The 72,089-nt window shown below is 42.4% G+C and overlaps 1 protein-coding gene and 1 long non-coding RNA gene across 5 annotated transcripts; one reads left to right on the top strand and one right to left on the bottom strand.

The window, feature by feature from the left end:
• Positions 1 to 10,352: 10,352 nt before the first annotated feature.
• On the bottom strand, positions 10,353 to 14,885 carry LOC105946590. Its single transcript, XR_001170045.3, has 3 exons — positions 14,660 to 14,885; positions 13,572 to 13,662; positions 10,353 to 10,384 (listed from the first exon to the last, which is right to left on the bottom strand). It is a non-coding gene; the product is annotated as an uncharacterized LOC105946590 (long non-coding RNA).
• Positions 14,886 to 34,095: 19,210 nt separating this feature from the next.
• wasf3 (WAS protein family member 3) lies at positions 34,096 to 68,618 on the top strand. Of its 4 annotated transcripts, XM_031896104.1 has the most exons (10): positions 34,096 to 34,302; positions 46,043 to 46,179; positions 51,324 to 51,466; positions 53,735 to 53,869; positions 56,388 to 56,541; positions 57,539 to 57,656; positions 60,763 to 60,938; positions 63,724 to 63,987; positions 64,818 to 65,188; positions 66,337 to 68,618. In XM_031896104.1, the coding sequence occupies exons 3-10, from the start codon at positions 51,334 to 51,336 to the stop codon at positions 66,492 to 66,494; spliced, it is 1,509 nt and encodes a 502-aa protein (XP_031751964.1). In that variant the 5' UTR covers positions 34,096 to 34,302; positions 46,043 to 46,179; positions 51,324 to 51,333; the 3' UTR covers positions 66,495 to 68,618.
• The last annotated feature ends 3,471 nt before the right edge of the window (positions 68,619 to 72,089 follow it).

Here is a 72,089-nt window from a genome sequence, read left to right as displayed (position 1 = left end):
CACAAACTAGTTTTTTAATTTAAAAAACACTCATATTCTCTGTTATTTATCATAAAGAAATAACGGACCATTGTTTTGCTTTCAGGCCTACTACCACTTCTGTAATTAGCTGAGTTAGTTTAAATAAAGATAATAACCTCTGCATAAACAATCCCCTCTTTTCAGATAAGCAAAAGTACATTAAGAGAACAATAACACCAAAAAAAAAGTGTATCAAAGTAATAAAATACAGTATACTGTTTCCCTGTACTGCACGCTATTTTATATAAATTAACAGCTGTGTAGCCATTGGGGCAGCTATTCAAATTGAACTTGGGCTAAATTGCACAGGTTACATTGCAGATAACGGAAAAGCTCTGAAAAACATTGTATCCTGCAGAGTTTATCTGCTACGTAACCTGTTTCATTAAAATGCTGCCCTGCAACATGTATTTATTAGACATATCCCTGAATTTTCAAGTGATCTGGTTACCCTAAGTTCATTTTTGGTAAAAAAAAACCCACAAATTTGACACAAATACAGATTTGTATAAATAGGCCCCGTAATGGGAAGGAAAGTACAGTGCTGGGTGGGTTAAGATTTCTTGAACTAAACAGGCCAAACAGCCAAACTCACATTTTGATAAATCTGCCCCTATGTGTCATGTATGTATAACTTTATTATGTATGTATGTATAACTTTGTTGTGTATGTATGTATAACTTTATTGTGGATGTGTGTATGTATGTATGTATGTATAACTTTATTATGTATGTATGTATAACTTTGTTGTGTATGTATGTATAACTTTATTGTGTGTGTATGTATGTATGTATGTATGTATGTATGTATAACTTTATTGTGTATGTATGTATGTATGTATGTATAACTTTGTTGTGTATGTATGTATAACTTTATTGTGTATGTATGTATGTATGTATGTATAACTTTATTGTGTATGTATGTATGTATGTATGTATGTATAACTTTATTGTGTATGTATGTATGTATGTATGTATGTATGTATGTATGTATGTATAACTTTATTGTGTGTGTATGTATGTATGTATGTATGTATAACTTTGTGTATGTATGTATGTATGTATGTATGTATAACTTTATTGTGTATGTATGTATGTATGTATGTATAACTTTGTGTATGTATGTATGTATGTATGTATGTATAACTTTATTGTGTGTGTATGTATGTATGTATGTATGTATAACTTTGTGTATGTATGTATGTATGTATGTATGTATAACTTTATTGTGTGTGTATGTATGTATGTATGTATGTATAACTTTGTGTATGTATGTATGTATGTATGTATGTATAACTTTATTGTGTATGTATGTATGTATGTATGTATAACTTTATTGTGTATGTATGTATAACTTTATTGTGTATGTATGTATGTATGGATGTATGTATTTATAACTTTATTGTGTATGTATGTATGTATGTATGTATGTATAACTTTATTGTGTGTGTGTGTATGTATGTATGTATGTATAACTTTATTGTGTATGTATGTATGTATGTATGTATGTATAACTTTATTATGTATGTATGTATGTATAACTTTATTGTGTATGTATGTATGTATGTATGTATAACTTTATTGTGTATGTATTTATGTACGTACGTACGTACGTACGTACGGTATGTATAACTTTATTGTGTATGTATGTATGTATGTATGTATGTATAACTTTATTGTGTATGTATGTATGTATGTATGTATGTATAACTTTATTGTGTGTGTATGTATGTATGTATGTATGTATAACTTTATTGTGTATGTATGTATGTATGTATGGATAACTTTATTGTGTATGTATGTATGTATGTATTTATGCCTCATATGCTGATTGGATTAAGCTAAATGGGCCAGTAAAGCCCATCTACATGTGAATTGTCTTTATACTGAGGGGGGGATACTGTTCCCTATCACAAGAGCAGAAGAGGGCAGCTATAATACATACTGAGGTATTGGGCTATTGCAATGTAATAAAGCACCAAGCAGTATATAGCACAGTTGATGTGTTTGTGCTACATGAATAGAAGTGACATCTTTTGAACAGAAAAGAAAAAGCCAATCCCGCAGTTTGTAAAGCCCTGGGAATTGAGGCATCTTCTATTATTGTCATTAAGTTCCACTGCAATCGGATTCCTTCCTTATTGGATTTTGCCGCATTATGTGAGTTGGGCGGGGAGGGTGCCGCCATTTCTCACACTATTTATTAATGCTTCAAGGAAAACTATCTTCAAAGTTAAGTCTTTCTGGTTAATGGGAAATATAGGTCACGGATCCCCCAGAGCAGAGAGGCGCTGATCCACAGTCGCTGCGGCGAAATCTCTCTGAGCCGTGTCCCACACATACAAGTAAGCGCTGCCTGCAGGCCAAGGTCCTTGTGGCGCTCACTCCCAGCACTCAGCTCTAACACAAGTCCATATATAGAACAGATTTACAGAGAAAATATACTACTGACTGATAGTGGTGGCAAATATTATCTTTAAGTCTTTTTCTCTACTAACCCTAACATACTGTCCTGCAAGGGACCAGTCGGGCAGACCAGCGCCCAACCCAGACCCACAACCTGACCAGCCCCCAGCAACCTCCTATGCCCCTTACCCAGACCCACAACCTGACCAGCCCCCAGCAACCACCTATGCCCCTTACCCAGACCCACAACCTGACCAGCCCCCAGCAACCTCCTATGCCCCTTACCCAGACCCACAACCTGACCAGCCCCCAGCAACCTCCTATGCCCCTTACCCAGACCCACAACCTGACCAGCCCCCAGCAACCTCCTATGCCCCTTACCCAGACCCACAACCTGACCAGCCCCCAGCAACCTCCTATGCCCCATACCCAGACCCACAACCTGACCAGCCCCCACCAACCTCCTATGCCCCTTACCCAGACCCACAACCTGACCAGCCCCCACCAACCTCCTATGCCCCTTACCCAGACCCACAACCTGACCAGCCCACACCAACTTCCTATGCCCCTTACCCAGACCCACAACCTGACCAGCCCCCACCAACCTCCTATGCCCCTTACCCAGACCCACAACCTGACCAGCCCCCACCAACCTCCTATGCCCCTTACCCAGACCCACAACCTGACCAGCCCCCACCAACTTCCTATGCCCCTTACCCAGACCCACAACCTGACCAGCCCCCAGCAACCTCCTATGCCCCTTACCCAGACCCACAACCTGACCAGCCCCCAGCAACCTCCTATGCCCCTTACCCAGACCCACAACCTGACCAGCCCCCAGCAACCTCCTATGCCCCTTACCCAGACCCACAACCTGACCCCCCCACCAACCTCCTATGCCCCATACCCAGACCCACCACCTGACCCCCCCCCACACCCTCCTATGCCCCTTACCCAGACCCACAACCTGACCCCCACACCATCCTCCTATGCCCCTTAACCAGACCCACAACCTGACCCCCCCACCACCCTCATATGCCCCTTACCCAGACCCACAACCTGACCCCCCCCACCACCCTCCTATGCCCCTTACCCAGACCCACAACCTGACCAGCTGGAGGAAACTGGGAGGCAGCTAGAGGAAGGTAAGGGGCAGCTGGGGGACGCTGGGGAGGACGTTTTGGGGGAGCTGAAGGATGGTGGGGAGGATGCTGGGAGGAGCTGGAGAAAGGAAACGGGCAGCTGAAGGATTTTGGGGAGGACGCTGGGGGGAGCTGGAGGATGTTGGGTGGATGCTGTGGGGAGCAGGAGGATGCTGGGGGGAGCTGGAGGATGTTGGGTGGATGCTGGGGGGAGCTGAAGGATGTTGGGGAGGACGCTGGGGGAGCTGGAGGATGTTGGGGAGGACACTGGGGGGAGCTGGAGGATGTTGGGTGGATACTGTGGGGAGCAGGAGGATGCTGGGGGGGAGCTGGAGGATGTTGGGTGGATGCTGGGGGGAGCTGGAGGATGTTGGGTGGATGCTGGGGGGAGCTGAAGGATGTTGGGGAGGACACTGGGGGGAGCTGGAGGATGTTGGGGAGGACACTGGGGGGAGCTGGAGGATGTTGGGTGGATGTTGGGGGGAGCTGTAGGATGTTGGGTGGATGCTGGGGGAAGCTGAAGGATGTTGGGGAGGATGCTGGGGGGAGCTAGAGGATGTTGGGTGGATGCTGGGGGAAGCTGAAGGATGTTGGAGAGGATGCTGAGGGGAGCTGGAGGATGTTGGGTGGATGCTGGAGGTAGCTGGAGGATGTTGGGTGGATGCTGGGGGGAGCTGGAGGATGTTGGGTGGATGCTGGGGGGTCTAGAGGATGTTGGGAGGATGCTGGGGGGAACTGTAGGATGTTGGGAGGATGCTGCAGTGGGGAGTGGCCCATAGTATGGGGATACTGGGGGAGGACCAGCAATGTTTTAGGGGGTCCCTGCTCTGGCACCAATGCAAAACATAACACCTGGCTAGCAATGTTTTAGGGGGGCCCTGACGACCAATGTTTTAGGGGGCCCTGGCTACCTATGTCTGTCATGAGTCATGATATACAGGTGCCACAGAGCATAATGAAATCCTTAGGTCCACAATATATCATAAAATGATTGGGGCTACTGTGTCTGTCTTCTGGTGCGCTTTTCAGGTGTGGTTTTGTAAAATGGGCCTGTTTGGGGCGTGGCCATAATGTGGGCGTGGCCTAAAAATTATACCCTAACATACTGTCCTGCAAGGGACCAGTCGGGCAGACCAGCGCCCAACCCAGACCCACGACCTGACCAGCCCCCAGCAACCTCCTATGCCCCTTACCCAGACCCACAACCTGACCAGCCCCCAGCAACCTCCTATGCCCCTTACCCAGACCCACAACCTGACCCCCCCACCAACCTCCTATGCCCCTTACCCAGACCCACAACCTGACCAGCCCCCAGCAACCTCCTATGCCCCTTACCCAGACCCACAACCTGACCCCCCCCACACCCTCCTATGCCCCTTACCCAGACCCACAACCTGACCCCCACACCATCCTCCTATGCCCCTTAACCAGACCCACAACCTGACCCCCCCCCACCACCCTCATATGCCCCAGACCCACAACCTGACCAGCCCCCACCACCCTCCTATGCCCCTTACCCAGACCCACAACCTGACCAGCTGGAGGAAACTGGGAGGCAGCTAGAGGAAGGTAAGGGGCAGCTGGAGGACGCTGGGAGGCAGCTGGAGGAAGGTAAGGGGCAGCTGGGGGACGCTGGGGAGGACGTTTTGGGGGAGCTGAAGGATGGTGGGGAGGATGCTGGGAGGAGCTGGAGAAAGGTAAGGGGCAGCTGAAGGATTTTGGGGAGGACACTGGGGGGAGCTGGAGGATGTTGTGTGGATGCTGTGGGGAGCAGGAGGATGCTGGGGGGAGCTGGAGGATGTTGGGTGGATGCTGGGGGGAGCTGAAGGATGTTGGGGAGGACGCTGGGGGAGCTGGAGGATGTTGGGGAGGACACTGGGGGGAGCTGGAGGATGTTGGGTAGATGCTGGGGGGAGCTGGAGGATGTTGGGTGGATACTGTGGGGAGCAGGAGGATGCTGGGGGGGAGCTGGAGGATGTTGGGTGGATGCTGGGGGGAGCTGGAGGATGTTGGGTGGATGCTGGGGGGAGCTGGAGGATGTTGGGTGGATGCTGGGGGGAGCTGAAGGATGTTGAGGAGGACACTGGGGGGAGCTGGAGGATGTTGGGGAGGACACTGGGGGGAGCTGGAGGATGTTGGGGGGAGCTGGAGGATGTTGGGTGGATGCTGGGGGAAGCTGAAGGATGTTGGGGAGGATGCTGGGGGGAGCTAGAGGATGTTGGGGAGGATGCTGAGGGGAGCTGGAGGATGTTGGGTGGATGCTGGGGGAAGCTGAAGGATGTTGGGGAGGATGCTGGGGGGAGCTGGAGGATGTTGGGTGGATGCTGGAGGTAGCTGGAGGATGTTGGGTGGATGCTGGGGGGAGCTGGAGGATGTTGGGTGGATGCTGGGGGGTCTAGAGGATGTTGGGAGGATGCTGGGGGGAGCTGTAGGATGTTGGGAGGATGCTGGGGGGAACTGGAGGATGTTGGGGAGGATGCTGCAGTGGGGAGTGGCAAATAGTATCGGGATACTGGGGGAGGACTAGCAATGTTTTAGGGGGTCCCTGCTCTGGCACCAATGCAAAACATAACACCTGGCTAGCAATGTTTTAGGGGGGCCCTGACGACCAATGTTTTAGGGGGCCCTGGCTACCTATGTCTGTCATGAGTCATGATATACAGGTGCCACAGAGCATAATGAAATCCTTAGGTCCACAATATATCATAAAATGATTGGGGCTACTGTGTCTGTCTTCTGGTGCGCTTTTCAGGTGTGGTTTTGTAAAATGGGCCTGTTTGGGGCGTGGCCATAATGTGGGCGTAGCCTAAAATTATGCCGCGCTACACACGCCAGATATTTTTGTCCCTCTTTCTGCTTTTCAAATGTTGGGAGGTATGATAACTTAGCGCCAGTGTTTATATCTGGACTGGAGGAACAGTTTCCTTTCTGCACAGGGCTGGACTGGTGGTTAGGCCCAGCGGACCCCTCCGGCTCTGCCCACTCCCCAGCTGTGGCCCCCGCCAGCCCACTCCCCCCCCACCTGTGAGCTTGCACTACCCCCCTCTGCCCGTCTGGAACTGCGAGGGGGGCACAGCATGCAGAGCGCAGGCTGGGATGGGGGCCTACAGGTGGCAGCCCTGGTGGGCCCCTGACATCCCAGTCCAACACTGTTTCTAAATTTATACTATATCAAAAAGAGGGATCCTTTATAGCCAGTCAAAATGAGCCAAAGCAAATGGGACACAGCCCCCAGATTTAAAGGGCAAGCCAAACAGCAAAGTCCAAAAGTATCCCAAACATCACTCAAAAGTTCAAAAATCACATTTTATTCAAAAATCCTTACCGTAAGGCGGCATTTTTGAGGGTTTTTTTATGTTTTTAATAAGGATTTTTGAATAAAATGTGATTTTTATTTTTTAGGACTTTAGTGTGATGTTTGGGATACTTTAGGACAACGCTGTTTCTGTACATGCTGTATAGGCCGGTGTGCCAGTTTGCAGGGTAACAAATATCACAACTTAATTAAAAGTTGTATCAGTTCCAGTGTATCAGATGCCATCCATGCGTCTGCCTTTGACTTCAATGGCAACCACAGCTGTTCAAGCTGAAATCCAGCTGTACAGGGTGATGCCATAGCCGGCTGCATGGCGGTTTCACCAGGGGACATACACCTGGGTTACACCTGCGTTGGGTGCAGTTCTTGTACACTTGCCAGAATGAGAGGGAAAAGGGCAGAGCTCTCTATGGGGGGAGGGGGTTCTATGCAGTTTGCCCATGCCACTTTACATACAGTATATGCCCCAAACAAAACAGTTGTTGGCAGTGAGTAGGAAAAGTGTTGTGCCAGAAATACAGTATATGGGTTTTTTTAACAGGCGCAACCATAGAAGATGGACTCCTTAGGGCAAATAAACAACGCCCCATTATGGAAATGCCAGAGCAGTTGGCTCCTCAGGCAACCCTGAGGATTCAAGTTGCTTATATATAAATAACCCCTTCCTCTCTGATTTTTAAACTGTAATTGTGTTTCCAGAGATTTAACTAAAAACTTCACCTGTTTCAGCTTTTCATCACTGGAGTTTTTTTTAACTTAACAAATGACTTATTTTTATCTGCCACTAGATGGCGCAATATCACTTTAATAGTATGTTAGCATCCAGGGCTCACATAAATGATTAGGGTAAAATGCAGTGGAAACTGATCTTTTCATTATGGATTTTAACTCTTTCACAGCTTAGCTCAATAGAACATGATGTATACCTTACCCCGTACATGAATAGATTAGGTTTGGTTACCATCTTGGAGTGGGTCAGATTTGACTGTTCTTTTAGACTGTAAGCTCTAATGAGCAGCACACACTTTATCTCACTGTATAAGTCAGTATTTGTATGTTTTATGTATATACCTTTCTATTTTACAGCACTGTGGAATACGTTGGCACTGTAGAAATGCATGTTATTTATACTGTGCTCCAGTGATTGTTAAAGGAACAGTAGCTCTGATTAAGGATACAGCCAATGAAACAGAGCAGCAGCATTGCAGTCATACAGGCCACAAATACATTACAGGTATGGGACTCGGATAAGGGGTCTTTCCGTAATTTGGATCTCTTACCTTAAGTCTACTAAAAAATTATCTAAACAGTAATTAAACCCAGTATTATTGTTTTGGCTCCAATAAGGATTAATTATATCTTAGTTGGGATAAAGTACAAGGTACTGTTTTATTATTACAGAGAAAAGGGAATCATTTAACCATTAAATAAACCCAATAGGATTGTTCTGCCCCCAATAAGGGGTAATTATATCTTAGTTGGGATCAAGTACAGGTACTGTTTTATTATTACAGAGAAAAGGGAATCATTTAACCATGAAATAAACCCAATAGGATTGTTCTGCCCCCAATAAGGGGTAATTATATCTTAGTTGGGATGAAATACAGGTACTGTTTTATTATTACAGAGAAAAGGGAATCATTTAACCATGAAATAAACCCAATAGGGCTGTTCTGCCCCCAATAAGGGGTAATTATATCTTAGTTGGGATCAAGTACAGGTACTGTTTTATTATAAAAGGAAACCATTTCAAAAAATGAAAATTATTTGATTAAAACGGAGTCTATGGGAGATGGCCTTTCTGTAATTCGGAACTTTCTGGATAATGGGTTTCCGGATAAGGGGTCCAATACCTGTATATAGATATGAATATATCATCAGTGCTTATGTGCAAGAAACTGTCTGCTCTTCCATGGAAGTCTCTGCTACCAGGGCCCAATCTCTGAAGATGGAACCTGTAAGACTTGGTGGAAGCAAATAGGTGATGCTTATTACAACATTTACCCAAGGCTTAATGTGGCTTTGGTGCTTACTTGTACAAGGGCCCTCCCAACAGCCTGACCAATATTTGGCCGAACAGTGGCCAGATATTAGGTATGGAAATTCAGTTGGGCAAAGACTGCAGTAGATACAGTTCTTCAATAACAGGTTTCCATAGGCTGGCAGTATGATCTGACCATTGGCCCCCCTGGCCAGCGATCAAGTCAACTAAATTCAGCCCAAATTGGGCAGAGATCTGCTTCCTTTGCAACCTGGTCAAATAAGTGTATGTTGAGGTGTATGGTCATATTAAGTGAACTCACCCCAATGTAAGTTATTTTAAGCTATTGGCATGTCAGCCATAGGCCCCCATGTGCTGCCTGTCTCCCACCCTTCCCCTGAGCAACGCAGGGAGTGCTACATACAGAGACAGACTGTAAAGTTATTTGGGACTTGAAAATGAATCACTGCTGGATTGCTAGCTCCCGCGCCTTAATTCTGTCTGCGCTTGTGACTTGTAGGCACTCCACCCTTTACATCCTGTTGCCTAGCAACTTCCAAATTCAGCCCTTGGTAGGAATATAATGTCACATGGATCAAATAGAGGGCACATTTATATACACACTGACTGAGCAGGGAGCACCCTGCAATTCTATTTGTAATTTTATTGTATGTGTCAGTATATGGGGAACTGATATAAGGTAATATTCTTGTGAGGCCTTAAGGAAAGGGGTCAGGGTTACAACCAATCCAGCAGTTAGTGACGTACAACTCCCAGCATTCCCATGGCTTTGGCATCCCTGTCTCTATAGCAGAGGTACAGTGTTATATCTGTATGGGTAATAACAAAGGTCTAGTGCCGGAGACATACTGGTTTCTTAAGGTATCACCTTGTAAAAACAAGCAAGTAGTCCAACATTTTTATGAAAATGGCCACTGGGTGGCACTGTTTATAGTATCAAATATAACAAATATCAATCCAATATCACCTACCTCAAGGTGGGTATATTAGGGAAAGATCCACTCGTTTTGCAACCTTTGGTAAGAAAGCAGGTCACCATAAAATAATCCTGTTATTCTCAGTATGTGGGTTCTTCTAACAGAGCAGAGGCACCATCACACCATCCAAACTTTACAAATCAGTAACAAAGTGTCACTCTGGAGATCCACATCAATCAATCATTCGTAGTTTTTGATTTTATACCTCACATCATGTTTCGGATCCAGTGATCCTTCATCAGGGTCTCATATAACAGTTTACATAACCCAAGTGACCTTTTAAACTCCCACAAATCCACCAAGTGTCGCAGCTCCATCATGTGGCCAGCCACATTCAAATACATACATCTGATTCCACTTACAGGGTACTGCCATCTACTGGCCTATTCTGATAATGCACCAATATTCTTTTGTCGCACAATTGTTACAATACGACAGTATAATGTGTACATGGTGTATATATAGTGACCGTCTCCTACCCGCTTTGTCATACAGTCCGTGTCATGTTTCATAAATTCATTCTGAAAGAGTAAGGACAAGATTAATGGTTTACAAAAAACACTTATAACTCAATACATAATTTAATCCAAACTGTTCTAGTTTGTTGAGTTTGTCCATACATTTAGCGTCACATTGTAGCAGCAGCTTCTTTCTATCTCCTCCACGGGTTGGTGTTTTCACTTGTTCTAATACCAGCCTGAGACTTGCACTATTATGCCTGGGTTCAAAATAATGTTTACCCACTGGCATAATTAACTTTTCAGGGCAATAATTAGTTATTGATCTTTTATGTTCCCCAATTCTATTCTATTCAGGTCTCTTATGTTCCCTGAGTCTAAACTATGTTAATTAATCTTTTAAACTTAATCTTTCAGAATGATATTATTAAACATGACATAGACTTTATGACAAAGCAGCTAGGAGACTTTATATACACTATGTACACATTATACTGTATTGTAACAATTGTGCAATCAAGGAATTTTTATGCATTATCGGAGTAGGCCAGTAGATGGCAGTACCCTGTAAGTGGAATCGGGTGTATGTATTTTAATGTGTCTGACCACATGATGAAACTGACAGACTTGTTGGTTTTGTGGGGGTTTAAAAGGTCACTTGGGTTATGCACACTGTTATATGAGACCCTGATGAAGGATCACTGGATCTGAAACATGTTGTGCGTTATATATTTAAAGAAAACTACGAATTACTGATTGACGTGGATCTCCACAGTGATACTTTGTTACTGATTGGTGAGAAGGAACTGTCCTGAAAACAGCTCTGGCTCAGGGAATGACTAGCCAGGGTGATATACAAGATAGAGCTTCTATTTCAGATGCCCTCCTTGCAGAGAAACGGCCAATAAGAAACACATTTTACATGCAAGGAATTTAATTCCTATGGAGGCTAAAGTTTCAAAGGGTTGCTTTTGTAGGGCAGAAAGAATGAGGTTATGGTCCCATGGGGGGTATCAGATCCCTATAGTGGGGTCCCTATAGTAAGGCAAACTGAAAATGTAAAGTACCAGCAGTGTCAATAGTAAGAAACAGGGCACTACTGGCTATCTCTATGTTGGCAGTGGATTTGACTACTAGTCTGCCCATATCCATTGATGGGTCTGCATAGAAGTAAAGGGACTGACTGAGCCTCTCTATTTCAGCCATAATGTTTTGTTGTGATGTTGGTGGTTGGAAGAGTTTGGAACCAGAAGTAGCATCACCCAATAGGCAACTCCTGTTCTCCTGCATTACTATTTGAATGTGGGCTTGTCAGGTAGTCATGCATTACTGTTGGGAAAGCAGACACAATTTGGAAGTGTGCTCTGTTATCGCAGATGGGAGGTGTTTCTCTCGTCTGTCAGTAACCGATTTAGCCCAATAAGTTTATTTTAAGTTAATTTGAATTATTTAAAATGTGAACCACTTGCCTAGTCTAAAGGTGGCCATACACGGGCCGATTCTAGCTGCTAATATCGGTCCTTTAGATTGAATTAGCTCGATATCGCCCACTCGCAGGTGGGGATATCAGGAAAAGATCTGCTCACTTGGCGACCTCACCAACAAGTGGATCTTACTGTGTATGGCCACCTAAAGGCATAGATGAATCTGTCCCACCAGCCCAAGAAGGTTAACTTGCTGCCTAGTTGAGGATGGTTGTCCAGTCCTAGGAAGCAGCTCATTATACTTTTCACGAATAAAAACTATAACTATTCTAGCACTATAGTATCTGTGCTCTACCTCTTAGCCAGGACAGAAGGAAAAACTGAGCTCAGTAGGAAGGAGTGTCCTTTTATACTTCTGTCCTGCCTGCAGAGCTCAAGGAATACAACCCCCTAGCATCTGCACTAATGTTGCAATAATGTTGTATGTTACAGTGTTTGCCCCTTGCCCATCAGCCCCCTGGCTATATGTGTCTATCATGCGTCTTGCTCTTATTTCTTTAGTGTTGCTCAACTGGTGGTTTCCTGATAAACTTTGATTTTCTTGACTTCCTTATTCCAATGTAATGAATATGTTTCCTTCCCCTACATCTGTATCTTTAGATCCTGCAGTGAACAGCAATTATTTTGCAGCATGCCAAGTGGTTTACCCAGAATGCTCTATGCAGTGGGTCCCTGGTTCAATCAGAGAGGGGTGTAGCAGTTTATTGGGCAGGGTGTCTGTCCATCTAGCTTTGCAGTTTTGTTTAAACCCTCTGTACCAGAGTAAGTGCTACAGGCTGACCAGCTCGGGCTGATTAGTATCAGGTGGCTAATTAGTAGTCATTAAAAACCTATATAGACACTGAGAGAGGTCTGGGTCATGGGTCTATGTGCCTGATCACACACCTACCTGGTCCAAGGTCTGTAAAACTGCGGTTACGTTATTTTTTATGTGTTTTTGCTGCTGAAAGCTATTTTTATTGTTCTTGGAAGAAAACTTCTTTAGGAGAATTTTTGCTGTCCTGGCATTTAAGGTGGTCACACACGTGGCGATCTGACGTGGCGATCTGACATCGTCAGATCCGCCACACACCGTCAGGGCTGAAACAGCAGGTAGAAACAACAGGATTTCTACCTCCTTCTGCCGATTCAGCCCTGACGGCAGATTTTGGTCAGGCGCCTTCTATGGCGCCCGATAAAAATCTTTTAACCGGTCCGATCGGCGAGTCAACCGATATCAGCAGCTTCCTGCGATATCGGTCAACTCGCCGACATGCCATACACGCACCGAATATCGTACGAAACGAGGTTTCGTACGATAGTATCAGTGCGTGTATGGCCAGCTTTAGTCTGCTTAACCCTGCCTCTTGGGAGTTTTTCTTTTGTTACACTTATCAGAGCTTTCTGTTGTCATTATCTTGGGATTTAAACCGCTTTTTCTACAACCCTCTTCCCTTCTGCAAATGTGAATTTAAGACAGCTGCATAAAGACTTATCTATAACAGTCTGGTCCAGCATTACTCCAACTCCTTACTTAACCCTCTGCAATCTGGCTTCTGCCCAAAATACTCAAGTGAAACGGCCAATGGCTTTCTCCTTGCAAGATCCAAAGGTCACATTTCCATTTCAGATCTCTCTGCAGCTTTTAATACAGTCTGCTCCTGCTCAATATTTTGTACTCCATATTCTTCTCAATGTAAAACTTCTCTAGGAGAAGTCTTACAGATTCCAATACCATATTCATGCATAAGATGCCTAGATCTACAGGCCCACTCCAAACATCTCACCTGTAGTATCCTGAATCACGGCTTGCTTTGCCATCAATGGCCCAGCAGTTCCCTTTGTGAATGTAACCACCTTGTTTTCTTTCTCTCTTGCCTAATAAAAGCCATGAGAATTAAATATCAGATAAGCTCACAAAATTTAAACTTCTGGTGTGACTGGTCATATCTGGATGCTTGTCAGGTGTTTGATGGATCTGACTCTCTGTTATTTAGTTGTTTATCACTAAACAGTCAGAGAGGAACACTCTTGCAAATTGTGGAGCATCTGGTGGTATGGGCACACATGAAATAGAGTCAATGCTAAAAAGCAGTCAGCATTAGAAAGCAGCACAAAAAAGGAAGAATTAGATGAGCAACCTCCGGTCTCCAGGAAGGAGTGGGTATCTGGCAGCACAATATCTGTAAACATACAATAACAATAGAATCCACACCCAGAAACTGCCCATCACAGGTCATATAATCACAAAAAATTATCCTTCAGGTAGCAGTCCTTATCTACCAGCTCCCTCAAAAGTGAAGAGACGCCATCAAGATAGTGTGTTCAACAAAATAAAACCTGGGAATGCACCTCAATAAAGGTAGATGCACCCAGCTGCGCAGAAGTTAGGGCTCTCCTGTGAGTTTTAACTGTCCATCCAATAACAGTGGGACTAAAAGTGGCCATACACAGGCCCATAACTGCAGACAGAGTTAGCATCTTATGTATGAGGGCCTCAATATCTAGATGTCAACAGGGCAGATATCATGCAGGTTAGAAGATCACATTGGGAAAGGATTGGTGGATGAGGTCTCCTCCTGCCAGGTCTGCATCAGATCAGGATCTGGTCATTGGGGGGGTTCCAATTGTAAGATTTGAACTATATATAATAATAATATTATAATAATAATAATAATATTAATCACCCCTCTTACTAGGGTTTCGGTTCTTTTGAGAAGCAGACAAATAACCCACACCAATAAGTGTATATTAAAATGAATATATTGAGTAGCAAATCAATGGATGGTTACAATTAAATGATTAGTTAACAAAACAAAATATTTATACATTATTTACATTTACAGATTAATGACAAAATCTACATTATAGCTACCGATAAACAAAGAACATAGTGGTCTCGTTCCTTTTCTCTAGCCATGGCCTCTTCTCTCTCGTCTGTCTCACATCCTGCCCGGTCACTTCTGATCCAGTCCTCAGGTGCTCCTCCCAGGTTCTTTTCCCAGGTTGTTCCCCCCAGGTTGCTCCCTTGACCACTGTCCAGCCCACATTTATGCCCCTTTCAGCCACTGCCCCCCACATACCAACTGATCAGATGGGGGTTGATAAAACCACACCCTGCCAATTGTTCAGTAACTGTTGAGTTTTTTATGGCTTCTCGGAGACGTACTGTCCCACCATCCACAGAAAAACCCTTAGATATGGAGATTTGGCTTCGGGTGCAACTTGAAAACCTGGTTTATAGTAATCAGTTTAATAATCAGTAGAGCTCCCCCCATACTCAGTGTATAACACAATAGAGCCACAAACACACATATATATATATTTATATATATCACAAATAATGGCACCCAAATACACGATTTCTTACAAATCCCCACCTAGAGGGCGAAGGACTTCACAAGGAAAGAGCCCTCTAAATACAAAAAGGTGTAACATTCAGGGGCACACATTAATGTATAATATGTATTTGTGCTGAAAGTGAAAGGATTACTGAGACCCAAATTATATAACACTCACACATGCTTACGTTTCAGGGTACTTTGAGGTAATATTTAACCCAATTATAAAAACACTCACAGTTTATACTCATAATTTGAACCCTTCTGCCAGTTAGAAAATCTCACACACTTTTAGAGGCTTTGTTTCCAGCTTACTTTGCTGCATTGTCTGTGCGCTGTACTCACCACTTACCCACGTGACACTGCTCCACCCATGTCTGGGCTGGATCCCATTTTAGGCCTCTGCAGTAACCCATGGCCATTAAACTTTGGTGTTTGCAACACCCAACACATTTTGCTTACCACGGTTACCATATGAATGAGACCACACAGGGAAAATCCTTTATTATTGTGGGGTAGGGTGAGAAACTCTGTGGCACATTTTATTAATCAGCATAGCTGGGATTAGCACCTCAATTCAGGGATAGGTGTGAACATAACCAATACTGACTTCAGAAATTAAAAAGATACACTACACTAAAGTGTGCAGCACTATCTTAGCCAAATCACTAGTGAGTTGTTTGTCATCTTTGTCTCAGTATTTCCCCCTCAGTTTCCTGCCTGATCATCTAAATAGAGCAACATAGAGGTAAGGAGCATCATTGTTAGGCCTAGCTGGTTTGTTGTTTTTGACAGACAGACCATAAACATAAACAAAGTATTAGAAATGTATAGGACAAACCAGACTGGTAACTATAATGCAAACTAGTGAAGTGAAGTGGTTTTAAACACCCCACCTTGAAGACTTTACACACACATCAAATTCAAGATCAAAACAACAAAAGACAAACTTTGGAGAAAAACTATAGACTGAATCCTGCTTTGATACAGAAACACATAACACATATCGAGGTTATCAAGCAGCATGCAATCTATGTAAAAATGTCACAAACGTGTTGCTGCTAATACAAAGAGTAAAAAAAACAAAATCTGACTCAGGCAAATCATATCAAAAATGAAATTCAAATTGTGCCTCAGTGCTTTTTACTCTCCTACTAAACTAAAGCAGCAACCATTTTACTCCCTCACAGTGCAGGTCATTTTAACTATTAAAAACCAAAAATGTTTTAGAATTTGTATAACCTGACTGTACCAACCCAATTTAGAGGCTTCTCCTTCTGTGTAAAAAAAGAAAAAAAACAAATAAATAAGGTCCTCTATAATTTTTTCCACAGGACAAGGAAAGGCACGGAATTCTCCTTCACATAATCCTAAATCCTTGTTTATCCTGTAAAATATAAACTTGGTGAAGGGAAAACGTTAGGGCATATTCACATTGTGTTTCCCTCTATTCTCATTAGCCCTTCTTCCTTTAATTTGAGAAAGCTCTAATTTGATACTTTCCAACTCTTTTTTAAATGTTCCCCATGCATTTTGGAGATTGGAGATTCTCTGCACTCAGCCTTTCTTTCTGAGTTGTAAGAACCTGATATGGGACCCATGTATTCCCATACCTACTTTTCTTTTGAAATCCTCACCTAGAGGAATTCCAATTCTCTCTTTCATTGTACCAATTATTATTATCCCAATAATAGTTTTTCATGGTACAATACCTGGCTATGTGCCCAACTTTGGAACACACATAGCACCTAAACACTTTCTTTTCTGTATGTTTTTTAACTGAATTGTTACAATTCTGTTTAGCAGGGAGAGAAGCCTGTATTACAGACACCTTTTCATTGTTATGCTGTTTTCTAGATTGCAAGGGGTTAGAAACCTGTTTTCCTGGACTGTTGTCTTTCAGTTTATCAGTCCTGTACTCGGCACAATTAGAAATCAATTTAGAAGGCCTGGCATGACTAGTACATTCTAAACTAGCCACATTACCTTCACTTGCAGTGTTACATTTCCTACTGCTTTCATTAACAGACAGATCTCTACCCTTTTTAGTATTATTCTGCCCATTAACTGCTGATACAGGACTTCTTGCTCCTAACTGAGTTTTTAACCCTTGAATCTCCAAAATACATTTTGAATTATCAGCCCCTACTTTGCTGGTTGAGGTTCCAACCAAACTTTAAATGGTGCCCTCTGCATCTCTCAGCCTCTGTTTGAGCTGCGCAATCTCTTTCTTATTTTCTGCCATTGTTTGCTAATGGAAATAGCAGCAGCATTTTCAACAGAAAATTTTAGAGAATCAATCGTATCATTCAAATAAAAAATCTTTTCCTCCAGATTCTCTTTCTGCACCGCTAGAGTTTTATACTGTTCTGCTATCCAGCAGGCAGCAAAAACCAATGCACTTTTCCCTTTTGCTTTAGACATGCATTTTTCCTGTATTGCCCTGGTCACATAAACCTGAGCCTTAGCCCATGGATCTGGAGATCCCTGCATACACTTAACAATCTCCCCTGAGCATGTGACCTTGGCAATCTTTTTAGCTAAGACATCCATTTTTTTTTAAACTTAAAACAAAGACTAAAACAACACAAAACAAAACAATCGATTGGTTTGCAACACAATACTATACACTTATAAATATGAATTAAATGCCATGCATTGCTCTCCTGCCTGGCTCGCCATCTGTAAGATTTGAACTATATATAATAATAATATTATAATAATAATAATATTAATCACCCCTCTTACTAGGGTTTCGGTTCTTTTGAGAAGCAGACAAATAACCCACACCAATAAGTGTATATTAAAATGAATATATTGAGTAGCAAATCAATGGATGGTTACAATTAAATGATTAGTTAACAAAACAAAATATTTATACATTATTTACATTTACAGATTAATGACAAAATCTACATTATAGCTACCGATAAACAAAGAACATAGTGGTCTCGTTCCTTTTCTCTAGCCATGGCCTCTTCTCTCTCGTCTGTCTCACATCCTGCCCGGTCACTTCTGATCCAGTCCTCAGGTGCTCCTCCCAGGTTCTTTTCCCAGGTTGTTCCCCCCAGGTTGCTCCCTTGACCACTGTCCAGCCCACATTTATGCCCCTTTCAGCCACTGCCCCCCACATACCAACTGATCAGATGGGGGTTGATAAAACCACACCCTGCCAATTGTTCAGTAACTGTTGAGTTTTTTATGGCTTCTCGGAGACGTACTGTCCCACCATCCACAGAAAAACCCTTAGATATGGAGATTTGGCTTCGGGTGCAACTTGAAAACCTGGTTTATAGTAATCAGTTTAATAATCAGTAGAGCTCCCCCCATACTCAGTGTATAACACAATAGAACCACAAACACACATATATATATATTTATATATATCACAAATAATGGCACCCAAATACACGATTTCTTACACAATGATTGGATCAGCCCGATTGGGCCCACCATCTACTAGTGTATGTCCATTATTTGCAATGAATAGGGGTTGTTTTTTGCATGTTATTGTGCATAGAGATATGAATATGATTCAGCTAATTCAGCTAAAATTAATTCCTAGTAATTCTCCTATATTAGGGTATCATGAGTTGTGCATTACTTTTGCCCAACGCCCTTCCTGATCACTGCATGAATTTGCTTCACTTCTCTTTTTTGTGTCATTATTCTGCATGTTACTGTTCTGTTTAGGGATGCACCAAATCCACTGTTTTGGGTTCCGGCTGAACCCCAAATCCTTAGTGAATGATTTGGCTGAATACTGAACCGAATCCTAAGTTGCAAATGAAAATTAGGATAAGGACGGACTAAAGAGAACCGTGCACAGTGCGTGGGGAAAATTTTTCAAACTTCCATGTTTATGTGACAAAGTCACATGATTTTAAGGATTCGGTTCCGCCAGGAGCGTTAATTCGGCCAAATCTTGGCCAAATCCCAAACCGATCCTGATCTAATTCTATTTGTTTATCATATACATCTACACCAATGCAATGCATTAAAAACCTGGCTAGAGGAGGAGCATGCAGCGTTGGCAGTTGGCATTGTACATAACACAACAACATAAATTATACTCTATATTGTGGGGAAAAAACATGGCAAATTGCACCCAGCCATTGCACTTTGCACACTGCCACTTTAAGTTTTCAATTATATAATAGTTTTTCTATTTTTTACCTTCTGTTTCAGACCTTTACCTATTCATCTTCCATTCTGACTTTGATTAGTTCGTTTGGTAATTTAGCTAGCTACTAGCAACCAGATAGCAGTTTAAATTCCAAGCCTAAGGGTTTGGAAACACTAAAACAATATAAAATGGAGACTAATTGCAAAAAGAAAGGGAAGCCTGCCTGGTTTGGAGGTGGCGGTAGCTCCAGAGTTCCAATAGCACCCTGTGTCTATTGGGTTGTGATTTTGATTATATAATACAGAAAAATCTGAGAAGTTTCTAATGTATCAGATGTTAGCTGACCTATTTTATTAAATATGAAATATATTGGCCCTTGTTTATCCAATCAGAGCCTCCCTAGCATCAATTGGGAAGTTAGAATTCTGGAGATTAAGGGTAAGGCCCCACAAGGCAGATTGACAATCCGCCCATACCTGCTACTTGTATGTCCTTATACACAGGCTGATAATACGCCTTGTGGGGCCATACTCTAAAGTGTTTTTTTTCTTGAGTTTACATTTGCCAAAACTTAAGGTCATTTAAGGTGGCCATACACTGAAAGATCATCTTGTTTGGTGAGGTTAGTTGGCACATAATTGCCGCTATGCAGGCCGTTGGATTGAGAAGCGCATCAACATGCAAATCCAGGAGAATCAAACCTGCTTGATCGACATATCGAAAAAGTAGGACCAACAGGACCATACTATGTTGATCAAGCAGGTTTGATTCTCCTGGATCTGCATGTTGATGCGCTTCTCGATCCAACGGCCTGCATAGCAGCAATAATGCTCCAACCAACCTGTGTTAGAAAGCCCCATACTCCATACACAAACTTAGTCTTTGGCAGCTTTTATCGGCCTGTGTATGGCCACCTTAACATTCCAACTGTTTATACTTAGCAGCAGTGTTGAGGTTGAGACACCATTAGTACAAAGTGTCCCCTTAGAAAGGGTTCCAATACGGCCCCAATATTTAGTTTGAAAGTATCTGTACCAATATTGTATAAAAAATATGCTTCTATTCAGTGATGAATATTTAAGATTCTTTGTAGGTTAAGCACTCCATTATTCATGTTTACTGATAAACATGCTGCTTTCCGGGATCTTGAAGTTTAGAAATTCTTTATTTATCAGGTGAAATAAAGTGCTCATTCTTGGCCAGCGCAGAGGGGGGTCATGTCAGAGAAGTTCTGTAGTTGATGGCCTTTGTAAATGGATATAAAATGGTCACAATAAATGGGGTAAGCTCCTCAACTGCATATATTGTATGTGTGCGGCTCTGTTACAGTTTGTCTGAACTTATCTTGTGTCACTTTGATCATCACTTCTTTGTTGACTGCTTTATGACAGTCAGAAGCAATTGCCCTGGCCCAATGCACTATAGGCTGTACGTATGCTACATTCCTCTGCTGGAACTGCAGAGCCAATGTAGAAACTTCTGGCAAATGGGGTTGAAGCTCTGCTGTTGTTCTGGAGTTTGGGTTACCTCCTAACTTCTCAAGTTTTGTCTGTGTTCCTTTTTTCTAATTGCCTCAATGTATTTACGCTAAATAAACTTACATAGACATTCTCATCTATGAATAGCCTTCACCACCTAAGTGGGGCGATATTGAGCTAAACAATCAGATTAAAATGGCGGGCATGAGTGCCGTCGGGCCACGAACTGCATCAACAAGCCGATGCAGCCCCCAATCAGACGGAAAATCAAACCTGCTGGGGTAGGCCCACCGGTGGTGCCCATACACAGGGAGATAAGCTGCTGAATTGGTCTGAAGGACCCGAATCGGCAACTGAAATCTACCTGTGTATGGCCACCTTTATTTTCCAGCCAGAATGTACATTGGCTTAGTTCACTGATGTTTGCTTTAATATGTTCACTGCATTAATGATTGAAGCTGGATGTTTGTGAGAAATCTTTGTGTTTGCAGTTCATATACTACTAACATAAACATTAGAATAAACTACACTTACATATTTACCTGTAGAATCCTTTAAAAGTGAGGGACAACAGGCTACGGTGCCATCTTGGGAAGGCTCTGTGCTTTTCCCAACATGCAGTATGGTCCTGTTGGTCCTTCTTTTTCGCTAAGTAAATATTCTCCTGTGAATTAGAGAAAATGAGCAGGCCTTAGCTGAAGCTCTCAGTATGTGTGCAAAAGGTTAAAACTCTCATGTTCTCTCTCTCGTAGGAGAAGGCACGTAAAACTAAACACTATAGAGCTTTATATCGCCATACACCCCACCCTTGCACACTGGAAAGTGGATAAATTGATTATATACAGTAGGTGTGTATGGCTGGAAAGTAATAAATACATTATTCCAAACCAATACTGAAACATGCCATTAGTGATGCTTCTCCTAAGCTCAGCATTATGGCTTCTAAACCCTCAAAGTGACTGCAAATGTAACTTTTCATCCTTAATGGTCCCTCTTGGACATATCACATAATTTATTTAGCAGTAACGACTTCTACTCAGTCAGTCTGAAGAGAGAAGATTGACTGCTGTGTTAGGGAAACTGTTAGAACATCAAATCACTACAGGAAATGGCCCACACAATGTGCCGTGAGTTCATCAAACTTTAATCACACAATCGGGCTCGGAGAAACAGCTGTACAAAGTTTAATGCCGCCGGCAGCAACACAAGCCCCTCAGATTAGGCCTCTGCTTCCAAAAATCCCAACAAGGAAGAAATGATTGGATTTCTTCCTCTCCAATCAACTTCACATTGTCTGGCATCTCACAAGCCTCTCCTTGCAGTCTCGTAGCACTTCCAAAATAGGATAAAAACTCCAAATATCTTCCCTTTATAGTCACATCATGAATGGTTTCTTGGCATAAGGTCTAGATGCAGATTTTATATTTTATTGTCTGTTTTGCCAGAAGTAAACTTCCCATACCTTAATATTTGAAGCATTCAGTTCTTATATGGAACAAATGTCCCCTTTTCTCTTCACTTAAACCCAATGAGAGGCATTAGATAATTGTGTGAAAGATATTTCCATTGGGTTACATCACAGATGTCTACTGGGGAACCTTAGGAATATTCATGGGCCTCAGGTGTCCCTGGAGATCTTTTTGCCATAGGCAGACAAATCTATATATTATCTATGCACAATCTATACATTAGCTCTGGTTTTTTTCACAGGTTTTGGGGAAAACAATAAACAGAAATTTCCAAATTTTGCAAACATAAAAAACACAGAAAATAAAGAAGAAATAAACATCCCACTGGATAACATTGAGAAGCACGAAACAAGGAAAGACGTGATTAACCTTTTCTAGGGCAAGCTTCTTCTTGAAAGCTTCTTCCACTAATTTATGTCTCTCCACAACTTTAGGAGTTGATCATGGCCTGCAGTGCCCCCCATGAATACAGGGCTGCCTTCATTTAGCAGCATTCATAAGGGGGGTCTGGAGGGAGGAGACTTTATGAAGGCTATATAGGATATCTGCTCCGGGTTATTGTGGTTTTTGAATAGGGAAGTGAGTGCAGAGAGGTCTGGAGTCACTCATGCCTGGAGCTTTACCAGCAATACTTTTTTTTTCAGAAAGTTTTTTTTCTCCCAATTGTCTCTCTGAGAATCTTGTCCAATGGGGTGGCCTTAATTTATGAATAAAATGTAGCTATGTTTAATGTGTAGTGTAACACCAACAAAATTAATGTTTTAAAGTAATTAAAATATAATTTGAAAATATATACAATATGATTTGCCCTAAACTGGTAAATATGTGACTGTTTCAGAAAGACTACAATAGTTTATATAAACATGCTGCTCTGTAGCCAAGAGGGCAGCCGTTTGGACTGAAAAAGAGAAAAGACACTGGTTATGTCTGTAGAATACTATAGTATATTAAAAACAGAGGAGTCGGAGGCACCATAAACTGAGGAGTCAGGATAAAACCAGTATCCCCAGGCTGTGGTGGCTTTGAACACTTCCAGTTACAAGAGGTTGCAATTAGGGACGCAGTGAATCCAGTATTCAGTCCAGCTGAGTTATTATAACCTTATTGTTTTCATTTTTTGTCTTTTGAACTTTAGGTTTAAGGAATGTTTGTAGTTTCTTTAGTAATAAAATAAAATGCCTCAATGACATAGGCTTAGTTATAGATTTAGCCCCAAGCTTTTATCCTTATTTTTGTTGCAGTGCCAGGCTTGGATGGCCAATAGGGTAGTGCATCAGCTTCCTAGCCAGTAGGTTTGTTCCCAAAAGCAGGCACCATCTTCATATAACTTTAACATTGCTAGGCTTTGGCACTGATGAAATGCCTTGTATGCTGTGTTCTTTCAATCAACATGGAAAATACATTAGTGTATTAAAAACAGAGGAGTCGGAGGTACCATAAACTGAGGAGTCGGAGACAAAGGATAAAACCAGTATCCCCAGGCTGTGGAGGCTTTGAACACTTCCAGTTACAAGATGTTGCAATTAGGGATGCAGTGATTTGGCCAAGGTTCAGCCTTTTTCGGCACAATTTGGATCTGCCCAATAGTGATGTGTGGGCTGGGCCAATACCTGTGGGTCAGTTGGGGCTGACCTTTGCACAACATTTTTGGGTCACGGGTGGGTTTGGGTCATGTCCTTCTGCTTGCCCACCTGCGACCATACACTGCTGGGGAGGGGATAAGCTAGGTCGGGTAGGGTTTGGGCTGGAAGTGGGTGGGTAAGGGTTCAGTGCAGGTCGAGTGCATCCCTAGTTGCTATATAACGTGATGGTCCCAGGGCTCCCACTATTTCACAGGCCTTTCTCACCCCCCCATAAACAGTAGTGACCTGTGAGCCATAGTATATGACAAGCTGGACCATGTTCGGCAGAACTTCGTCTATCACTTTTCTCCCTGACCTGCAAGTTAAACAAAATAAATCAATAAAGATCCTGACCGCAGGGAGCTCTAACATTGATTTCTCTTGCAGCTTGCCCTGCCTTCTCATTGAATGCCCAGGGGATATCATGACTGTAGCTATCCAAAACCCTCACTCTGTGTGCGCTACAAGGACAAATAACCTTCAGAGCTCTGGGCTGAAATTCTCAGCTTGCGAATCTCAGCAAAAATAACACAATAGCAACTGCCTCGTATCACATATCCCACAAAAGTGATAAAAATAATTCTTTCTCATGGCTCAGATTCTTTGAAAGGGCAAAATTCCCATTTTACTTGGGATCTATAATACAGGCTGAACTCCATAATATATATTCTTGGACATGATTTAATATAGATTATTGAACTTGCAGCCTTCATCATCTGTTCTATTTGTAACGGTCTATGGCCCTGTGGGATTAGTTACTCTCTGCGCAGAATGGCACTGACTGTACAATGGAAGTGAAAGTATGTTTATCTGCCATTGTGCTAATAGTAGCCAGCCAGCCAGCACCTTCTGTACATTTCTTACATTGTAAAAGCAAAGTCTGCAGAATTTACATCAGTTCTAGCGCTGTACCTGACTGGTAATAACCCCTATGTGTATGTCAGCTACTGGCATATTCTGGTGGCTTGCTCTTAATGGGCTATTACAAGCCAATAAAACTGCCTGTATAAAGTCAGACCCATGACCAATTGTCTCATTTTACTGACTAACAAATTCTCAACTGAATTTTGTTTTTGTTGACCTTGATCTTAAAGTGTTAACACTAAACCCTGTTTGCTGGGTTGACTAAGCAGGGAAACAGGCCTTCTGTTAAGTATGTTATGAAGCAGACCATTTTCCTTGGCATTTAAGAGCTGAATTTCTGGTTATTAAACAGGAAATTTGGCTCCTCGAGTGCACAGAGTGCAATCACGCTTTTTTTGCACTAGAGATCCACCATGGCCACCTCTGGCGCTGGAAAGGTAAATGTGGGGGGGTAAGGTGGGCAACATCGTGAAAGTTTGTAGAAACAAACATAGGGCCATATTTCTAAATACCATCAATTTTCATGAATTTGGAAACACCCATTTATAAGTATCCAAAACTATCTTTTCAAGTCAGAGGAATATCAAAGAAGTTGTCCATGAAGTAATGGAAATTTACTGAAAGAAGAGAAGTTCCTTATCCTAGCACAGGAAATAATGATACAGAATTACATCAGGTCTGAACTGGCGAACAAAGTTCACTGATATTTTGGGTAAGGAAGTTCAAGATCTTTAAATCAGGGCAAATGTGTTAAAACTGCCCAGCAGTCTATAGGGCTGCTGCTCCTACAGTTACACCGCTTTGTAAATCTCCAATGTATTCCACAGCACTGTACAATGAATTGGGGGAAATATACAGACTCTTTCCAAACAATGTAAGATGCATAAACAAACCAAGACATAAGGTTATTGCTAAAAGAACACATTGCTGCTCAGCAGAAACCCTTTTTCCCTATCACCCCCCCCAGAGTAATGGCACTTGGGGCACGACAGGGATTTTCTTCTTGAAGTTAAATTTTACTATGTTAAAGAAAGGCCAGTACTAAGAACTTTTCAATTGGTCCTCATTATTTATTTTTTATAGTTTTTGAATAATTTGCCTTCTTCATTTGGAAAAAACTATTGCTCTGCGAGGTTACAATTTTATTGTTATGGTTCCTTTTTATATTACTTATTTTTCTCTGCAGATCCTCTTCTGTTCATCTCATCTCACTGCATATAATGTGCTGGTTTTGTAAATACAGACTGCATTTCACTGTATATAATGTGCCTGGGATGTCAGTACCCGTTGCCTCTCTCTCTATAAAACTAACTAAAACACATTTAAGCTAACTGACAAATGAATGGAGAACCCCTCACAGACGTACACGTATGAATAGTTTTACATCCTAAGCATTTTAGGGTGAAAAAAGCCCTCCCACCTGCACTTTTGCACAGTATCCCTGGAAGTCAGTGGGAACCGCAAGAAGTAGTTGAGTGGTTAATTTTTACACCGGCAGCGAATCCACTAAAGTTGGCCCTACATTGGCCGATTTGGCAGCTTATCAGCCCGTGTATGGGCACTAACGACGGGCCTGCCCGAAATTGTCCAGATCTCGATCGGGCAGGTTTGAAAGTCGGATCAGGGACCGCATCGGCTCGTTGATGTGGTCCCAGAACTGACGGTAGCCTATACCTGTCACTCTATTTCGATTGTAATTCGATTCCGTAGGTGGGGATATCAGGAGAAGATCCGCTTGCTTGGCGACCTCGATCAGATCAGATCTTAGCGTGTATGGCTACCTTAAGTCTCACAATAGCTTTAGGTCAGTCTATGTATTACCCATCTTCAAAACAAAAGATGGGCCATAGATGTTAGCCTCCCCAAACAAAAAAGTCACTCTCCGCCTATGCTTTAATTCAAACTACTCCCTGGCTGCTACGGCAATTTGAACCCTAGAAATCAGATAACTGCTGAAATTCCAAACTGGAGAGTAGCTGAACAAAAAGTAAAATATTTAAAAAAAACACAGAATAAAATATGCAAATTGTCTTAGAATATTACTAAGCCATCTCAACATCATCCTCAAAGTTAACTGAAAGGTGAACAACCCCTTTAAGAACATCAGCTTTTTTATTTGGTAAATATTTATACAAACCGGATTCCAAAAAAGTTGGGACACTAAACAAATTGTGAATAAAAACTGAACGCAATGATGTGGAGGTGCCAACTTCTAATATTTTATTCAGAATAGAACATAAATCACGGAACAAAAGTTTAAACTGAGAAAATGTACCATTTTAAGGGAAAAATATGTTGATATGTGAATTTCATGGTGTCAACAAATCCCAAAAAAGTTGGGACAAGTAGCAATAAGAGGCTGGAAAATTAAATTTGAGCATAACGAAGAGCTGGAAGACCAAATAACACTAATTAGGTCAATTGGCAACATGATTGGGTCTAAAAAGAGCTTCTCAGAGTGGCAGTGTCTCTCAGAAGCCAAGATGGGGAGAGGATGCCCAATTCCCACAATGTTGCGCAGAAAGATAGTGGAGCAATATCAGAAAGGTGTTACCCAGCAAAAAATTGCAAAGATTTTGCATCTATCATCATCAACTGTGCATAACATCATCCAAAGATTCAGAGAATCTGGAACAATCTCTGTGCGTAAGGGTCAAGGCCGTAAAACCATATTGGATGCCCGTGATCTCCGGGCCCTTAAACGACACTGCACCACAAACAGGAATGCTACTGTAAAGGAAATCACAGAATGGGCTCAGGAATATTTCCAGAAACCATTGTCAGTGAACACAATCCACCGTGCCATCTGCCGTTGCCAGCTGAAACTCTACAGTGCAAAGAAGAAGCCATTTCTAAGCAAGATCCACAAGCTCAGGCGTTTTCACTGGCCCAGGGATCATTTAAAATGGAGTGTGGCAAAATGGAAGACTGTTCTGTGGTTAGACGAGTCACGATTCGAAGTTCTTTTTGGAAATCAGGGACGCCATGCCATCCAGACCAAAGAGGACAAGGACAACCCAAGTTGTTATCAACGCTCAGTTCAGAAGCCTGCATCTCTGATGGTATGGGGTTGCATGAGTGCGTGTGGCATGGGCAGCTTGCATGTCTGGAAAGGCAGCATCAATGCAGAAAAATATATTCAGGTTCTAGAACAACATATGCTCCCATCCATCTCTTTCAGGGAAGACCCTGCATTTTTCAACAAGATAATGCCAGACCACATTCTGCATCAATCACAACATCATGGCTGCGTAGGAGAAGGATCCGGGTACTGAAATGGCCAGTCTGCAGTCCAGATCTTTCACCTATAGAGAACATTTGGCGCATCATAAAGTGGAAGGTGCGACAAAGAAGGCCCAAGACTATTGAACAGTTAGAGGCCTGTATTAGACAAGAATGGGAGAGCATTCCTATTTCTAAACTTGAGAAACTGGTCTCCTCGGTCCCCAGACGTCTGTTGAGTGTTGTAAGAAGAAGGGGAGATGCCACACAGTGGTGAAAATGGCCTTGTCCCAACTTTTTTGGGATTTGTTGACACCATGAAATTCTGAATCAACATATTTTTCCCTTAAAATGGTACATTTTCTCAGTTTAAACTTTTGTTCCGTGATTTATGTTCTATTCTGAATAAAATATTAGAAGTTGGCACCTCCGCATCATTGCATTCAGTTTTTATTCACAATTTGTTTAGTGTCCCAACTTTTTTGGAATCCGGGTTGTACATTTTAATGCTATAATTTGGTGGATGTGCCATAACCTCTGGGATTATCATACTTTATATTTCTTATAATGTTCAATAATATATATGTGAGTAATATAAATAATATACTAATTATATGGAGCCCTTTTTATCTTTATAGCCGCGTTTATTCAGAGAGCTAGAGTAGCCATGATTTGACAAACTTTTATCCATAAAGTCTAATAAAAAAAAAAAATACCCTCTGGTGGTCAAATTATTATGAGAAATGGTAGAGTTCTTGTTTGGTTTGGTATAACTTACCTCTCAGTAAAGGAGTCCCACAGTCAAAGATATTTATTGTTCAATTTAAAGCAATCGCATTAGAGCACTGACATGCCAAAATGGTTAATGGCCTGAAACACTGACTCTCCATGAATAAATGATACTCGAACAGTTAATTGGAATAATCAAAGTTTTGGGGCTGCTGAAGAACCTTTCTTAGATGCAAGGGAAGTATTCTTGTAACACTGAATTGATGAATTTCCTTTGATATGTTGTTAGTTTGATAAGTAATAGCATTGCTTGTATGATGTGCCATATGCAGCTGTAGCTGCCCACACCAAGCAACCAAATAGCAGGCTTGGAAAAAACACATCGGTTTGCTCAATGACCCACACAATCGTTAAACCATAGCAACTAAAAGTCTATATACTGTGTGCTTTACTGCAGGGGTCGGGAACCTTTTTGGCAATAAACACCACATAATTGAAAATGTAATTCCATGAGAGCCATACAATATATTTGGCTGCGGATGCTGTGGGGCAAGGTAGGGTGTGTCCCAAGGATGCCGGATGCAGAGGAGGGCATGGCCTGCGCTCGGCGGATAGAAGACATGTTCTAAGGCTTAGAACACGTCTTCTATCCGCCGAGCGTAGCGTCAAGGTAGGGTGGGTCCCAAGGATGCCGGATGCGGATGCGATGCGGAAGAGGGCGTGGCCTGCGCTCAGCAGATAGAAGACGTGTTCTAAGGCTTAGAACACGTCTTGTATCCACCGAGCGCAGGCCACGTCCCCCGTTATTTTTTTTATTAAAGATTTGGCAGCGAGCCAGATGCAGCCATCAAAAGAGCCACATCTGGCTCCCGAGCCATAGGTTTCCTACCCCTGCTCTACTGTTATAGTGGTCTATTGGTTGCTATGGGTTACTGGACCTGGGTAAATGTTGCTCTGATACTACACGCTACCATATAATGGACTATTCTGTGCTAGAGTGCTGAAAAGGAGAACACTAAGGGGCAGATTTATCAAAGTGTGAATTTAGAGATTAGAACTCTAAAACTGGCCCTACACACACCAATATTATCATACGAAAGGAGGTTTTGTACAATATTCGGTGCGTGTATGGTGGATTGACAAGGTGACCGATATCGCAAAAGCCTTGGATATAGGTTGTCTCATCGATCAGGCAGGAAAGAAAATTTTGATGGCCATGCAAAGGCAAGCATTTAGGGCTGAATCGTTAGCTAGGGGTAGAATTCCTATTGTTTCTACCTCCGTATCTAACGATTCAGCTCTGAACATTAGTGAAGGGTACGAGCTATGAACCAATGGTTGCAAGAAAGATCGTAATTGTAACATATATGGCGACCTTTACTTTCACCTATTGATACATACACTTCTCTATAGGAATAAATAGAGAGTGGGTGAATTCTGTGGTGATTTCTAATCTCACACTAATACATTTACTCCCTAGTTATTTATTGTTTTTAAATATCTTGCTAAATATAATTCATTGGATATAAAGCTGCTCTTGCATAAAAACACTATAATAAGCTTTTAAGTATTTTGTATGCAATGATAGTGAGGAGGTCAGTGTGAGTAAATCATGTTTTCCCTGCGTTGCTCGGTGAAGCTGATGTAGTGTGATCTCTCCCCAGAGAGCTACATATAGTGAGCGTCGGAGGTGTTAAGTTCTATTGGGAACGATCTCTGCATGATGGCACCCGACCTTGCTAAAGAGCATGATGCTGCCTCTCACATTACAAATGTCATCATAGCCCCAATATAAATCAAAAGGTTGCTTTTAATAAACGATAGAACTATAAAGAGCCTTGTTAAATACACTGCTGATTAATGCTACTGGCCCTGAATAAATAAGGATCAGCTAATGGCAAAGGCAGCCACACTGGGAGCTGTATAGTTCAGCCACAAGGCCAAACAACAGATATGGCAGTTGCAACATATCACCCTGCAATCCCATCAGGTCAAACTCAGGCAATATGCACATGTCTCCCATTAACTCTGGTGGGGAACATGCTCGACACACAGGAGAACTTAAGGTCCCCATACACTATAAGATCCGCTCGCTTGCCGATGTCGCCAAGCGAGCAGATCTTTACCAGATATCCCCACCTACGGGTGGGCGATATCGGGTAGCAAGTTGCTTTAAAAAAAAAATACGGATTACATTTGCGGCCATGGGACAGTCAGTTCGGGGACCGCATCAACGAGCCGATGCGGTCCCCGATCCGACTGGATTTTCTAACCTGGCCAATCGATATCTGGCCAATTTCAGGCCAGATATCGGTCGGCCAGGCCGCTCGTTTCTGCCCATACACGGGCCGATTAGCTGCCGAATCGGTCCAAGGGACCGATATCGGCAGCTTCTATCGGCCCGTGTATGGGGGCCTTAAGTTGTGGAGTTAGGAGGTCATTTTTAGAGGCAAATCCAGGTGTTATGAGGGAATGTATATTTTAGGCACACATTCGGGAAGGAAGAGGATTAACAAAACATATTTTTGCAGTGCTGTGCAATAAATGGGCATATACACTGAACATACAATTACATACAAAGCAACCAATAACTGATACAAGAGGTATAGAGTGCCCTGCCCAAATGAGCATGTGTTCGATGTTTAAGTGGTGTGTGCTCCCTCTTCTTTCAGCACAAGTGTGTATCACCTATTGACGCCTTCTATGAGTAGGTGAGCAGAAACCTGGACACTGGTGTGACAGTGGATGTGAAATGCTAAAGCATTTGATACAGCACAACGCAAAAGGTTAATGGTTAATAGGGATGCACCGAATCCGGGATTCGGTTCAGGATTCAGGCCAAATCCAGCCTTTTTTCAAAGTATTCCATTTCGGCTGAATCCTTCCTCTGCGCCAAACCAAAGCCAAATTAGTATCAATTAACATAAGCTAATTAGCATTCGGAAGGGTTAAATGTTAGGGGGAAAAAAAAATTCCGGTGTGTGCGCAGCTGTTCGGTATTCGCCCGAATCCTTCGAGGTGGGTTCGGGGGTTCAGCCAAACACAAAAAAGTGGGTTTGGTGCATCCCTAATGGTTAAATTAAGAAATATCAGCCTGGAACATATTTGTACTTGGATAGTGGAACTGGCTGAAGGATAGATTACAGAGAGTGGTGGGAAATGGAACATTTTCTGATTGGGCCAGTGTGGTTAGTGAAGTACTGCAAGGGTCTGTCCTCTGCTTTTTAATTTATTAATGAAACCTAATGTATTTTTATGAAAACTTTTCACCAAAGTGGGAGTTAGGAAAATAAAACAAAAACCTAGAGGTTTTGCTCTAAGGTGGCACAAACCATTATAATGCACAAGATCCATAAAAACCCTGTAAAACTGATATCCTTATAAACAATGATTAGTGATGTCATCAGTTATAATCAGTGCTTAGCAGTGTGATTTGTCACATGACTCACAAATAATGTACCCCCTGTTAGAAAATATGAGGCTATTAGAAGTCACCTCGAAGTTTCAGGACTTGTATACAAACACTCACCCTTTGGGCCCATGCTTTTATATGGTCAGGGAAATCCTCACTGACTTATAATATCCTTATTTTACAACACAGGTACATTTTCCATAAACAGCGCTTAGTGTCATCCATAATATTGTGTTTAGTGATGTCATTTTTGCCACAAGCCATTGAAATTTGTGTATTACAAAAAAAATTCAGACTAACCGCTCTGAAATGCCTTTGTAATGAAGCCAAATCCGAAGCGATGTGTAGGCCTCTCCACTGGCGGCTCCTATTGTTGGCGGAGGGAAGGCATTCTGGAGTGGTTAGTTGTCTGTGGTAGCAGAGATCTATTATTATTAACATTTATTTATAAAGTGCCAACATATTCCGCAGCGCTGTACAATAAGTTGCGGGTGACTAACTCGCTCTGTGGGCAGTCAACCTAAAGCTGGCCATATACATATATGTCTGGCTGATATAATCATATGATATACCGTATATACTCGAGTATAAGCCGATCCGAATATAAGCTAATTTAACCTAAGAAAACTGGAAAAACGTATTGACTCGAGTATAAGCCTAGGGTGGGAAATGCAGCAGCTACTGCTAAGTTTCAATAATCAAAATAAATACCAATAAAATTACATTAATTGAGGCATCAGTGGGGTATATGTTTTTAAATATTTATTTCAAAGAAAAACAATAAACTAGCTCTGTAAGTGAAGAAGAGGGTCAACAAAAACAATATGGTATCAACAATGATACCTTAAGGGTACTATCCCCTTAGCTCAATCAGCAACCGAGCTAAAACACAGAGTTAAAATCCTTCAAAACTATATATATAGTTTATATAGAATATAAAGTGCAATGTCTAGTGCAGAATGGGACAGGTGAGGATGGTAGATGAACATAAATTTTGGAGCAGGCCAGGGCACTGGAGGGTCTGGTTGTGGGTGGCCACAAAGTACAGAGGGTGCTAGTATGGAGGGACCCGACTCGAGTATAAGCCGAGGGTGACTTTTTCAGCACATTTTGGGTGCCGAAAATCTAGGCTTATACTCAAGTATAATCAGGGCCGGATTTCCAAATTGGGCGCCCCGAGGCCACCCCGGTCGCACGCCACCCCCCACCCCCCCAGTGCGCATGCGCGATACAAGGGGAGAGGGATTTCCGTGCATGAACGGGGGAGGCGGGGCGCCTTGCGCGCGCAGTGGGCCAAACTTGGATACGGAGCAGTGGGGAGAAGTCCCCCCATTGCTCCATATGGGTAGAAAACTTTTTAGATTTTGGTGTGGCGGGGCGGCATGCTGCCCCCGGGTTTCTGCCGCCCTAGGCCCGGGCCTTTGTGGCCTCTCCACAAATCCGGGCCTGAGTATAATACAGTATGTTTGGGCTCCAAATTATCATGGCAATAATTCTTGTACCATGGTGATTGTTTAGTCGCACAGGTTAGAAAGCTTCAGCAGGAATTATATTCATGTATTGTGTATCTGACAATATCTTCATGGCAGGCTAAATTGCATTTCTGGGACATCACTTTCATATTGGTGATTGCTGCCTGCCAGTTATGTTATATACACAACATTCTCTGATTTATTTTTATATCCAAAATCAGTCTGAATGTTACTTATAGATTGTTATTCGAATGTTAGTGGGAAGAACTCTAAACTCTGAATGTGCACGGCCACTTTATTCGTCGTCACCCAATCAAATCCCGTCACGGCGGGTACCACACAGCCCGCTATGAATACACTGACCCAAACCGCTAATCCGCCAATAAACACGTACACGCGTTCCCACACTGTACTATAAAGCGCTTCAGCTCCACATCTCGCTTCCAATTGGCTAATAACCTACATTTGCATTTGTCTTATTGGCTACTTTTAACATCCGTCAAAGGAAGTAGGCGGGCTCACTTTGCGGACACATTGGACATTATGTTGGCGGCGATATCATTGGTCGAGCGGGGAGATACGTCACCGTGTGCCTGAGACCCTCCCCCCGTGCTTTCTGCTGTGAGGGGCTAGTCAGCCCTGGGTAGGAGAGTGATGGAGAGGGACGGAGGGTGCTTGTTGTGAGGGCTGAGCGGCGGAAAGCGGACCGGCAACTGGCAGTGAGGAGGGGCGAGTAGCGGCCGGAGGTGTGAGCGGTGTGCCTTGCTTTATCTACATTACTGTGTGAGTGCCAGCGGACCCCTTCCCATCCTTGCCCTATCCGCCCTGGCTCTGAGAGGTCGGCTCTCCATTAATCCCCATGGAAAGGCTGCCTGGGGGATGTGCTGCTGCTGGTCCATTCAGGCCTGTGGCCATTAGCCTTTCTCTGCATCCCAGCCAGACCCTCTCCCAACTCTCATAGACTTCCCACTGGGATTAATAAGCAGTCTTTCCAGTGGGGAGCTCTTGTTATTATTGCACTCTAAGGAGTATATTTATATTAACGGGCTCCTCCATCCAAACCCTGCTGTTCCCATAATAAGCGACAATATAATGCTAAGCAACTTTCCTGGCTCCATTCATGAAACATTTCCCATGGTTGGAAAGTTATGTGCAAATGGAATTGCTTCTGAAATCAGTATTTGTTTGTCCCCTTCCATTGTCTGCTTCTGACTCTCCATACAGTGTAGCCAGTTCTATTATTCAGCTGCCATGTGTTACACAGTCTCAGGAGTCACAACCAAGAGTGCAGAATACAACAACCGCCAAAGCGACACTGCTTTTAATAGTAATTACATTTACAAATAATGCTGAGACGTTAAAACTATTAATGAATGTGTAGGAAAGCTGCTCGGAATGATCCCCTTTAATTTACCTTCAGTTGAAGTACTACAACTCTCAGGTATCTGTCAGTGGTTGGTGGATGTTGTAGATTACAAACAGCTTAGACATTGGACATGTCCTGTATAGGATACTGTAGCCATGGCTGGTCAGCATGTGGTACTTTCATTGTCGATTTACAGCTTCAGGTACAGTCAGTTACTTGCTGGGAGTTGTAGTTTAGTGTAGAGAGCCACTGTGTTTGGTTTATTGTGTGCAAAGCGCTGTCTTAATATCCATATTAAGGTTTATACATTAGTGTTTCAGATGCAGTGCAGTTTAGATGCTTATTGGTCATTGACAGTAATTACAACAGCGCCACCTAGTGCACATATGTTAGAAAGGGCTTAGTATTCGTTAAAACTGCAGACAATTATTGTGTTATTGCTGCCGTCTGCCTTGATTTTCTTTGAATATGCTTTTTTTTATATGGTTCTAAGCTGCATTTTTGTTATCTATGCCTTTGTTCCCGTATTAATATTTAATCACAGGAATAACGTCACTGTATTTGCTGTCAGGGGTTCATGCTGCTCATTTCGTTTCGCTGTGCCCTTAGGACCGCTATCCATTAGGCTGCCTATCTTTCTGCGGCATGCCCATGCAAATCAGTTATTAAGCTATTACACTTTGCTGCAGTCAGGTTCATTACATCTGCTGTAATTGTGAGATTAATATTCTTTTGATTAATGACTGAGCAGAAATGAAACGCTTCTTCTCTCATGTGACAATTCCTAACTGATTGGATGACACGCACTGCAGCAAGGCAAAGCCAGCCTAACTTTATTATTCCTGATAAAGAATTCTACACTGCTTTGCAATTTGTCATATTTTATATTTTCTATGCTTTATTATTTTAATAATATTGCATTTCTTTTCAGCCTCTGCCCATTGTGAAATTGTAAATTCTGTCTGAGAGATTAACTTTGCGGCAAGTTTAGTATTTTGCATAACTTTGATTTGGGGTACTTCAGTCTTTGAATTTGTCATTTAAACACAGATGGTAGTTGTTAGGGCTAGTGTGCCTAGAAACTACACTTAAAGTCTAGAGCTGCATGATAAAAACAAGTTAAATTGGTTAAAACCCATAAAAATTGAAGACTAACTGCAACAAGCTGTGGGGGGCAGTGACAGGGGGCAGGGGGCTTGGCATGACAGCTATCTAGGCTGAAATTTGTAAAAGTGACTATACGGAAATCACCTTTAGAGGGGCATCAAGTCAGGGGCCCCACAGCAGAGGGATGCAAATAGGGTGGGGTTTTTGGTGAAGTGGGTGGATTTTGGGTGTGTTCTGCATGTAATGGGGCACGGCTGAGTCAGACTGCGGCCATGGCCAGGTGTGGAATTTAGTTGCAAAATGTTTTATTGGGTCCCATTCTTTTTCATTATCGGGCCTGTTGGCCAGAGGGCCCAGGGAGGTGGTGAACTAATAACTGTGGCTCCCTAGGGTGACAGGGGCCCTTCATGATTCCTGATGGCCCTGTTTTAGACAGTTCTAGGTGCTCAGCCTAAAATAAATTCTGGAGAGATTTGGAGTAAATATTTTTTTACTTTAAGTTAATTGTAGGAGAGATTTCCAATTTAATAACTCTTATTTATATACAGGTAAAGGATCTTTTATGTGGAATATCTAGGGTTCGCCATGTCGGGTATGTTGCTGTATTTGGGTCTCCATACCATAAGGCTGCTAAAAATCATTTAACCCCAGTAGGTTTGTGTTGCCACAGTAAGAATTATTTGCTTATAATGGACTCTCTGGAAAATGGCTGTACTAATGTGTCTCTCATTAGTTTAAGTGAAATATTATTGTAGTTTTGTGCATGTGGGAATTTTGCCATGTTACTACAGTTGTCCATTGTGCATGGATGAGTGTTAACACAGAAATCAGACAGCCTTTTTAGTGGAACAAATAGAAGACAAACGCTAACTGTACATAAGCTCTTCTTTTGCTTCGCTAGTTCTGTTTCCATTAATCTCCTTAAGAATATAATATTGTCGGGTTTGTACATCAACACTCTGGTTAATTTGTTGGTGTTGGATTATGCATGGCGCGGTGCTGGGGGCCCATCTGTCCGTGATCGCGCTTCTGTGACAGTATCGGAATTTCGTTATAGCTTTTCTTTGTTGAAAGCAGTGACTGTAAGTAAGCAGTGGCATGCTGTCTGTTGGCAGGCTGCTCTTGGGCTTTGGCCGGATGCTGAGGGGGCCCCCCTGTCCGTTACGTGTCGGATGGGTTGCACATGCTGAGGGTCTGATGGTTGTCGTAAAAGCATCATGTGACTGATTTCCAAGTGTTAACATAGGAGTTGCTATTTTCCTTTCTTTATAGTCTTAGCCTTTCCAAGCACATGATAATCACACTCTCATCTGTGTGATATCCATAAACTCCAACAAGCCTTCCTTCAGTTTCAGAACCGTATCGGCCTTTTTCAGCAGGATTCAGATTCAGTCGAATCAATGCGCTGGCTTATCTAAAGGATTCCGGGTTCGGCCAGATCCTCAAATCGTGAATTTGGTGCATCCCTAATAAAATGTGTATTTTCGTTATCCCCAAGATAAATATTTTTAGGATCAAAGTGTATGACTTTGCTTATGTACTTTTCCACTTCTTGCCACTTTGTCATTCCCAAGAGACAAACTTTAGGATTGAAGTCTTTTTAGGATTGAAGGATCTATTTTAGGATCGAAGTCTTTTTAAGGGAAACTGTGTCATGATACAAAATCCAATTCTTTTAAACAAAGTTTTATTATGTTTTACTTTTTTTTTAGTTTTGAGATATAAAATGTGTGTTTCCTCAACCTAACTTATTATTTTTCACCCAACATTGCTATATGTCAGTAGTCCATTGTAATTTGCTGACTTGTAAAGATCTGCTACTTTTTGCCAGGCGAGCAGATTTTTACCCAAGGGGCCACCAGCGAGCCAGGCTAAATCGGGCTGATCCTAAGGTTAGGGCTTTCAGCCAACAATATGATTATGATGTGGACCCTTGAAGACCCATGCAAAGAAGATCGCATCAATAGGCCATTGCAGCCCTCACCAGACTGGATTTTCTAACCTACCAGATAAATATCTGACTTATTTTTGAGCAGATATGCACTAGACGGGACATATACAAAGTTCAGTTAGCTGCTGCGTTGTTCGGGATGAACCAAGCTCAAATCTTATATTGGTTCATATATATAGCCATGTTTGGGCTGGCCAGGCACCTGGAAAAACTCGGTGGGCCCTCTCGGCCCAGACCTGATCTATGTCGGGCCATGAAGACAATTCATGCATAAAACATCCACTACAGTTTTGTTAATTTTTTTTTTTTTTTTATAATAGCGAATGTTCCCCTTTAAATTCCTCTCCCTATGCTTAGCACTGGCAATATGTGTGCTGAGTCGGACATTCCCTGAGCACATGGATAAATATCCCCTTGCGTGCATGCATTTAGTACAAGATATACAGTAGCTTCATTTATGGTACCTCATCTGCCTGTAATGGGGTTTACTTGTTGTAGAATTTAGATTTTTTTTTTTTTTTTTTTTTGTATGGCTAAATTAGCCTGTAGTGGCATTCTATATACACAGACCCATGTGGTGCATTGGCTGATGTACCATACATGGGCCCTCATGGAGTATCAGCTAATGTACCATACACAGGCCCACGTGGTGCATCGGCTGATGTACCATACACAGGCCCACGTGGCGCGTCGGCTGATGTACCATACACAGGCCCACTTGGCGCGTCGGCTGATGTACCATACACAGGCCCACGTGGCGCGTCGGCTGATGTACCATACACAGGCCCACGTGGCGCGTCGGCTGATGTACCATACACAGGCCCACGTGGCGCGTCGGCTGATGTACCATACACAGGCCCACGTGGCGCGTCGGCTGATGTACCATACACAGGCCCACGTGGCGCGTCGGCTGATGTACCATACACAGGCCCACGTGGCGCGTCGGCTGATGTACCATACACAGGCCCACGTGGCGCGTCGGCTGATGTACCATACACAGGCCCACGTGGCGCGTCGGCTGATGTACCATACACAGGCCCACGTGGCGCGTCGGCTGATGTACCATACACAGGCCCACGTGGCGCGTCGGCTGATGTACCATACACAGGCCCACGTGGCGCATCGGCTGATGTACCATACACAGGCCCACGTGGCGCATCGGCTGATGTACCATACACAGGCCCACGTGGCGCATCGGCTGATGTACCATACACAGACCCTCATGGAGTATCCGCTAATGTACCATACACAGGCCTACGTGGTGCATCGGCTGATGTACCATACACAGGCCTACGTGGCGCATCGGCTGATGTACCATACACAGACCCTCATGGAGTATCCGCTAATGTACCATACACAGGCCCACGTGGCGCATCGGCTGATGTACCATACACAGACCCTCATGGAGTATCCGCTAATGTACCATACACAGGCCTACGTGGTGCATCGGCTGATGTACCATACACAGGCCTACGTGGCGCATCGGCTGATGTACCATACACAGACCCTCATGGAGTATCCGCTAATGTACCATACACAGGCCCACGTGGCGCATCGGCTGATGTACCATACACAGACCCTCATGGAGTATCCGCTAATGTACCATACACAGGCCTACGTGGTGCATCGGCTGATGTACCATACACAGACCCACGTGGTGCATCGGTTGATGTACCATACACAGACCCACGTGGTGCATCGGTTGATGTACCATACACAGACCCATGTGGCGCGTCGGCTGATATACCATACACAGACCCATGAGGCGCGTCGGCTGATATACCATACACAGTATTAGTATGAGCATGTTCAGCATATTCCCTTTTACCTCCGATTTCCTCTTTGTCCCTTTTCCGTGCTTCTTTCAAATTTCTCCGCTTCTCGTACTTCCCCATACAAAGGCCCCCCCATGCACACATCAGACATTAATTCTGGATACGTTTAACCAGTACACTGTACATGTTTTCATCCTCATATGATCCCTCCATGAATGAGCTAGCTAGTGCCATTAATGATTAATGGAAACCACCTAAGGGCTTCCCTGAAAGTTCTGCAAGATATTTAGCGATTTCAGGCACTGAATAAGCAAAATGCAAATGTGACAGTGAGTTGCTGCTCAACGATTAATTATGGAACATGCAATGTGCTTCTTCTTTCATCACTAAATCATTTAGACATGTAATTAAGTGACCGTAATGACACTCATCATTATATACTGTCCAATTGTTCTGTTTGTGGTTAGAGCTTAGGTGAGATCTAGCACAGGAGTGGTACAGGACTCTCCAATTGTACAGGAATGGAGGCAGCACAGGGGTACAAGCAGCATAGGGGTAAGCGGCCAGTTGGATGGAGGATGTGTGCAGAAAGGAGGCAAACCTGAAGCCTGTTTATTGCACATGGATGGGGCTCATACCATAGGTCAGTGCTGTCCAACTTCTGCGGTGCTGAGGGCCGGAATTTCTCTAGCATACATGGTGGAGGGCCGCTAATGGAAGCCAGTTTTGACCACTCCCCTTTTTGAAACCACACCCACTTCAATCCACACCTATTTTATCACAATGGTGGTAGCACAGCAAAATCCCAAATGCTTGGTGCTTACTGTGGGGATATCAACCATCATTCATATGTGAAAGAATTATGTCATATTAAGATATACCCTTAAATTCCATATGCCTTCTCCTCCCCTGTGGATAGCAGAGCAACCCCCAGTACATAATTACACACCCTAGGGACCATTTAATGACTATTTCCAACTGCTAACAAACTCCCACAACAAACCCCTGCCAGGTTCACCTCCCACAAGCAGCATAGGGCAAGCAGAGTATGCTGCCTGTGTGTGCCATACTCTGCCTACCCTATGCTCCCTGTGTTAGCCATACTCTGCCTGTCCTACCCTGCCTGTGTGTACCATACCCTCCCTGCCCTATGCTCCCTGTGTGTGCCATACACACAGGCAGCATAGTCCAGGCAGTACCTACATAGGTACCTACAGTACATATGTCTGAGGTGTGAAGAAGTGAACAATGGGGGTGATTACAGCCTGAGGTGTGAACACTGCAGGGGGTGAACAATGCAGGTATTAAAAGGTGTGAACAACACAGGGGATTACATTTTTAAACAATACAGAGGGATTACAGCCTGAATCTGAGGTGAGAACCATGCAGGGGGGCAGTTAAACTCAGTACTGATACCATTTAAAGCTTACTCAAAGGTAAGCCATCAAAGCAGCCAGACAGGTGGGGGGCCACACAGAGGGGGGCGCCAGTTGGACAGCACTGCCACTGCCATAGGTAATTATACAGCACATGGGTTGCCTTGGGAAAAATCCTATCAATATAAAGGGCATATTGGAACAGTGTCTGGCATGGGTATCAGTGTTGAATTCTAACAGGACCTTGTTACTGCCCAAACCAATGGGGCAAATGAAATAATGTTCAGAAGAATTATTAGTGAAAATATCTTTTATATTAGTCAAAGAACTTGAGGAAATAATAAAGCAATGTATTTTACAGTACAGTAGTTGCTATAATATTTATGCATAATACGTCTCTGTTGTGTAATACAGTAATATGTTAGCATTTAAAATGGGGCACTAGGTTATTTAAGGATGGCTGCTCTAAGGGGTGTTGGTACACAGTCCCTTCCCAGAGGCTATTATCCCACTGCTACTATAGGCACCATCTCTCCCTACTATACCTGCTATCCCACAGCTACAGTCCCTTCCCAGAGGCTATCATCCCCCCACTGCTACTATAGGCACCATCTCTCCCTACTATACCTGCTATCCCACAGCCACAGTCCCTTCCCAGAGGCTATTATCCCCCCACTGCTACGATAGGCACCATCTCTCCCTACTATACCTGCTATCCCACAGCCCCAGTCCCTTCCCAGAGGCTATTACCCCCCACTGCTACTATAGGCACCATCTCTCCCTACTATACCTGCTATCCCACAGCCCCAGTCCCTTCCCAGAGGCTATTATCCCCCCACTGCTACTATAGGCACAATCTCTCCCTACTATACCTGCTATCCCACAGCTACAGTCCCTTCCCAGAGGCTATTATCCCCACTGCTACTATAGGCACCATCTCTCCCTACTATACCTGCTATCCCACAGCCCCAGTCCCTTCCCAGAGGCTATTATCCCCCCACTGCTACTATAGGCACCATCTCTCCCTACTATACCTGCTATCCCACAGCCCCAGTCCCTTCCCAGAGGCTATTATCCCCCCACTGCTACTATACCTGCTATCCCACAGCCCCAGTCCCTTCCCAGAGGCTATTATCCCCCCACTGCTACTATAGGCACAATCTCTCCCTACTATACCTGCTATCCCACAGCTACAGTCCCTTCCCAGAGGCTATTATCCCCACTGCTACTATAGGCACCATCTCTCCCTACTATACCTGCTATCCCACAGCCCCAGTCCCTTCCCAGAGGCTATTATCCCCCCACTGCTACTATAGGCACCATCTCTCCCTACTATACCTGCTATCCCACAGCCCCAGTCCCTTCCCAGAGGCTATTATCCCCCACTGCTACTATACCTGCTATCCCACAGCCCCAGTCCCTTCCCAGAGGCTATTATCCCCCCACTGCTACTATAGGCACCATCTCTCCCTACTATACCTGCTATCCCACAGCCCCAGTCCCTTCCCAGAGGCTATTATCCCCACTGCTACTATAGGCACCATCTCTCCCTACTATACCTGCTATCCCACAGCCCCAGTCCCTTCCCAGAGGCTATTATCCCCCACTGCTACTATAGGCACCATCTCTCCCTACTATACCTGCTATCCCACAGCTACAGTCCCTTCCCAGAGGCTATTATCCCCCCACTGCTACTATAGGCACCATCTCTCCCTACTATATCTGCTATCCCACAGCCACAGTCCCTTCCCAGAGGCTATTATCCCCCCACTGCTACTATAGGCACCATCTCTCCCTACTATACCTGCTATCCCACAGCCACAGTCCCTTCCCAGAGGCTATTATCCCCCCACTGCTACTATAGGCACCATCTCTCCCTACTATACCATCGATCCCACAGCCACAGTCCCTTCCCAGAGGCTATTATCCCCCCACTGCTACTATAGGCACCATCTCTCCCTACTATACCTGCTATCCCACAGCCACAGTCCCTTCCCAGAGGCTATTATCCCACTGCTGCTATAGGCACCATCTCTCCCTACTATACCTGCTATCCCACAGCCCCAGTCCCTTCCCAGAGGCTATTATCCCCCCACTGCTACTATAGGCACCATCTCTCCCTACTATACCTGCTATCCCACAGCCCCAGTCCCTTCCCAGAGGCTATTATCCCACTGCTACTATAGGCACCATCTCTCCCTACTGTACCTGCTATGCCACAGCCACAGTCCCTTTAAGAATATCTTTATATAGTGCTATGGTGTAATTTTTACAATATAGAAATAGTACAAGGGACAAACATGTAATAAATAAAATTATATACTGAAATTTGGTATATACAGTAAGATAAAGTTAAATTCTCTTTGTGTGTAAGCATTGCATACAAATATTTTAATATTTTTGCACCTTAATAATTTTTATACTTCTGTGCCCATTCCCCATGCTAAATCTGATATCCAGTCTCTTTCCAGGCTTGAATATATTCTGTGAATGTCAGGCCTCATTTAGATTTATTTATTAGTTATTACCTTGATACTTGCACTAAATTGTATGTGCCTGTGAACAGTGAGTAGAGAGCAGTGAATGTAAAGTCCATTTCTTTGATTTATCACCTGCTGGAAAGAGATTTGAACCGTTTCCTTGGATTCCAGGGTTTAGCAATCAGACACCAATTAAGTTGAAACGACAGCAGTTGGCTCGGGGTTCTTTTTGCACGTACCATGTGTTTCTGTCCGTGTCACTGGATTTCTTTCTAAAATTAGCTGAGAGCTTTACAGCTGGGTAAACAATAGCATCACTAGATAGAATACTGCATAGGATTTCACAAAGAAATGTAGCTTTTTCTACATATCCTTTGGTACATAACCCCATTTTGGAAATAATTAACTTTTTTTGTTTAGTCTAGATTGCAAAACCCATAGCTTTATTAATTATTCTTCATTAGAAGGGGGTTATTTATCAGAATTTGTAATTGTGTAATTTCAGAATTTTTTTCTACTTTGAATAACCTCAAAATTAATAAATTACAAATGTTACCTTACTTATAAAAAAAAAATCTTGAATTTGTGGTTTACAAGCTTGAAATTTTTTTTGAAAAACTCTGACTAAATAGTTTTTTTTTTACAATTAATATTAAAAATTTGTGTTTTCAAACTATAATTCAAAAAATTCAAAAAAAAAAATACAAATGTTGATAAATAACCCGCAAAGTCCATCTGTTTGATAGGTAGCTATGGCACAGGGTGATCCTCCTAGAGACGCCTGAGAAGCTGACACGGAGGCCCCATTCACACAACAATTAAATGTAGACAGTGCTAAGTGTAAGTTGGTGCAAACTCTTGTTAAGTTATTGTCAACTGGAAACATGGCAGTCTGCTTTTGCCCTTCAAAGGAAGAGTCTTTAGGGGTTTATTTATTATAGTGTGTAAGACAACTTAACCGTGGTGTTGCCCTTAGCAACCAATCAGCAATTCGATTTGTATGGTCACCTAAAAGTTAGACAACAAAAGCAAAGATCTGATTGGTTGCTATGGGCAACAGCACAGTTGATGTTGTTACACACAATAATAAATATGCCCCTAAGAGTAATGCCACATGAGGCTGAGTATGCAGCTTCATGCAGAGATATTTAGAGCGGAGGGGTTGATTCTCAGCAATTGTCCTTACTATCTGCATTTGCTTCACTTATTGTTGTTATATCATTTGGCAGATTTTACTAGAATGGCATGGAAGTTGGTGAAGACACATTAGGCTACTGCAGCTACTTATTCACAGCTACTGAACGCTGGAAAATCCCCTGCCATAGACAATACTGAGAATTGCTTCTGCTAAAACACATGTAGAGACAATTATAAGTAAATGATCGGCATTGTCTATTTTAGTAGCCACGACAAGTAGCTGATACTAGTAGCTCTGTGTGTCTTCACCCTAAGATAGGAGAGTATTGCAGTGAGTAGAATGTTGCCGGAAATTTGGCAACTGTCTGTTTTCTAACTTTTATTGCTTTTTTTTATTTTATTTTGGGTCAGCAATGTTTAGTCATTGACATCTTTCCTGCTCATGGGAGTGTACAATCTCATTTTCCTTATCACACTCTCACACTCACATAAACAAACACACAGGTCATTTTTATCAGACACAAATTAACCTGCCATCCTGTTTTTGGGAGGAAAGCAGAGTATCTAGAGGGAACGCATACTAACACACAAAGAATAAAAGCAGATAGACAGTAGCCTCACTTCCTTCCCCTGGTGCTTAGTGTCTGTGTAGCCGCCAGTTTGTGCTGATATTGACCTATAACACACATGACAGTTATTTAGTTATAAGGAGGCAATCCTGTACTTTTTCTCTGCAGAAGAGAAATTGTGCTCTAGTAGGGAACCTGGATAGCCCTGACAATATACTTTCCTCTGACGTTGGTAGGGCGACTTTGGTTTGGAAGCTCTGTACAGTTGGCTTCTTTGTGGAAAAGTATCAGTTAAGACTGTGGCTCCAAACTTCTGTCTGACTTGAAAATTTAATATTGTCTGAATTTAACTTGCCTGAATGAAAATTTAATACAAGCTTCATCTCATTAAATATGAAACTATCAGTTAAAAATTCAGTACTGTTGCTAAAATAATTGAGTTACTTTTCACTATCCATCTCTCAGCAGTCTGTCTCTCTTCATTCTCTCTTTATACAGGAGTTGGAGTCAGATTTTCATTGACAGTAGGTCTAATATTTCCTTTGGTGGGGGGTACCCTTTGACTAGAAGATGTATTAGCTTTTTTAAAATAACCAGAAATGCACTTCTTTCTGACTCCTGAATGAAGAGAGACAGATTGCAGAGGGAGGTAGTGAAGAGTAACTTGAATATTTTAGAAACAGGACAACATTTTTAATTGATAATATTTATCAAGTTTCTTATACGAGATGACACTTATTTATTTTTTTATTTTTGTGATAGTTCCCCTTTCAACAGAGGAACATGGACGACTCTATCACCTCACCCCTTTGTGTTGTTTTGAATGGTACATCTGCAAGCAAGCAAGGCCTTTTAATATGAGTGCTGCTCACTTTCTCCTCTTCAATCAATTTCCTCCAGTGAGTGTGGGAAGTTTAGATCAGCCTTGGAACGGGTTGAATTTGCAAGAGTTCATTAATTTGGAAATTGAAGGGATTAGGAAATAAGGTTGATTAGTGTTGACTGTAAGAGGATGGTGGGATATGGTAAGATTAAGGCCCCGTCAGCACTGATTTTAGCCAGACTGTCACTCTGATTAATCTTGCTAGAAATCTGTGAAGTGTATGGATCCATTAACACTTTCTGATAAGAACTGAATCAATCCTAAAGTGTCATAGAGATTTGCAACCTTGTTGTGACCTGACCATTCATACCGGTTATTGTCCCTGCTAATCTCTATAGAGTTGCACAGAAGCTCATCTGATGTTTGGGAGATAAAACTGCTTCATAATGAAACTGACCAACAAAGGACTTGAAAGCACAAAATTACAATTTGGTCCATTTTGTCTCCCCATTTAAAGCTTAGCTCTGGCTTTTGCTTACATATTTCAAAATTTGGTAATCTCTCTCTCTCATGCATGCTTGAATTCTTTCTTTATCTAAGTCCCACCATATCTGCAAGGCCATTGCATATATTACAAGAGCCCATTTTCTGAGCTTTCAGAAGGAGCCAGCGCTACACATTAGAACTGCTTTCAGGTAACCTATTGTTTCTCCTACTCCCATGTAACTGGAGGAGTCCCAAGCCGGACTTGGATTTCTTACTATTGAGTGCTATTCTGATACCTACTGGGAGCTGCTGTCTTGCTCCCTTCCCATTGTTCTGCTGATTGGCTGCTGGGAGGGGGGGGATATCACTCCAGCTTGCAGCGCAGCAGTAAAGTGTGAGCACAGGTCAAATGGCTGTGGCACCCTGGCAAATGAAGAATATGGCTTTCAAAATGAAATTAAATATTTCAAAATGAAATATAAAAAAAATCTGATAGCGTTTTTGAAAAACAGATTTCAGTGCAGGATTTTTCTGGAGAAGCTCTATTAACTGATGGGTTTTGAAAAAAACATGGTTTGCAATGACAGTATTCCTTTAAGAAACATTTTGTGTAATCCTGCTTGGTTGGTGTGCTAGAAGTGCTCCACCCACAAACTCCCTATCAGTTCCCACTTATGTCTTCTACAGTGTTTATAATAGGGTCTTGGAGACCCTATTATAATACGGTTTGTTCTTTAGACCATAAAAAACTATTTCATTTTGATTTCTCTTTTTATTAATATTTTTTGTAGCATTCTATGTTTGAAATCATGCAAGGGAACCCCAAGGAAGAAGATTTCAGAGTTTTGGATCAGACATTTTGGTTGTGAGGCAGTGAAGATCTGTGCCTCTAAAAATGCCCCAGTAACTCCCTGTCACATATATATTACGTGGGAGAATACAATGTATTTTGAATTCTTCTGTTTTAATGAGATCCCAGCTTCTCAAAAGCAGACTGGAGCACACGGAGTATGTGCAGTGCCACTGACACTCAAAAAATGGCCTAGCAGAATCAAAAGTTGGGGAACTGCTGTGAGGAAATGTGAAGGCCTAAATTATTACTGTTATATGGCTGCTGAACCTCTGGGCTGGTACAGGAAGTGCAGTACGTAAAATGCAGCATTCTAGCCAAATGCTTTTTGGGGGTTTAGTTCTTCTTTAAAGTTACAAGCCCTCTGTCCACCTATATTTGTGAATCCTTGCATGGCAGGCATTGTGTGTTTTTATGTAGTGAAAGATCTCTCTGGGACCATAGGTCTTCATTGAGTCCTATCTACCGATGGTCCAGTAGCCGTCATTAAATCCTATCCCCCTAGGGTCCAGTAGCCGGCATTGTGTCCTATCTACTGATTGTCCAGTAGCCGGCATTGAGTCTTATCTACCGATGGTCCAGTAGCCGTCATTAAATCCTATCTCCCTAGGGTCCAGTAGCAGTCATTGAGTCCTATCTACTGATGGTCCAGTAGCCGGCATTGAGTCCTATCTCCCTAGGGTCCAGTAGCAGTCATTGAGTCCTATCTACTGATGGTCCAGTAGCCGGCATTGAGTCCTATCTCCCTAGGGTCCAGTAGCAGTCATTGAGTCCTATCTACTGATGGTCCAGTAGCCGGCATTGAGTCCTATCTCCCTAGGGTCCAGTAGCCGGCATTGAGTCCTATCTACTGATGGTCCAGTAGCCGGCATTGAGTCATATCTCCCTAGGGTCCAGTAGCCGGCATTGAGTCCTATCTACTGATGGTCCAGTAGCCGGCATTGAGTCATATCTCCCTAGGGTCCAGTAGCCGGCATTGAGTCCTATCTACTGATGGTCCAGTAGCCGGCATTGAGTCATATCTCCCTAGGGTCCAGTAGCCGGCATTGAGTCTTTTCTACCAGTGGCCCAGTGGCCGTCATGCCTCTGCACTCTTTGGATTCAGTTGCACTCAGCTATATTTAGCTTATGCTGTGCATGATACTGGATATTCTGTGTTTCTTTTCAGTTAAAGGACTTTAGATTACTCCCATGTTATATTTCTAGCATGTGAAATATACCTTTATGTCAATATGTTTGCTACAGGCTGGCTTCCCATGCCAGGTTCTAATTCCATTTCCTTTGTTTGTCTTATTTTGCTACTCGCAAGGTCATGAAGTTTTTCATGTTTTCTGTATTTTGTATTGAAGAAAAATGCACATTTCCCCCCCAGAATTTTAAAGGGTTTGTTCACCTTTGAGTTAACTTAGTATGATGTAGAGAGTAATATTCTGAGACAATTTACAATTGGTTTTTATTTGTTTATTATTTGTAGTTTTTTAGTTATTTTACTTTTTGTTCAGCAGCTCTCTAGTTAGGAATTTTAGCAGTTTACCATAGCAACCATAGAGTGGTTTGGATGAGGAATTGGTATATGAATAAGAGCAGACCTGAATAGAAAAAGTTATAAGAAGTAACAATAAAATTGTAGCCTCACAGAGCAATAGTTTTTTGGCTGCTGGGGTCAGTGATATTCCTAAGGACCCCCCCCCCCACTTTCCTCTGCCTTATTCCATACTGGATAATCCTGAGGTGGAGCAGTGCGGGATAAAAGTCATAATACTGAATCTGGAAGATCATGCCCTTGGCTTTCCTTGATCGTTGCTAAATATTGTTCGGTGTAAGCAGTCCCTTTGGGATCGTTACCTACTCATTCTGCCATATTCCTTCATTCTCTCCGTGCACTTATAGCCATAGACATGTTGTCATTTAGCGTAAAAATAAACACAAGTACCAAATATATCACTTTTCAAGTCGTAGTTTGTTGCTATTTTTCACCTTTCCATATGAATTGTGTCTCCGCACACACAATGTCTATTGATTTGCTCTCCTAGAAACGCCAACAAGATTAGCCTATTACAAAAATAAGATGCTGACAGGCTAATCCTCTTCTTAGAGTGATGCTCATAGTACATTTAGTGCATTCCAGATGGCACAGCATGAGATCTCCAGAAGATGGGAAAGAGTATTGCGCAGCTTCTAGAGCAGCTTTGTGATTGGAAATTAGCCTTGAGCTCTTGGACTGCATTAGTTGCTCCTGACACAAGCCTGCTTGTTGTATTTGCTGTTTTAGGTATTATGCATGGCTGTTACCGTCCCATGTAGGGGAGTGAACTGCAAAGCATTTGGCTCTTCAAATATGCATATACCCTTAAGGGCTGTGGCACACGTAGAAATTAGTTGCCCGCGACAAATCTCCCTTGTTGGGGGCGACTAATCTCCCTGAAATGCCATCCCACCGGCGAGAATGTAAATCGCCGGTGGGATGGCATATGCGGCAAAATCGTGGAAGTTTCCTCTCAAGGCAACTTCATTGCAGTGCCGTGTATGCTATCCCACCAGCGATTTACATTCTTGCCGACGGGATGGCATTTCGGGGAGATTAGACTAATCTCTACGTGTGCCACAGCCCTAAGGGTGAAGACACATGGAGCTACTAGCTGCTACTTGTCGTGGCTACTTAAATAGACAATGCTGATCATTTACTGATAATTGTCTCTACGTGTGTTTTGGCAGAGGCAATTCACAGTACTGTCTATGGAAAGGTATTTTCTGGAGTTTAGTAGCCGTGAAAAATAGCTGCTACTAGTAGTTCCGTGTGTGTTCACCCTAATGGCAATAAGTTTAATAAGGGCCACTATCCTACATGGAGATTAGGTATCCTCACTGTGGCCTTTTTCAAGGAGAGGACTGAAACTCTAGACATGTAATTTGTACAACAGGGAACCATTATCCTATTTAATACTATTTTATTATGTTCCACGAGATGGGGAGAGGGGCGTGATGGGATTTTCAAAGGCTGCAGGCATGCAGGATGGCCATATGTAATAGATATGTATTCAACATATATAAAGCATCCGCATTTGTCACAAGAATATTTTCTGTCCATGGTCCCCTTTTGACACTGGAGCCTTGCATGAAAAATCTCCTGTTCCAGGGTACGACTGGCCCACAAAGACACCAGGAAAAATCCCAGTGGGCACCAATACTGTTGGGCCCTGCCCACACCCCCAAACTAACAACTGTGCAATTGTGGATTGAAACAAAACTAAAGATGGCTGTGCATTGCACTGTGGGACACATGGCCATGTTTAATTTTTTTCTTCTGGTGGTACGGCAGTGGGCAGTGTTCCCTCCAAATCCTATTTGCATATATGCGCGCAAAAAAATAATTTTGTGCTCTGATTTTAAACTTGTGTGTGCATTTTTCAAAACTACACTCAGGTCAGAATAAATACAAAATTATGTGCGCACCACAATTTGTTGTGTGTGCTGGCCTCAATATTTGTGCGTGCACATAGCTTGAGTGGGAACATTGGCAGCGGGGGCTTGGTGGTGGCCCTTGACTCTTGGGCCTTGGGTTACCCAGTCCAACTCTGTCCTGTGCAGTGTCCTGTATTGGTCATGGTTCAAAATGGTCATTATTTGGTAGCAGAAATAAACATGACATTGAGCTGCCACCACTCTGTTAGTGCCTTTCTCTCCATTACTCTTCCCTGAATATGCCCCTGATTGCACAACTCTCCTATAACAACCAAATGTTGCAATCAGATGTAAAAGTCCAGTCTACCATTTATGTAGTGGATAAATAATGGAGACCTTTTATTTTATAGAACATGCTTTGCAGTCTTTGCTAGTGTACAAACATGTTTCTTAAACTTATGTTATATTTTATCTCATTGCAGTTACAAAGCCATGCCGTTGGTCAAGAGGAATATAGAACCCAGGCATCTTTGCCGTGGAACATTGCCAGATGGGATCACTAGTGAACTGGAATGTGTAACTAACAGTACATTGGCTGCGATCATTCGCCAGCTGAGTAGCCTAAGTAAATATACCCAGAATATTTTTTTAATGCTTGTCTGTATTATGGGGGGGGGGGGGATAAAAAATACCTGAATAATACATAAATAATGCATGTCAGTGTTTATCTCTCTTAAAACAACATCTGAGTCCTTTTGCTCTGAAAATATTTTTTTCTTTGGTCCAGTGCGTCTAGCTTACTTTTAGCATCTCATCTTCCAGCCATTGTAACTGCTGCAGCTGCACTTTGCTCTGAAAAGCCCCATTATTGCAAGTGCAAGAAACTCGAGCTATTGACAAATATTCCAGTAACTAGGATAGAGAATTCACCTTTATTTCACTTCGAAAAAGCATGGTGTTTGGCAGATACACACACTTGCCATTGTGAGGTTGTGTTCTGTGGCTACGCCGCCTCTTTGTCAAAGACTCCTTTAGCGCATTAACTACAAAAACAAATAACCATGCATCCGAATAAAAGAAGTCACATAATAAAAAGGGGAAGCATCCGTATATTAAAGGCATGGCGTTCTGTGTGTATCTGCCATATCTGTTTGTAGAAGTGAAATACAGGTGATTAAAAAATTCTGTTTCAATACATTTGTATTATATACCTACATTTCTGTCACAACGCCCATACTGACATAGAAACTTTTCCGGGGAATCTATTATTCTATGTGAGTTGCCGAGTCTTTCACAGACCCTTGTTGGGATAAGAAGGCTGCTCTATTGCACTGGATGTGAGGCTGGTCTGTAGTTGGACCTACAAACAACTGTGGCGGATCCCTCATAATCTTCCTGCTATATATTATGCTCATTTTTTTTTCTAAAGAGGTGATTTGCTCTTGTTATTAAAAGGGTACAATACACCTTCTTATATATATATATTTTGTAAACCAAGGGAGGGCACACACAGGAAAAGCGCTTGAAGGACCACACCACCAGTTGTGCCACCACCAGTTGTAGCAGCACAGTTGTTGGGAGTTGAGAATAGCTTTATTAATATAAATTGTGAATTATGAATCAGTGGTGTGTGGCTGGCTCTTAATAATGAACACTTTACTTTTATTTAATACAAAAAGAAATTCATATCCCCTGTGTAACTTAAAAGCAATTAAAGCACACTGCATGGGACATGTTGTGGCACCCAACCCTAGCAGCTATGAGGCTGATCCTGCCCACCCATGGCACCCGCATAACTTATTGTTTCCTTTCCACAGCAGGTTCTTAACTCAGCAAACTATTACTCTTAAAGGCACATTTAGATAAGCAAAACTGTGCTAAATGAATTAGTGGCAGGGAGGAAACAATAAGTGGCATTGCACTCGATCCCACCTCTGTAAACCCAGTTGGCGTACCTTATGTAAGCCACATACTGTATGTATGTACAGCCACAGATACAGTTATCTAATATTGGGTAGTATATACCTACTGTATATGCAGTTATTTCTAACATGATCAAAAAAAAAAAAAGCTTATGTTGAAAATTAATTCTGCCTATTCTTTTAATTAAACAAATCTATAGTTTTGTAGTTTTTCTTTTAATTACAATAAAGCAGTAATAGATTATTGTTTGGATTTCACACTTACTATCCTTCCTAAAAAAAAACAGCTAAATTAGTTTAATTAGAGATTCTTTGTTGTTTGTTCTGGATAAAAATTGACTACGGGCTGTCTTGTATGGGACGCATACTGTATGTATCTGTCTATGGATATCTGCATTATTCCGTTCATTTAGGCTGACTGCCTGAATGATCTTTTACTTCTTTTTGACAGAGATAATTAATGTTCGATACAACATGATCACCAGATTATCAGTGGCTATATATATATGGTGCTTATCTTATTTGTAAAGTTGGCATGTATGGCCAGTTCTACAAATAAGCAGAAGCCCAATATTCAGGGGGGTTAATGGTAATCTCATTATCTTAAAGGAACCAGGAAGATAGGAGTATGGTTTTAGTTTCCCTGTTTAGCTTAAGAAATAACAAAAAACACACATTTTTTTATGATTAAAACAATAGGCAGAAAGTATGTTCAGCACAAGCCCTATTCATTGCACTCATGTTGAACATGTTGGTACATGCTGCCCCTTTAATATTCATATTTGGTATATTTATTATAATGAATTTTGATATTAGAAGAGGTCAGTATAATTTTATTTTTAGACCATCATGACTATTCCGTATCACTTTATACGCATAGCCCAAATTATTTTATGCTTTATAAAATTTCCTTCACTTTAAATAAGATGACAAGATAAGAACGCAGTGTGTTTTCTCCCTCTGGCTGACAGGCAAGCATGCAGAAGACATATTTGGCGAGTTGTTTAATGAGGCGAACAATTTCTACATCAGAGCGAATTCTCTTCAAGACCGAATTGATCGGCTCGCTGTTAAAGTCACCCAGCTGGATTCAACAGTGGAAGAGGGTGGGTAGCGGCATGAAATCACTGTGTTGGAAGTAACCCATAGACAACGGCGGCTGTTAATTATTCAGCAATTGCTGCCTCTTAGCAGGCGTTCACTGTTCCGAGAAACTGAGCAGGTGCCTGGTGTAGCATTCTTTAATTGGCCCACAACATATTGTCGCTGGCTTTCTCCCAATTAATTGGGGATTTTTTTTAAAAAAAACAAAAAAAAAACAGGCTTATTTTGGTTTAATACTGCAACGTTCTTTCCCTTCACAAATCTTCAAAGATATTAAAAAATATATATATCCTATATTTAAAAAAAAAAAATGAAAAATTGTTTTCTTGTATGCTGATTTGTGTCGTTAGTACAATGACAAACAGAATCAGCAGTTAACAAGAAAGTGCTTATTCCATGGAAACCTCTGTCTCCTATAATAATGGGAGCCTGCTTATTCTGCAATGTGCTAAATCCCCCGTTGTCCCCAAATGGGGGACTGCTTTCTGTGTGACACCTTTACTAATGGGAAGCTGCTGTACGCAGGTATGTATGTCAGTAGCTTACAGTCCTATTCCCCATTTACCTTCCCCCACTGCGAAGTGTGGTCAAGCTGTGAGAGGATAGTAGTTGGCCCCTCCAGGAAAGAGGCAGGGATGACTATTGGTAGGAGATTGTGCTGTGCACTGCAGAAACATGAACAGAGGTCTCCCACTGCTTCCCCGCTTTAATGATGATTTAGAAAGACACTAGGTAAGGGGTTACCAAAGAGCAGAGAAGATGGGGGAGGAATGATAGGAATGGCAATCTGAAATCTCCCTTATTAGTGAATAGTGAAAGGAGGGGTGACTGCAATTATATAATTTCCCCCCTTAGTCAAATAGTAGCTGGTTAAAAATTAACAGCAGCCCAAGAGCAGAAATCAGAATTTGGGTCTTGGAAACTGATTATTATCTAATGATGTTAGGCATTCTTTCCCCTTCTGATTGTTTAGTGTTTGTATAAGGTCAGTTATATATATTTTTGACCTTTTCACTTGCCTGTCCTGGAAAATAAAACTATAATTGGGCTGTAATAGGGTTTGAATAATTTATCGCTTTGTTTAATGGTTGGGCTCTGAAAGGATCACCACAATCTATTAACCTCCTAGCTTGAAGCAATTGCAAATTAGTCTATTTGGTTACTGTCTTAACACCCTGCACAACATGCCTTGTGGAATGTAAAATGGTCTGTCATTGAGCTCTGAGGTTAATGTTATTAGTCAAAATTGTGTTCTACTGCTATACAGTACTACTGTACTACTACAGAGCTAGTAGTAGCAGCTACTCACCATAGCTACAAAAACAGACAATGCGGATCATTTACTGATAATTGTCTCTACGTGTGTTTTAGCAGAGGCAATTCTCAGTATTGTCTGTGGCAGAGTAATTTTCTGGCGTTTAGTAGCCGTGACAAGTAGCTGCTACTAAGCAGCTCCGTCTGTCTTCGCCCTTAGAAATAGCTGTTTCGGTGGCCAAAGCACAGAATTGAGAGATATGTACAATTAGGGGGCTAAGTCAACCCACATTGCATAGCCAGTTATTAAGTGTGGTGAGGAAAGTAAAGGAGGTCTAGTAGTGACTTCTCAACAGAGATAATAATAGCTCTTGTGTATTATATCTTAGTAGAGTTATAATACACAAGAGCTATTAAAGGAGAAGGAAAGTCATTTTGGCATTGTACTGCCAATAGATTCGCCATATAAGTGCCTTAGAACGCTATATTTATTTTGCAGAAAGCATTACCATACCTGAGTAAACAACCCTAGAAGCTTTCTCTGTTTGAGATTGCAGCTGACATTTTAGCTTGGTCTTCATAGCTTCCTTGCAGCTTAGTCATTATAGCTCAGACTACACATTCCTAAGGGAGGGGGAGAAAACTGCGCCCTGGGAAAGAAGGAAAATAAATCCTGTGTTTCTTTTGATAGAGGACTCAGTTCAGCTTTTCTATGAGTGCTTATGGCTGTATTTACATAGACCTTTCTGATAAAGCTTACTAGGTTTTTACCTTTCCTTCTCCTTTAATATGCTATAAATTATACCCTTATTATATACAAGAGCCATGAATATCCTGTAAATTATATCCTTATAAACGGTGCTTAGTGATGTCATCAGTTATATAATTAGAAATTACAGTACTAATCACCATCACATGACTAACTTGTGTATTATAATTATTTACCCCTGTTGTAAAAAACGTGGATATTAGAGGTCACCAAGGAGGTCCATGACCTGTATAAAAGCACTCGGCCTATAGACAGTGCTTGGTGATATCTTGGGCTCTGAAATTTGGCTTTGTCAGGCTCTAAAATACAGACATGTTATTATGGACCTTGTATGTTTCCATCATACTGCTTCTACTCAGCACAGACGGGGTCGAATTTGATATGGTATGAACCGGTTTAACCCATTAGCTAATCCGCTAGTGCACATAAAAACTGAGGTTGATTCCAGTCTGAATCGCACATTTTCTTTGACCGCCATGTTTTGTGTCTAATTATAGTGTCTCTGCAAGATATTAACATGCGCAAAGCGTTCAAGAGTTCGACCACACAGGACCAGCAGGTCGTCTCAAAGAACAGCATCCCGAAACCGGTCATTGATATATATAGAACGTGCGACAGACCTCCTCCTCTCGATATACTTTCAGCATACAGGTTAGTAGTGTGCGTCTTGATTGTGTTTCCCAGTTCTACCAAACAATCCCAATCATAAAAAGACATTTGATTTTAACATTCTCCTTGAGTTGAAATTAGAGTAAAACCTATGCTGGCTGACACCTATCATATCACTCCCTACAGGCAAACTTAAGCTGGGCATACATGAAGCAGATCACCCACTTTGCTCTGCTTGTGTTGTTCACCTAGGCGGAGGTGTCCTGTGCTGCTTGCCTATCTTTATTTATAGGCATGGCATTGGGGTGTGTAGACTACACAGAGTGGATATCAATGCAGAAACGCAAAACTATGCATTTTTCTGCTTGGGTGAAAATGTATTTGGCCTGGGATACGAGGCATCTGAAGTGAGGAGCATACACTGAAAATTGCACTTACTTATATTTGTAAAAAGTGTTTGGGTGAAAAATGCAGTCTGAGGAAAGCAAGAGAATTTGTTTTTTTGCTGAGTTCATCAACAGAGCAGAACTTTGCCTGATTTGGCCACCGACATGCCCCTATGCCAATAAGCCAATCATATGGGAGGACTAGGGAGACCTGCCAATGTGGTCCTCGCTTGGTGGGGTTTTCTAACCCATCTGATAGATATCTTGATAATCAGAAATCAGTTGGGCAAGCAGTCCAAGGGACTCGTACACAGTCCAATAAGCTGTCAAATCGGTGTGGAGGGGTTGAGACAGCAGCTTTTATCAGCCCACGTATAAGTGATGTGCTGCTTAGGAAAAACTCAACCCACACCCTAACTTGCAAAATGTTGCCATTGTAGCACAGTCACCAGGGACCACATAAAACAGCCAGAAGTGCCGTATTCGGCCCCCAGGCCTTGTATTTGACACGTGCTATAAGCCATTATTAGAGTATCAGAGCTGATAAAGTAGATCCATGGCAGGTATGAGCACTGCCATATTTGCCAAATAAACACTGATCCTTATGTAACAGAGCTTGCAAGTGATGTAAATATTCACCTTTATCTTTTTAGAGATGACAAAAAGGACAGCTTAAAGTTCTACACCGATCCGTCGTACTTCTTTGACCTCTGGAAAGAAAAAATGCTGCAGGACACGGAAGATAAAAGGAAAGAGAAAAGAAGACAGAAGGTAAGAGTTGTAAAAAGTACCTGCTAAGTTTCCAACATATGTCGCAATAGCATGGAAACCGGACCTACTGTGCAACCGAATGGTACTTATCTGTCCATTTCTGCACACGCTGTTAATATAGTATTAGTTGCCTAGCAACACCCAGTCAGATTTTTGGACATTCTTAGCTGCCTGCCTTGTTTTTAGTGCACTAGCCGTGCATGCTGTGTATGTAACTTGGCAAGAACTGATATTATTACATATGAAGGTATGCAGTAATACACAAAGATACGCTACACTGACAGATCTGCCAGCTATTTTTCATTAGATGTGCAGTTATCTCTTTTATTTCTTCACTCTATTCATATATGTAATATAATATATCATGTCAATTTTAGCGTTGCTTGGGAGTTGAGGCATTGCTCTTTGCACACATATGGCCTGCATAATGTTTGAGTGGCTAAAAAATGAGGATTTCTGGTGATTTGGCTCATTTTAGGAAATTGGTTTATCAGCTAGCCTAGAATTGCATGGGCCTTTTTAATTCTAGGTACCAGTCTAATCAGTTGGCCTGCACTAAAGCACCCACACACAGTGTATTCAGTCATACTGATGTCCCAATAGTTGACCATTGTGTAGCCATTATTATTGAAAATAATTCTTATAGAGGAATTTGAATAATAATATAAAGATTATTTGCCAGTTTAGGTTTTCTGCTCCTATAAGGGTGATAGTAGATGGGGAGATATGTTAGCTACAGTTACAGCTACTGCGGGCAACAAATCTCCAGAAAATGCTCTCCCACCGGCAATAATGTAAGTCACCGATGGGAAGACGTACACGTTGCTTCATTTTCCAAATTCGCCCGAAGTTTCCTTGCAAGGCAACGTTCACCAATTTCTGAAAGCTGAAGCGACTCGTACGATTTCCCATTGGAGCACTGCTTAATCAAAAATCAAACGACCTTGGTGTTCATTACATTAAAATTTAAGGCATATTTAAAGTCTAAATATTTAAATTATACAAGACGCACATTTGTTAGCGTCAAGGCATAAATTGCCACTGTTACATTAATAAAGGAGGAAAGCCGTATAGTAGAACGGGCTGCCTTTAAATGCACAGAGAGTTCTAACTTTCTTGTTGCTCCCTGGAGACCCCCTGCGCACAGCACTTGAAGGGAAGATTTACCAGTGGGGGTGCACGCTTCATGGTGTATTTCCCGCTACATATCTGCAATGAGACATAAAAGTGGTAGTGACAAATCACTTGCTTCAGGCAAGGCCATCTCTATACCAGCAGCAGCAGCTCTTAATGACCGCTAGGGGTGTTTTGTTTCTTTCAGACTTCAAGTAAAACTGACACAGCTCTGAGATCTGCATGGATTGTACCAAACTGTGTGAGATTTTCATTTATACATTTGAGTGAGATATGCTGTTTGCCATTGAAGGATGACTATGGAAAATGCTTTTGCTGGAATATGGCAGCTTCACTTATGTATAAATGCTAATATTTTGTATGTAAAGTACCCACAATGAAGTATAACGTCATACTCTCAGCTGTACTGAAACATTACAGAATATGTTACAGAATATGTTGGTATAGGTATAGGATCCATTATCCAGAAACCCGTTATCCAAAGAGTTCTGAATTACAGGAAGGCCATCTCCCACAGACTCCAAAATCACATAATTCAAAGCTTATACAGGTATGGGACCTGTTATCTAGAATGCTCGGGACCTGGGGGTTTTCCGGATAAAGGGTCTTTCCGTAATTCAGATCTCCTACCTTAAGTCTACTAAACAAATCGGAAAATAGGATTGTTTTGGCTCCAATAAGGATTAATTATATCTTAATCGGGATCAAGTAAAAGGTGCAGTTTTATTATTACAGAGAAAAAGGAAATCATGTTGAAAAATAAGAATTATTTATTATGGAGTCTATGGGAGATGGCCTTTCTGTAATTCAGAACTTTAAGGGGCCCAATTCCTGTACAATGATTCCCTTTTCTCTGTAATAATAGAACAGTAGCTTGAGCTTGATCCCAAATAAAATATAATTAGTCCTTATTGGAGGCGAAACAATCCTATTGGGTTTATTTAAGTTTTGAATACTTTTTTAGTAGCCTTATGGAAAAATACCTGTATTACGCCCCAGTCATTATTTTGCACTATCCATTATAGTGGGGCAGGGATTGATGGTAATCATAAATTATTTCCATTAAGCCTTGAGTAATATGTGCCAGTGACATTAGTGTTCCTAAAAGAAGAGCTAAGCCCTTGTCCTCCCTCAGCTTTACTCTCCATGTCTGTGTCATGCTCTGACCCTCCTCCTTAGGCTGCTGTCCTAAGTGGGCAGCCATCATGCTGGGCTTAGGGGCACTGAATGCTCCTTCCTAACTGGTATTTGTGCTGCCTCCAAGCTCAGTGTTCTTAGAGCAGCAGCCTGAGGAGCCTGGCATGGGCATGTACCAGTGACTGGGGGGTTCATCTGTTGTGATTATTACTACAAATAATATTTTTCTGTTATAATAAATATATAAACTATCAAAGTTCAAAATACAAAAATAAACAAAAAGTACAGTTATATTAAAGATTAAGAGCTAAATTTCACACAAGAGAGGGAGGAGATTTCTATCCCATGGAACGAATATATCCCCCATTGTGCTAATAACGCATTTTTCCTGTAGGCTATGGCAACCTAGAATCTATAGCACGGGCTGCCAAGGCTCTGAGAGCCACACTCTGTACATTCTATGATCTATGCCATGCAAGGAGTTAGATTGGGTTTGTGTGTGTATGTGCCCAGGAATATCCTAATGAGCTTTTGCAGAATTACAGCTCCCAGCACTCACCCACAACTGTAGCCTTGCAGTGAATGCTGAGTCATAGTTGTTGGTCAGTCGCTAGTAGTGAAATGTGTTCTTACAAAGTGTATGATTAGTGCTTTGCTTCCTGCCATTTGTGCTACGCTAGATAATTGTAAAGGAAAGTACAAGCCCAAGACTTGTGCAATGTAACGGGTACTTGGCATTGCTGTCAGGTTATACTTCAGGCCGTCGCTTCTCTCTACTGAATAAGGACTTTCTCTCCGCTTGTCTTATAACTCCGTTCTTCTCTTTGCTTGTCAGGAACAGAAGCGAGTAGACGGCACGACTCGGGAAGTCAAAAAGGTTAGGAAAGCCAGGAACCGACGCCAGGAGTGGAACATTATGGCATATGACAAAGAGCTTCGACCTGACAACAGGTTGTCTCCAAACGTGTTCCAAGTAGCATCATCCGAAGGGTCTCTGTCCCCCGATACTAGGTCTGTGCCATGTCTGACTGTCTCTACTTTGCAACACAACTGCTGTATTATACTCTGTAGCTCTGCAAACCCTGTGAAGTCGAGGTGATACTCACTTATATAGGTCTACTGCATTCTGGGACAATATCACTCTACAAAACAATCTGTACCATATTTATGAAGAGTAACATCTGTTCATATTTTAACACTTCAGTATTCTCTGATGCAGTGTGTTCATTGTGCTGTCCTGGCCGTTAGGCTCATGTCCCATGGAGAGATTTAGTCACCCGCGATAGATCTCTGCTACCGTGGACAACTAATCTCTCCAAAGTACCTTTCCTCCGGCAACAATACGAATCACTGGCGGAAAGGCCTAAGCATCGCTTCGTTTTTCCGAAGTCGATGGAAGTGGCCTGCAGGAGGAAACTTGACATGCAATCTGTTGTGGTGCGACTAAATCTCTCTATGGGACATCAGCCTTACAGTGTAATGTCTATTAATGAGGAAGATTAATGCTGTTGACCAGTACTGTCCAACTTATTACCTATAGTGTGCCAATTATATCCCATACAGTGTGTTGGAGGGCTGGATTAAATTAAAATGATGTAATATAGTGAAGTCTATGGAGCCTCTGAGCAGACTGGGGGCCAAATAACTCCTCTAGAGGGCCATATCTGGCCCAAGTGCCTCCAGTTGGACGGCGCTGCTGTAAACAGTTGAAATCTTGGACAATTTGCCAATATTCTTGTGTAAATAAATGTTAAATCTGATTAAATTTGCAGAAAAATGAATTTTCAAACTAGTATCTACATGCATTTTTATAACATTTAGGTGCCTTTACAACATATGGGTGGGCTTCCTGCTCAGGGACGCACAGAATTGTGTAAGTGCCTGAAGGTATCTTGATCCAGAACCAGGCTCAGCTCCAACAAATAGCGGCTTGCCATCACCAGAGCAGTTGACAGCCATAAAATCAGCCGTCAACCAGCAAGGTTAAATGAGCTGATTTTCTGAAAAGAAGCTTCTATTAGTTCCTAATGACTCATGAAGCTTGGCTGGCTTTGGGACAAGCACATCCTGGTGTTATGACACCCACGTGTAATAATAAACATGGGGTTTGCTCAAAAATGCTTCCATACAGTGTTTCTGATTAATTCCCTCTATCAGTGTTGCACAGTTCTTGTAAGTATATTTACCTTTATATACTGCTACAGGTATGTGTGGCACAGTGCAATTTTGCAGTATGGTAATTATGCAGATCTGGAAAACTAGCTTCAAGAATAGTTTTTATTCTAAAAAATACTTTTGCGCACTTCCACTGCAGAATGTTCCAAAATTGCAGGTAATATGCTTTCTCCGGTGCCCACATTACAGCGTTTGTTCCAAATGATTGCCATAGAGGTATAATGCTTAGTGCTATAAAATAATGTTTGTCTCTTAACCGTAGGGAAGGATATCCACACAATATGGCAGTCAGGGCAGTGGGTGGCATTGTGGACAAAGCGACAATATACAGTTTCCAGTATGAATGAATGAATGAATGAATGAAAGATAGCTTTTCCAAGTACTGGAGAACTACTGTTTCCTTATAAAGAAGCCATACAAACCATGTATTGTTGTCTAATGCACAAGCGGCCCATGTAATGTCCCTATAAAGGGGGATTCCATTTGAATCAGCAAATTACATTCAGTTTGCCATAACGTTGCAGTATGGGAGTAATATGATGGTTCTCTGGATAAAATTCTATGTAATTGCCCAATGTGAATTGCCGACAATTATTATTTTCATTAAAGTCAAGCAGTTTTTGTAGTATGTACACAGAGTTCCATTCATCGCACAGATTACTGCTGCCAAGTCCTGTGAAGCAGATTGCAGAAAGAGCAAGAAATGACAGCGGGATATGAGCATTCGGGGCAGCCCGGCACATCGTCCCATATGCTTTGCGCCTTGTGCGCCACTGCGACTCGGTAGCACTCCTACAGCTTCTCTGACGGCTGTGAGAGTGGCACCTTTCTTCCATCTTTAGTAGCTGCTCACAAGTCTGACTGATTAGTAATCACATTAATTCAGGTGCCCATTACTTTGCATGGTTTCACAATGAGTTAACTTAAAACTAAATCCTGTTTGGGTGTTGTTTTTGGTCTTTTTAACTGGTTCAGGTATGTCCAGGTTTTGGCCTTGCGTGTATTAATGTGTGCAAATGCAGGCTGAGCAGATTGTACTGACTGATCTGGCACAGGTGGCTGTGACTATTCTACTGAAATGGAGTGCCAGATGCATCGGTAAGGTCTGTTCCGCCTGGGCAATGTGGATTTTATTCCCCTGAGTGCTAGTACTAAACTGCTGCTCGGCATGTTTTGGAAAGTGAGCTTGTTACTAAATACTCCTTCTGTCCGTCCTTATTTTAATAGGCATCTGCTTATGGCAAGCCTGATACTATCATTGCTCCATGCACTTATCAGATCTGCTGACTTGATTCACACACATATTCATTACTGTAGCTATTCCCTTATCTCTAGGTCCCAGAGCCATTATTTTAAGCCTTACGCTTACAGAACCAGTATCAATACAGTATTTAAATACATCTCTTGCTGCTGTACCATGTTTCTTGCCACGTATGTGAATCAAAGCAAACAGTGGTGTCTATTGAAATACAGGGCATGGCTGGAGTGCTTTTAGAGGGTCAGAATTATAGCTTTGCTATTACTTTAATTATAAATTTATTTATTGTATGAAGTTTATATTATTCCAGTTGTTCCAGAGGTGAAAAATAACTATATTCTTTTCTTTCTATTTTCCTTGAAGGTCTCATATATCGGATATTACCGAATACTCCTATCCTGCGACTCCTAACCACTCCATCCATCATCACCCTATGACGCCAACCTATATGGGGTCAGTAGATCCCCAGCATCATATCGGCACTAGCCAAACCAACGATCATGATTATAGATCTGCCTCTGGGACTCTCAGACATGGCACCCTAAGCAGACCTCAGCAGCCGCCTCCGCCCCCGCCAGCAGGTGTGGATGGGACAAGCCCAGTCCCTATTGTATCAGCTAATGGCAGGTAAGTCACTTCATGTGCAAATTCATTTTTACATAGTGTATTTCCTGGTATCAATAATAGTGCTCCTCTACTAGTTTATAAAAGAGATCTCTCAGTGCTGGGGCTACTTTGATCTTGCTGCATTTAGCCATAGATGGCATAGATCTCAAAGGAACCCCAAACCTTTTATGCAGGCACTTTAGATTTGCCAGCAGGTGGCAATTAAAGGCCCTAGTGACATACTTCTATTTGGCTTCAGTTTAGTTGCTGCCAGAAGGGAAGGGTTTCAGGAAAAGGGAATCCTGGGAAATGTAGTCTGTCTTTTATGTAGATGCACCTTAAGTTGGGAAACGGCTGCCAGAGTAATAGAATAGAATCATTGTTTTACAGCCAACAGCTTTAGATTATTTTTTAAGGTGTTTAACTCCCCCCCCCCCCCCCCACTGTTACCTGTGGGTCAGTCCAAAGGACTTACTTTAGGAGCATATTGTTTTTATTAGTAAGGTTATACCAGAACAGTTCAACAGTGGAAATGTATGACTTGTGGGGCTGCATATATCTCTCCTACCTGTGCAACATGTATTATCATACAGGCAAATGCAAGCAGTTATATTATTCATTTACACTCCAGTCCAATCCCGATACTGCATGGCCGGTCAGCATTCAGTGTAGATGTTTGCTGCAGACGGCAAAATATCCTTTTAAAACACTGGCAACTCATTGTTTAATTGAGGATGTTTATGAAATCCTGCTAATACAGTTTTGAAGTTGTTTATTTGCTTGTCTGTTTATTATTGTGGGTTTTGTATGATAAACTTCCTGGTAACAATTTACTCAAATATTCATTTCAGTCTTAGGCGGGTGCTTCCTCCTCAGATGATGGAGTATTACCCCACTGGATCACCCCCGCCACCGCCGCCAGTAATTCCTTCTGCTCAGACAGCATTTGTTAGCCCTCTGCAACACTCCCTACCTTCATCCCCGGCGGCACAGATGTCTGGATCTACATATGCACCCTCTCCACCCCCGGGTGGAATCATAAACCTTTTAGCATCTCCTGGACCTCCCCCACCACCGCCCGGCCCTCCAGCATTTGCCCAGTCTCTCGCATCATCGCCAATGCATTTTGCCAGAGTTTTAGAAGCTAAAAGACTTGACGGTGCACAGTTACTTGGACTGACCAGCGATGCTCGCAGTGATCTTCTTTCTGCTATTCGGATGGGTAAGATTCATGTAGAACTTACATTGGTCACTGAAGGCTTAGGGACATGTGGTGCAGGTTTACTATAGAAGTTCTTTCTATGGAATCACTTAGGGCAATGGCACATTTGTTGTCACAATAAATCTGCACTACAGTGTGCGACAAACAAAAGTCCATTACTAGACCAAAAATAAACATGGTGGCCCCTCCTTTAAATACCTATGTGGCCAGCCACTTAACCTTCTTTATAACCACGTAACAGATCAGGTCATGTCAGGGGGCATCTGGCTGAACCCAGAAAAAAACAAATTTTACAGATAATGTTAAAAAAAAATTGCGTGAATATTCTTTTATTACAGCCCTAAAAAGACTTGCAAAAGCACTATTTAAAATAATGCTTGGGTGAAAACAGTGTGGTATGGTTGGCACTGAGCACCTTCTTGCTTTCATCTCTCCAGCTGTTACATGGTTTGCATTGATACACAGGCAGGCAAATTGCCAACCCACATCAGCACTAACCCATGCCAATCCAGACAGGCTCAGTGTAGTAAATGGACATCCCCTGGGCCAACGATTGTACCATAACAGATGCTACTGCAGTTCTCTCTTGATAGAATATTTGATCCTGCCCAATAGATGTATGGGCAGTTTTTGGCTAGATATCTGCTGTGAAGTCAGTTAAGGTGGCCATACACAGTAATATCTGCTAGTTTTGCGAGTTCACCTTAACAAATCTGCTTGTGTATGGGGGAGGGGCTGTACAGAATCTCCAGGGCCCACTCTAAAGGTGGCCATACACGGGGAGAATTAAGCTGCCGGTTTGGGCCCTTCAGACCAATTCAGCATCTGCCTGTGTATGGGGCCTCCGTGACCATGATTTTCCCATCTTATCAAGGCCCACGTGGGTTTATTGATATGGCCCTCGCTCCAACAGCTCATATCCCCTTTATTGGCCCTAGGGCCAAATGATCGCATTTACACAATATCCCCACCCAAGGTGTGCATATTGGGGGAAAGATCCACTTGCTTGGTGCCCTCACCAAATGAGTGGATCTTATAGTATATGGCCCCCTTGACAAATTAATTTCTGATGTAAAGTGAACATGGTAAGATCAGGTTAAAAATGCTAAAGCCTCAGCCTAATCGCAGCCCTCATTCTTCATTTCCAGGCATTCAGTTAAAGAAAGTGCAGGAGCAGCGTGAGCAAGAAGCCAAGCGCGAGCCCGTTGGAAATGACGTTGCCACCATTCTGTCCAGGCGCATTGCCGTGGAGTACAGCGATTCTGAGGATGAATCAGAATTTGATGAAAACGACTGGTCTGACTAAGAATCGGGGGGTGGAGGGGGGGATTCTCTGCACAATCTGTATGGAATAGGCCAGGAACATGCATTTGAGTCGCCACTTTCAGCTCATTGTCTTATGTCTCCTGAAGTGCAGCACAATTGGATCTCAGGGATACAGATACGCACATCATATTTCCACTGAATGAAACTCTGCTATAGCCCATGGAAATTAGACTTTAATGTAAGAGTTGTTATTTTTCTTTTGTATCACCTAAATTGGACCAGCTCACTTTCTAAAGCCTCTGAGCAGTACAGCAGGTAATATACATGAAGTGTTCTGTGGATATATATATACACACACACACCACATTAAAACAGTATTAAGAGTACTTATATGTTGGGAGGAAAATGTCCCATTAATATATGAGAGAGATGGGCAGCCAGATTGTTGACATGCTTGATACAAATGTATATGTATGAAGTAAGCATAGTGGGCTCAGCAACTATTCTGCCAGTTAAGGTAACCGTACCTTATATAAGGCAGTGCGCTATATACAGGCATCACAAAGACATATTTGTGTTTCCAGTGCCAGCTAACCCTACTGGTGCAGGAGATGTACTGGTGTCATGTAGGACAGAAGGAATATTATAGGATAAATAGCTGTTAGTATCTCTTTAAATCAGCTGTATATTTTTATGAATGAAAGTTGTCATATGAACTAATATACTGAGGTAGATATAGTAGGGAGGATAACATCTAAAAAACAGAGCCTTTTTTGCAGTGATTATGCGCCATAACTGGCGTTGTAGAGTTACTAACAGTGGCACTTACCACTCGTCGCCGCTCTCTTTGTTTTCAGAATTTTTATGCAAACTGGAAAGAGAGTGGATTTTTAGTGGCAGTGTGAAGTGTGCCTATCTGTTGCCAGTTACACACCGTTACTTTCAATTAACTTTTAGTCTGAAGTAGACATTAATATTTTAAGACAATTAGCAATTGGTCTTCATTTTTTATTTTGGTGGGTTTTCAGGTATTGGCCAATGTATGGCACTGACTAGGCAACAGATAGTATGGTCACCGGCAGATTTAATTCTTAAATCAATGAACTTACCAATAGCTTTGGGACAGAGTAATCGTATCCAGTGCTTCTCAGCTCTGTTTGGCCAGGGCTAACATAGTTCTACCATATGATATGTGCAAGTATACAGTGTAAAGGTTACCTTGATGTTTCATGCCAGACTCATGCTTTTATGTGGGCCCTGAATTCTGCCTGCGAAGGACCCAGATGAAAGTCACATTCCTTTTCCTCCTGCCTGCGGCCTGTTTAGCAGAACTGACCAGCAGGTGGCGCTGTTACTTTTAGTATGTTAGCAGTGTAAAAATTGTCAATATCTTGAAATCTAGAAATAAAATGCCATTAATTGCAAAAGTGCTTAGAAGAGGGCTCTGAGCAATTTTACATTCATTTATTATGAGGGCTGACATTTCCGTTACGAGAAGACAGGCCTTCTCCAGTTACTTGCTGGTAGTGTTGGGTGAAACTATAATACTGTTTATCAGCCAGGTGAATGTAAGAGGGCTACCCAGTGTTACACCTGTATAATTAATACTATAGCAGTATTTTATATATACTTATATATACTGCTCCATTCAATTAACTGCCTATTAAGCTGTGAGACAGGTTGGGGGCTCTGTACTGTGTGTGGTCTGTAAGACTTGTGCAAACAGTAGATTGGTTTGGTGCATAAGAGAAATCCCCAGTTTAACCCACTCTGAGCCATTAACTCCTGTGCGTTAGAAATGGCTTTACCCACAGTGTTGGGCCCACGTCTGGGTATGAAAGCGTCGGCGCCGGGGCAGGAACGTTTCTCTTCATTACAAGGAAAGGCTGCTGATGTCCGCTTGGCAAGTCATTTTAATGTGTTTAGGAATAATTTGTCTTTTTTCTCTTTCATTTACATTTTATAGTTTTTTAAACAAATTTGTTGCCCCCGGCCGATAGGGGGAGAGCTCTGTACATTTGGGTACTTTTTTAGGCTCTGCACTAGTATTTCCCAGTGTAAATGAAACAATTTGTTCGTACTAATCTTTTATGGGATCATTTTTCACCGTTTGTATATTTAGTCAGACAGTGTACAATTAACTATTAAATACATTTTAAGGTTATTTTGTGTCGGGTTTCTTTTCTTCTAGGAAACTATATAAATCTCTTTTACTAGATTTACTGTGTCTTTAAGATTTGTGTGGCACCAACCATTTATACTGACAGTATCAGGGTACCTGCCTGTCCATCATCTCATTCTTAAACCGAGGGCATTAATAAGAAGGTGGTCCCTGTTTGCTGCTATAACAGGCTTTGCTCTTCTGGGAAGGTTCCCACTAGATGCTGGGACATTGTTGGTGGGATTGGCTTCCATTCAGCCCTGAGAGGTTGGGCACTGACGCTGGGGATCCAATCCATCACACAGGTGTTCAGTTGAGTTGAAGTCAGGGCCCTGTTTATGCCAGTCAGGTTTTTCCACTATGGAAACCCAATCTGTACAGACCTGGCCTTGTGCAATGGGGCATTATTGTGCTGAAACAGGAAAGGCCCAAACTGTTGCCACCAAGTTAGAAGCCCTGAATTGCCAAGAATGTCATTGTACAGTTTCACTGGAGCCCTAGTCAAAACCATAGAAAGAAGCCAATTCCACCAAACTATATACAGGTATAGGACCCATTGTCCAGAATGCTCGGGACCAAGGGTATTCCGGATAAGGGATCTTTCTGAAATTTGGATCTCCATACCTTCAGTCTACTGAAAAATCAATAAAACATTAATTAAACCCCATAGGATTGTTTTGCATCCAATAAGGATTATTTATATCTTAGTTGGGATCAATTACAAGGTACTGTTTTATTACTACAGAGAAAAAGGGAATCGTTTTTAAAATGCTATATTATTTGATTAAAATGGAATCTATGGGAGACGGGCTTTCTGTAATTCTGAGCTTTCTGTATAAGGGATCCCATACCTGTACCATAAACATTATTTATTCAGGCAGGTAGTGTTCTCCTGGCACCTTCCATGCCCAGACTGCCACATGGTCAAATGCTAATTATTTTTTTATATCAGTGATGCCCAACCAGTGGCTCAGGGGTAACATGTTGCTCCCCAACCCCTTGGATGTTGCTCCCAATGGCCTCAAAGCAGGTGCTCCTTTTTTTAACTTAAAAAGACCATAAAGACCATATGTATTGCCAAACAGACTCCTGTAGACAGCCAGGTCACAATGGATTAACAAATAACCAATCACAACTCTTATTGGGCACCCATTAGGAACTTTTTTTAATGCTTGTTTTGCTCCGCAAAAATTTGTAAATATTGCTCATTGGTAAAAAGGTTGGGATTTCCAAAGTCCAATGTTGGAGACGGTTACACCACTCCAGCGAACACGTTACACATGCTGATAGTAAGTGTGTTTGCCGGATCCCCTGTAAACCCCCCCACACTCTCCATGAATCTGGTGCTGACACTGGAGGATCAGGATACTTTTGGCCATAAACGGTACGTGCTCCTCCCCCCACAGTTGCTTCACAGAACCCACTTAGTGCATGAAAGAAAACCCATAGATAATTCTGAAAACAATAGGCAAAAAGTCTGCTGAGCCCAATCCCTATTTATTGCCCTGGTGCTGTACAAGGAGGTATCCCGCCCCTTTAAATGATTCGACCACTGTTCTACCTAAGAACTTGGCAGCGGTCAGAATGCCCTGTGTGCCAGCTACAATCTGTTTTATGCATATAACTGTCAACCAAATTACCTAAAGTTTTATTTTAGTGTAAAGCACCATTAAAAAAATAATACATTTGTTTATTGATATTTTTTGTTCTTCAGTTGAGCATTTAAACCCCTGTGTTGTTGCTATGGTCACTGACCCAAGCACTGCTTTACTGAATGATAATATGCAGTATCAACAGGAAGAAGAATAATTGCAGCGCTCAGTCTGCTGGTTACTTTCTAGTGCTGCTGAGAAATATAAATGCTCCCTTGTCTGCCATCTGAGGCCTCCATCTATTACTTTCTCCCCCATTCTGTCCCTGTTTCATGCCTGCATCTCATCACTTACCTGCTTCTTTTGTGTTTTTCCTTTCAGATATTTATAAATCAGACAGATACATTTATTTTCTACTTGCATATATATGTTGTTCCCAAAGCCTGAGGCACTTTTATAGCCATGGGAAGGCATTCTACTGGAGACGTATGCCACCTAGTGGCCACACATCAGTTCTCTATACATGAAAAAAGCCTCACATCTACATGCATATTTGTAGAATTTACAGCGATATCAGAACCAATTTAATAAGACAGTGCTGTCCAACTGGTGCCCCCCTCCCCCAATGTGCCCCCCATGTGCCCCCCACCTGCTATCACTGCTTATATTTGTGTAAGATTTAAATGACTGAGAGTTACTGTCCACATACATACATATTTGCATTGTTCTCACTTCAGATTCAGGCTGTAAATCCCCCTGTATTGTTTATACATGTAATCCCCTGTACTGTTCACACCTTTAAGTCCCTGCAGTGTTCACACCTCAGGCTCAGACTGTAAGCACCCACATGGTTCACCTGTTCACACCTCAGGCCTACCTGTGCTGCCTGTGTGTGTCATACTTTGCCCTACGCTGCCTGTGTGTGTCATACTGTGCCCTACGCTGCCTGTGTGTGCCATACTCTTCCTGCCCTACGCTGCCTGTGTGTGCCATACTCTGCCTGCTCTACCCTGCCTGTGTGTGCCATACTACTTAAAAAAGGGGAGTGGTCAAAACTGGCTTCCATTCTCGGCCCTCCACCATGTAGGCAAGAAAAATTCTGGCCCTCTGTACAGTAGAGGTTGGACAGCACTGTACTAAGACATTACGCTGCCCCCTAGCATTGGGAGAGTGCTGGAAACCCCTACATTGGGACAGGTAGGTGTGGGAGGGCAGCACATGAAGGACTTGCTGGGCTGGGAGAGATGCGGGATGTGAGGCCAAGAGCAATTAAGGACCCCTCAAGGCCTGAGGCTGGGTACAGTTATTGTGTTTTCTGACGATGAGGGACCAAATATATTCTGCTGCTTACACTTTTTTACTGTAGTTGCAACTGCTCAATGGGTGCCAGTCATGTGCAGGTCTCTGCCCAGTTGCCCTAATTTGGACCCCTAAAGACCATTTTGTTTTTTTGTGTCTATGTAGTGCTATTACCAAAGAGAGAGCATACCAGAGAATATACAGGTGCAATTATATCTCGAATATAGGGGACAGATCCTTTATTTCTATTTGGTGGACTCGGTGAGTAGCCCTGAGATTTTGGAGCATGTTTTTCACTGCAGGGTAATAGCTAACCCCAACTCATTCCTCCGGGATTTTTAAACCTGCCAGATAGATACCTGGTGCCATAAATAACCAATAAGCTGCCAACTCAAGTCTGAAGGGAGAGAGGCAACTGCATTTATTGCCCCCCCCCCCCCTCCTCCCATGGCCACCTTAGTACCCAAAGCAATTGTCCAGCAACATCCCTGCATTTCCCTACAAATGGCAGATTGGGGGTGGGCCAATGGGCAGGCATGTTACTGTGACCACTCCCTATCAGCTTTGCTTCTGGCCCCAGCAC

This window comes from Xenopus tropicalis, chromosome 2 (genome assembly GCF_000004195.4).
Source record: "Xenopus tropicalis strain Nigerian chromosome 2, UCB_Xtro_10.0, whole genome shotgun sequence".
Classification (NCBI taxonomy): Eukaryota; Metazoa; Chordata; class Amphibia; order Anura; family Pipidae; genus Xenopus; species Xenopus tropicalis.
The sequence above is the reverse complement of the archived record's forward strand: the minus strand, read 5'-3'. Positions and strand labels throughout refer to the sequence as shown.

Coding starts and splice junctions, on each gene's coding strand:
- wasf3 (XM_031896105.1), top strand. CDS start 51,334: ATGCCGTTGGTCAAGAGGAATATAGAACCCAGGCATCTTTGCCGTGGA. Junction 56,542..57,538: donor GATATACTTTCAGCATACAG/GTTAGTAGTGTG, acceptor TTATCTTTTTAG/AGATGACAAAAAGGACAGCT. Junction 57,657..60,762: donor AAGAGAAAAGAAGACAGAAG/GTAAGAGTTGTA, acceptor TTTGCTTGTCAG/GAACAGAAGCGAGTAGACGG.